We start from the raw sequence: 72,089 nt of genomic DNA on the forward strand, positions 1-72,089 counted from the left end.
GGGTACTGGAGTACTGCTCATACACTGGAGGTCTGGAGTACTGCTCATACACTGGAGGTCTGGAGTACTGCTCATACACTGGAGGTCTGGAGTACTGCTCATACACTGGAGGTCTGGAGTACTGCTCATACACTGGAGGTCTGGAGTACTGCTCATACACTGGAGATCTGGATTACTGCTCATACACTGGAGGTCTGGAGTACTGCTCATACACTGGAGGTCTGGAGTACTGCTCATACACTGGAGGTCTGGAGTACAGCTCATACACTGGAGGTCTGGAGTACTGGAGTACTGCTCATATACTGGAGGTCTGGAGTACTGCTCATACACTGGAGGTCTGGAGTACTGCTCATACACTGGAGGTCTGGAGTACTGCTCATACACTGGAGGTCTGGAGTACTGCTCATACACTGGAGGTCTGGAGTACTGCTGGTTCTGTTCTACCTAGTGGTTAGAGCGTTGGACTAGTAACCGGAAGGTTGTGAGTTCAAACCCCCAAGCTGGCAAGGTACAAATCTGTCGTTCTGCCCCGGAACAGGCAGTTAACCCACTGTTCCCAGGCCGTCATTGAAAATAAGAATATGTTCTTAATTGACTTGCCTGGTTAAATAAAGGTTAAATAAAATTTAAATTAAATAATGATCACCCACCTGTTATCCCAGGACTAAATCAATACCTGATTAGAGGGGAACAATTTACATTTAAGTCATTTAGCAGACGCTCTTATCCAGAGCGACTAAGAAATAAAGCAGTGGAACTGTCTTCCAGTCCAGATATGAATATGAGGGCTATACAGTATCAGTTCTAGGTACATGCAGCCACCAAAATAAAGACTAAGATCCCTAAGGGTTTAGATTAAACCACTGAGGTTCTCCCATGCTCAGTCAGCACCAACTTCACTACCAGTGTAGGTCATTTGAAAGAACATGAAGACAGCACTGCCATCTAATGGACATAGCATGTAACTCAGGGATCTCCAAATGGCCTGGAGTCTGAAGGTGTTACTTCCAGGACTAACCCTGTTAGATAGGATCATTAAATTACACCCATCTGGTGCCCCAGGTCTAGATAAATACTGAGTATAATCAGTGAACCTGACTTCGAGTGAAATGTGCCTGCCGTATGAAGTCCCACCCAGTTGACCAGCGTGATCAATGCCAAAACAGGCGTCGGGTCTAGACAGCTCTTTGTTAAACTCACCTGCTTTAGTCTGGGATTTAATTACTGTCGTCAGGTGTTTTAGCACTGGTGTAGAACACACACCTGCAAAGCTTTATGTCTAGACCCCCCTGATATAGAATTAGCTGTCCTCTTATGTTAGTCATCACTGATGTGATTAGAACAGCTACTTCCATTCATTAGCATGTACTCCTGTCAAAGACAGTGGGCTTTCAGTGTACATTATAGAAGTGGCTTCACCTTGCCTTCATCTATACTGAGATGAAAGGATGTCATCTGGCCAGCACATCCCATAGATCTGAGAGATGAAGCAATAAACATGAGGTTCACCAAGAAGATGTAACAATGAGAAAACCCATTTGATTTAACCTGCAGTGGGTTCCAGCTAATGACAAATACATTAAGTGTGTTTACAAATCACATCATTCCCTGAAATGATCAGTACATTTAAAAAAAAAGAAGTGTCAAACACATTACAAGACTTAATGTTGCAAATAGACTACACAGAGTATCACATTACAGTGAACTTTTATTCAAAATGGCCCAGTAGCAGATGTTACATACAAGACTAATAGTAACAATACAACACAAGGCAGAATGTCACAACACTAACACTGAGCCTACCCAGAAACCACCCTGTCACTCCCCCCCCAGGACACCATGTAGAACTGAAACAATATGGCTTTCTCTCTACCGGTTAGGATAGGTGGAAGTCACTGCTACTCATCTGATCATTTTAGAGCCACACAAATGCTTAGGGGACAGGGGCAAGGTGTTGGCTTCTGGACAGGAGAGTCATCTGAAATAACAGACTCCCTGAAAGGAGTAACACCGAGGTTAAGAGTCAAGGCTTTAGAAACATTTGCGGTGGACGATAGACGGGCCGGATTCCTCGTATTCCTGCTTGGAAATCCACATCTGTTGGAAGGTGGAGAGAGAGGCCAGGATGGAACCGCCAATCCACACAGAGTATTTACGCTCGGGAGGGGCGATGATCTGGCAACAAGCGATATGAACATATTCATTAGTAAAACAGGGAGATCTAAAGTGGTTTTAGTACAGAATACAGTCATATATTAGATTTCTGATGAAAGTATTTGGGAAGCCAAAAACTTCACATGAGAAAAAAATAAGGCTAGTCGAGAGATGCCACACTGAATGCCCATGGGCTAAAAGTCAGAAACACGTGAATGCCCACCTTAATCTTCATAGTAGGAGGTGCCAAGCCACTGATCTCCTTCTGCATTCTATCAGCGATGCCAGGGAACATAGTGGTTCCACCAGAGAGAACAGTGTTGGCATACAGGTCTTTCCTGATGTCCACATCACACTTCATGATAGAGTTGTAGGTGGTCTCATGCACTCCAGTGCTTTCCATTCCTACAAAAGCAAGCATGTACATGTCAATGGCAGCCCCAGGAACAGAAATTAACAGGCCTACAAGTATGGCTCTTTTAATGAGGTCAGTGAACACGCAACTGGCAAGAAGCTCCAGAGGACTGTATAGTGGTGAATGACTGTCACTAAGCTGAGTAACATTGTCTAGACAAGAACATTTGTACATGTATTAAAGAGCGACTCCAGTGGCCAAATGGAACATTTGTCCGCTGATTTATAAAAAATACATTTTAAAAAAGCCAGAAAGTTGGCTGTTTAGTGCTTATGAATAGTCATATCAATAAATAACAGAGGGTGTATCTTCAGGACTAGAATTACTACAGTTGCCAGCCATAAACAAATGGCTTTTAACAAAGACATTTTTTAGCTGAAGTTCCTCTTTAAAGACACAGAAAAACATCTCACCAATGAAGGACGGCTGGAACATGGTCTCAGGGCACCGGAAGCGCTCGTTGCCGATAGTGATGACCTGTCCATCAGGCAGCTCGTAGCTCTTCTCCAGAGAGGAACTGGAGGCAGAGGTATTCATCTCCTGCTCAAAGTCCAGCGCCACGTAGGCCAGCTTCTCCTTGATGTCGCGCACAATCTCCCTCTCGGCCGTGGTGGTGAAGCTGTAACCACGCTCAGTCAGGATCTTCATCAGGTAGTCTGTGAGGTCGCGTCCGGCCAGGTCCAGACGCAGGATGGCGTGGGGAAGAGCGTAGCCCTCGTAGATGGGCACAGTGTGGCTAACGCCATCCCCGGAATCCATCACGATTCCTGTGGTGCGACCAGATGCGTACAAAGAAAGCACGGCCTGGATACCTACATACATGGCTGGGCTGTTGAAGGTCTCAAACATGATCTGGTGGAAGAATAGAAGGTGGGAATTAGGACTGTGAGAGACTCTTTATAAAAAGGGTGTTTTAAACACCTACAAATACTGCTAAGAATGTGAGGCCCACCACTAATAAATACCTACCCTCAGGCAAGGTGAATAGAGTAACCCTGATGTGAAACTACTCTACATTCTGCTGGTGGATGAGGAGTCCATGTAAATAAAATGGCTGAGTTTTACTACTGCCACAGTGTTTATTTGTAAAAAACGTAATGCCCCCACTTACCTGGGTCATCTTCTCCCTGTTGGCTTTGGGGTTGAGTGGGGCCTCTGTGAGCAGGACGGGATGCTCTTCAGGGGCCACACGCAGCTCATTGTAGAAGGTGTGATGCCAGATCTTCTCCATGTCGTCCCAGTTGGTAACAATGCCGTGCTCGATGGGGTACTTCAGAGTCAGGATGCCCCTCTTGCTCTGGGCCTCATCTCCCACGTAGCTGTCCTTCTGTCCCATGCCCACCATCACACCCTGGGGAAAGAGACATTACGTTACACTTTGTCCCTGCACTACGCATAAACTCAATTTACACTACAGAAGTTGTTTTCAAATGTTGGCTTGAGTTGCCTGTATGTTTCACATAAACAGCACAGTCAATTTCTTAACTCATGAAATCAATCTTTAGGCTAACAATACATTATGCTTTTGTTAGTGGGTTTGGGGAGGGGTGTCCTTTTCTTTTTTAATGAGGCCATTTCTGGCCAATATTTGTCCATTTAGTGGACCTCTTGGCTCAAGAGCACCCCCAGAAGGAAGAGTTCTGTATAGACTCTTCAAAATATCCCAAAGTCAAATATAGGAGATAGAGAACATTACTGTAACTATACACATTCTCAAACATCTAAATTCCAAAATCAGGGGTATTAATGTAGAGTTGGTCCCCTCCTTTGCTGCTATAATAGCCTCCACTCATCTGAGAAGGCTTTCCACTAGATGTTTGAACAATGCTGTGGGGAATTGCTTCCATGCAGCCACAAGAGCATTAGTGAAGTCAGGCACTGATGTTGAGCAAAGAGGCCTGACTCACAGTCAGTGTTCCACTTCATCACAAAAGTGGTCGATGGGGTTGAGGTCCAGGCTCTGAGCAGGCCAGTCAAGTTCTTCCATACAATCCACAGACCATTTCTGTATGGGCCTCGCTTTGTGCACAGGAGTATTGTCATGCTGAAACAGGAAATGGTCTTCACCCAAACTGTTGCCACAAAGACAAGAGCACAGAATCATCCAGAATGTCATTGTATGCTGTAGCGTTAATATGTCCCATTAATGGAATTAAGCGGCCTAGCCTGAAACATGAAAAACAGCCACAGACCATTATTCCTCCAAACTTTAGTTTACACTACATTCGGGCAGGTAGCCTTCTCCTGGCCTCCGTCAAACTGCTTCCAGGGGCAGTTTGAAACTCGGTAGGGAGTGTTGCAACCAAGGTCAGACAATTTTTACATGCTTCAGCAGTCCCATTCTGTGAGCTTGTGTGGCCTACCACTTCACAGCTGAGCCATTGTTGCTCCTAGATGTTTCCACTTCACGATAAAAGCACTTACAGTTGACCAGGGCAGCTCCAGCAGGGCAGAAATTTGACAAACTGACTTGTTGGAAAGGTGGCATTCTAGGACAGTGCCACATTGAAAGTCAGAGCTTTAAGGCCCTTCTACTGACAACATGTGGATGAAACAGCCAAATCCACTAATTTGAAGAAGTGTCCACATATAGTTTGTGTATAAAAGTATAGCCTGTATTAAGTGAATCCAATATCCAAGAGCCCAGTATGGTTCCAACCTGATGTCTGGGTCTTCCAACAATGGAGGGGAAGACAGCACGGGGAGCATCATCCCCTGCAAAACCAGCCTTGCACATGCCTGAACCATTGTCAACCACCAGTGCAGCAATTTCATCTTCAGCCATTCTGTAAAAAAACAGAGGATTAATGAATCAAGGCCTAAAAAGCAAGAACAAAGCCATACCATTTTCTGGGTTTCGGTATATCATCAATACAGACCACCAATTACTACAGTATAAATGTGACAAATTAGAGGTCCTCATTAGTAAGTGTCGACATAAGACCATAGTCAACTGTAATTCCTAACAATTAGTTAAAAATGTTTAACCACTGACTTAAAGAGAACTAGTCTACTAGCAGACATTGTAAAAACTGTGGAATTGAACCAAATACAATCATTTGGAACAAAGCAAAGAATTACAATCAGTAATTTAGTATTTCTCAATATTTGGCTCCGATCCCAACAGCTCAAACACGTATTCACAGACAAATCCAAGCAAAGCTGTATTTCAAATGAAGTGATTTTAACCATTGCTAGAACACATTTAACGATACAACTCCACATTTCAGATTGGCTTTCTCAAACGTCGAGATAGTGGCGTTTTCTTACCTGTCAGTTAGGATGCTTTCTCTTCAAGAATCCGGGAATGATGTCTTCAATGAAGTGTAGCGTCCACATTTCAGCAGGAGACTATATACCTCCTTTTCTCCACAACCGTGTCTCATCCTCCGCCTTCGCGTTCACCTGCTCACACCAAATATGGGCATTGTTTTCAAAAAAAGACACCGGATTGGATTGGGAGGTGTTTTACCGTGGACGTGACCGACCGTTGTCATTCACATGGTAGACGATATTTTGGGTAATTGAAATTCAATATCATTTGGAAATGTAAGCAACGTCGTTGAATGTGTTAGCAGGCTAACCCAATATCAAGTGAATCCACATTGTGGAAAAGACAACAAAGAAGAGGTCTGGGGAAAAGAGGTCTGGGGCGATCATATTGTAGTGAGACAAAAGTAGCCGATAGTGCGCGATCAAATGTAATACCTCTACGTGCTCCATCCCTTCGTAATTTATGAACATGACTTGATTGTTTTGTTTTGTTAAATAAATGTTTCCCAAACTATTATTTTGAAAGATCAGCTGCGTGTCATGCATCATATCTGCGCACCCTGGACCAGAGTGTTGCATCGAAAGTTTGACGAGAGACAAGCATAGGTGGGTTATGCTGCCCTTCATAGTCTGTAGACATTAATCAAATACATATTAGACCATGTCAAATACGTGACCTGTGTTTAGTTATTCAGTACTTTACAATGCAACCTCAAAGCACCTAGTATACACAGGCAGCCTAATTCTGATCTGATTGGTCAAAATACCAATAATTGGGCAAAATATCAGAATTGGGCTGCCTTTGGGTAAAAATCAGGTATAATTGCTCCCGAAATACAGGCTAGTAGAAGGCAATTCTTGTAAAAAAGAAACTCAATGTGTGAGAGGCCTGTACTGTCTGTGGGGCTGTAATTGGCTAACAGGCAGAGGTGGTGTGTGGGTAAAATCACTGGGGTTAGCCAAACCTATGTGTTGTGATAATTGCGTTGTTTGCTCTATAACATGTTAGCTCATATGCCTTGCGACCGTGATATATGGGCCTAAGGTCGAGACAATAAGAAGACACAGTGGCTGAATAAATTCATCAACACCATTGTTTCATCACAAAACCGGAGAGCAACCTCTGTCTGGTGAAGTCCACAAAGCATATTGAATGTAACAAACAGTTACATGATCTACAGCATGGTCAAGTTAATGTTTCTGACATTTTCAGACTACTAAACAACTGTTGATTTAGAACCGTGGCAGCTGCATTCATATAAACGGTATCGCAATAGTCAATAACTGGAATAAATTATTTGTTTTCAGCTATTTAACAAAATAAATGACCTGTTCCTATAGAAGAAGCCTATTTTAATCCTTAATTTATTAACTAACTCATCAACATGCTTTTTGAAACATAGCTTTTTGTCAATTCAGATTCCCAGATATTTATACGAGGGAACATGATCAATGAGGGCACCATCCAAAGTACATGTGCATAAATCACCAGATACATTTTTTTTAAATGAATCGAAACCAAACTTTTTTGTAACATAAATATATTTTCTGCAACATTACCTCTGCTGGATGTTCCTCATTACAATCCCTCAACAAAATATGTGAACATGCCTTTCCTACTTGCTATGCTTTATGCTTTATGGTTCATTACTAATGAGCAAACGGATGGATTACTGGTATCTGAAACCATTTCCTTATATTAATTATAAACTGGGTGGTTCGAGCCCTGAATGCTGAATGGCTGACAGCCATGGTATATCAGACCGTATACCACGGGTATGACAAAACATGTATTTTTACTCCTCTAATTACGTTGGTATAGTTATAATAGCAGTAAGGCACCTCGGAGGTTAGTGATATACTGTTTGGCCAATATACCACGGCTAAGGGCTGTGTCCAGGCACTCTGCATTTTTAGCCGTTGTACAGTATACTGGCCATATAACACACCTCCTCAGGCCTTATTGCTTAATTAGAAAATATAAAACACAGGAGCTGTGTAGTAGAAACAGGAGATATTTATTCTGGTACAATTAACATATAACCTTTAACCTAAGGGGAAGAATAGGAAACTCTTTATCCAAGGGGTTATTTGTCACATAAATGGAAAGTTTTAGTGACAGAAGAAGCTGTTTAGTAGTAAAGAGGATTAATGTCTGTGTACGTACTCTACTGGTCTTGCTGGAGACACTTTCACAGTTATAGTCAGTCTGTCTTCAGAAAAAATGGATCTATATATCTGTGTCATATCTATGCAAGAATTGAGTTTACCCATTTTAACTTCCTTTTCTAAAATGAAGATATTTTCCTGTGTATGACCACTAAGGGGCAATGCAGTTCAATCTACTACAGACCTGGCTACCTACCAGATGGTCGTCACTGTAGTTACCACAGCCACAAAGTAATAAACCCCGCCTATTTCTATAAAAAAATAGACAATTTTGACTTTGTGGCTGTGCTTTCTAGTGGAAACCCTACCACACAGCGCTCGTCTTACCGCTGTCCCCCACCCACTCAGCAACAATGGTAGTTAATGCCGTTTTAGGTTCTGCTGTGTGCCTCTCCTCCATGTTCTGTGGTCAGTCCCTACATGGGACTTCATTCCCCAAGAGCTCATCAATGTGATGTGTTTCTGCAGTGATGTATTACAGCTTGTTCATAGACATCCAACAATCTGTTTCTCCACATATGGTGTTTGAGAGCTGGCGCTTTGTAGGCCTACTTGCAGAGCAATCATTGTACAATTTCTCCATCCCGGCCGTCACGGTTTTGGCATCTAGTCTGATTTGTATTGCCTTACAGGACTTCTCTGCTGTCGCTTCCCTATCTCACTCTCTGACATTTTTTAAACTGTTAACGAGGATGACATGCTGGGCGCTTTAAATAAGTCATTTTAAAGATACATATCTCCTACTAACATACCTCCTACTAACATATCTCCAACTAACATATATCCTCCTAACATATCTCCTACTAACATATCACCTCCTACTAACATATATCCTCCTAACATATCTCCTACTAACATATCACCTCCTACTAACATATCTCCCACTAACATATCTCCTACTAACATATCTCCTACTAACATATCTCCTACTAACATATCTCCTCCTACAAACATATCTCCCACTAACATATCTCCTACTAACATATCTCCTACTAACATATCTCCTCCTACAAACATATCTCCTACTAACATATCTCCCACTAACATATCTCCTACTAACATATCTCCTGCTACTAACATATCTCCTACTAACATATCTCCTCCTACTAACATATCTCCTACTAACATATCTCCTGCTACTAACATATCCTCTACTAACATATCTCCTACTAACATATCTCCTGCTACTAACATATCCTCTACTAACATATCTCCTCCTACTAACATATCTCCCACTAACATATCTCCTACTAACATATCTCCTCCTACTAACATATCTCCTACTAACATATCTCCTCCTACTAACATATCTCCTACTAACATATCTCCTACTACTAACATATCTCCTACCAACATATCTACTACTAACATATCCCCTACTAACATATCTCCCACTAACATATCTCCTCCTACTAACATATCTCCCACTAACATATATCCTACTAACATATCTCCTCCTCCTAACATATCTCCTACCAACATATCTCCTCCTCCTAACATATCTCCTACTAACATATCTCCTACTAACATATCTCCTCCTACTAACATATCTCCTACTAACATATCTCCTACTAACATACCTCCTACTAACATATCTACTCCTACTAACATATCTCCTCCTACTAACATATCTCCTGCTAACATATCTCCTGCTACTAACATATCCTCTACTAACATATCTCCTCCTACTAACATATCTCCTACTAACATACCTCCTACTAACATATCTCCTCCTACTAACATATCTCCTCCTAATAACATATCTCCTCCTACTAACATATCTCCTCCTACTAACATATCTCCTCCTAATAACATATCTCCTCCTACTAACATATCTCCTCCTACTAACATATCTCCTCCTAATAACATATCTCCTCCTACTAACATATCTCCTCCTAATAACATATCTCCTCCTACTAACATATCTCCTCCTACTAACATATCTCCTACTAACATATCTCCTCCTAATAACATATCTCCTCCTACTAACATATCTCCTCCTACTAACATACCTCCTACTAACATATCTCCTCCTACTAACATATCTCCTCCTACTAACATATCTCCTACTAACATATCTCCTGCTACTAACATATCTCCTACTAACATATCTCCTCCTACTAACATATCTCCTACTAACATATCTCCTGCTACTAACATATCCTCTACTAACATATCTCCTCCTACTAACATATCTCCTACTAACATACCTCCTACTAACATATCTCCTCCTACTAACATATCTCCTCCTAATAACATATCTCCTGCTACTAACATATCTCCTACTAACATATCTCCTGCTACTAACATATCTCCTCCTAACATATCTCCTCCTACTAACATATCTCCTACCAACATATCTCCTACTAACATATCCCCTACTAACATATCTCCCACTAACATATCTCCTCCTAATAACATATCTCCTGCTACTAACATATCTCCTACTAACATATCTCCTGCTACTAACATATCTCCTCCTACTAACATACCTCCTACTAACATATCTCCTCATACTAACATATCTCCCACTAACATATATCCTACTAACATATCTCCTCCTACTAACATATCTCCCACTAACATATATCCTACTAACATATCTCCTCCTCCTAACATATCTCCTACCAACATATCTCCTCCTAACATATATCCTCCTACTAACATATCTCCTACTAACATATCTCCTCCTAACATATCTCCTACTAACATATCTCCTCCTACTAACATATCTCCCACTAACATATATCCTACTAACATATCTCCTCCTACTAACATATGTCCTCCTACTAACATATCTCCTCATACTAACATATCTCCCACTAACATATATCCTACTAACATATCTCCTCCTACTAACATATCTCCTCCCACTAACATATCTCCCACTAACATATATCCTACTAACATATCTCCTCCTACTAACATATCTCCTCCCACTAACATATATCCTACTAACATATCTCCTCCTACTAACATATCTCCTCCCACTAACATATCTCCTACTAACATATCTCCCACTAACATATCTCCTCCCACTAACATATCTCCTACTAACATATCTCCTCCTACTAACATATCTCCTACTAACATATCTCCTACTAACATATCTCCTCCTACTAACTTATCTCCTCCTACTAACATATCTCCTCCTAATAATATATCTCCTCCTACTAACATAAAAGCATTTTAGACAGCAGGTATAGTGTACATAGAACTATGAATGAGGTACTGGTCATCAAGAATATTCCTACATAGATCCAGGAGGAGTAATGCATTTGAGAGCAGATATGCCATTTGTCCATTTTTGTTTTATTAATTCACAGGTGATATTTATGGATGATTCTATCATTGTTTGGGGAATAAATAAGTTTAAATTAAATATTCAATGACATCAGCACATAATTGGAGCTGTAATGTAAATGTAGAATCCAATAGATAATTCACTCATCCTTTACCTCCTTTTCAGAGAAAATACTGTTATTGATCAATGAACTCACCAAATTGTCTCAACGATCTCATACCCCACAAGGGGCCAAAGCCTCATGGATTTTCCTCAAAAGGATGGAAAACAATAAACAGCTAGTTGGGTGTGAAACTGTCACTAATTAGTAAGGAACTCCCCTCACCTGGTTGTTTAGGTCTTAATTGAAAGGAAAAAACAAAAATGGAATGAGTTTTAACCTATGATTCTATACAGCAGGGAGTACTGGAGTACTGCTCATACACTGGAGATCTGGAGGTCTGGAGTACAGCTCATACACTGGAGATCTGGAGGTCTGGAGTACAGCTCATACACTGGAGGTCTGGAATACTGCTCATACACTGGAGGTCTGGAGTACTGCTCATACACTGGAGATCTGGAGTACAGCTCATACACTGGAGGTCTGGAGTACTGGAGTACTGCTCATATACTGGAGGTCTGGAGTACTGCTCATACACTGGAGGTCTGGAGTACAGCTCATACACTGGAGGTCTGGAGTACTGCTCATTTTTTTATTTAACTTTTTTTTAACCAGGTAGGCAAGTTGAGAACGAGTTCTCATTTACAATTGCGACCTGGCCAAGATAAAGCAAAGCAGTTCGACACATACAACGACACAGAGTTACACATGGAGTAAAACAAACATACAGTCAATAATACAGTAGAAACAAGTCTATATACAGTGGGGCAAAAAAAGTATTTAGTCAGCCACCAATTGTGCAAGTTCTTCCACTTAAAAAGATGAGAGAGGCCTGTAATTTTCATCATAGGTACACATCAACTATGACAGACAAAATGAGAAAAGAAAATCCAGAAAATCACATTGTAGGATTTTTAATGAATTTATTTGCAAATGATGGTGGAAAATAAGTATTTGGTCAATAACAAAAGTTTATCTCAATACTTTGTTATATACCCTTTGTTGGCAATGACAGAGGTCAAATGTTTCTGTAAGTCCTCACAAGGTTTTCACACACTGTTGCTGGTATTTTGGCCCATTCTCCCATGCAGATCTCCTCTAGAGCAGTGATGTTTTGGGGCTGTTGCTGGGCAACACGGACTTTCAACTCCCTCCAAAGATTTTCTATGGGGTTGAGATCTGGAGACTGGCTAGGCCACTCCAGGACCTTGAAATGCTTCTTCCGAAGCCACTCCTTCGTTGCCCGGGCGGTGTGTTTGGGATCATTATCATGCTGAAAGACCCAGCCATGTTTCATCTTCAATGCCCTTTCTGATGGAAGGAGGTTTTCACTCAAAATCTCACAATACATGGCCCCATTCATTCTTTCCTTTACAAGGATCAGTCGTCCTGGTCCCTTTGCAGAAAAACAGCCCCAAAGCATGATGTTTCCACCGCCATGCTTCACATTAGGTGTCACGTTCTGACCCTGGTTCTTCGTTTGTTTGTTTTAGTTGGTCAGGACGTGAGTTGGGTGGGCATTCTATGTTTTGTGTTTCTAGGTTGGTTTTCTGTGTTCGGCCTAGTATGGTTCTCAATCAGAGGCAGGTGTCGTTAGTTGTCTCTGATCGAGAATCATACTTAGGTAGCCTGGGCTTCACTGTTGTTTTGGTCCGATCTTCAGACGAAGAGGAGGAAAATAGAGGAGATATGTTAGGAGGAGATATGTTAGTAGGAGGACATATGTTAGTAGGAGGACATATGTTAGTAGGAGATATGTTAGTAGGAGGAGATATGTTAGTAGGAGGAGATATGTTAGGAGGAGATATGTTAGTAGGAGGAGATATGTTAGTAGGAGGAGATATGTTAGTAGGAGGAGATATATTAGTAGGAGATATGTTAGTAGGATATATGTTAGTAGGAGATATGTTAGTAGGAGGAGATATGTTAGTAGGAGGAGATATGTTAGTAGTAGGAGATATGTTAGTAGGAGATATGTTAGTAGGAGATATGTTAGTAGGAGATATGTTAGTAGGAGGAAATATGCTGGTAGGAGGAAATATGTTAGTAGGAAATATGTTAGTAGGAGATATGTTAGTAGGAGGAAATATGCTGGTAGGAGGAAATATGTTAGTAGGAAATATGTTAGTAGGAGATATGTTAGTAGGAGGAAATATGCTGGTAGGAGGAAATATGTTAGTAGGAGTAGATATGTTAGTAGGAAATATGTTAGTAGGACGAGATATGTTAGTAGGATATATGTTAGTAGGAGATATGTTAGTAGGAGGAAATATGCTGGTAGGAGGAAATATGTTAGTAGGAGTAGATATGTTAGTAGGAAATATGTTAGTAGGACGAGATATGTTAGTAGGAGGTATGTTACTAGGAGATATTTACCTTTAAAATGACTTATTTAAAGCGCCCAGCACGTCATCCTCGTTAACAGTTTATAAAATGTCAGAGAGTGAGAAAGGGAAGCGACAGCAGAGAAGTCCTGTAAGGCGATACAAACCAGACTAGATGCCAAAACCGTGACGGCCGGGATGGAGAAATTGTACAATGATTGCTCTGCAAGTAGACCTACAAAGCGCCAGCTCTCAAACACCATATGTGGAGAAACAGATTGTTCGATGTCTATGAACAAGCTGTAATACATCACTGTAGAAACACATCACATTGATGAGCTCTTGGGAAATGAAGTCCCATGTAGGGACTGACCACACAACATGGAGGAGAGGCACACAGCAGAAAACCTAAAACGGCATTAACTACCATTGTTGCTGAGTGGGTGGGGGACAGCGGTAAGATGAGGGCTAGGGTAGGGTTTCCACTAGATAGCACAGCCACAAAGTCAAAATTATATTATTATAGAAATAGGCGGGGTTTATGACTTTGTGGCTGTGGTAACTACAGTGATGACCATCTGGTAGGTAGCCAGGTCTGTGGTAGATTGAACAGCATTGCCCCTTAGTTGAGCAGTTTACTACCGCTGTTAGCAGTGGCGTGTATTCATAGATGGCAAGGGAAGTCAGGCTTTCCCAAAACATTGACCAATAAAACAATACATAAACATCTTTCAGTTCGCAAGAGGCTGAACAGCATCCGAGTGAGCGAAACAGCGGCCATCTATCTGATGCCAGCAAGCATTTGGCATCCCTTGATCATTTAAAAAATAATAATAATAGCCAATCGGCGTTGGGCTAAACTGAGCGAGCTCAACTGTGACTGGTCCTGGCACACCCCAAAAAAGTGTAAACGGAATCCAGTATGGATTTTACATCAAAAGCCAAACATAATTGACAGAGACATGAATTGTAATCTTGTGCTGTTTCCTCCGTTTGCTAGCTAGCTAAAATTGGCCCTTTCCTAAATTACCCATGGATGGAGATAGGGATTTGGACTTGTGGTTTTACTTCATTTTCCGTACTGGCCAATGATTATAATGGCGATTTTGATCCAACCATTAATTCATACATTGTGCTCCTGGCCTGAGAGGATGGAAGTTCAATATGTAGCTAATGTACTGTAGTAGGCTAATGTTACCTAGCGGCACATCGTTGCCCATGAAAGGAAGTTAGGTTGCGAGCAATAATTTTAGGCAGGTCACCTAAGAAAACAAAAACGAAGTGTGTACTGTATGACAGAGTCATAGACTGTTTCGTCAACATGAAAGAGAGGAGGATGGCATTGGAATTTCTCTACAAGTAGAGTCCACATGTTTTTTCTACTTACATTTACATTTACATTTAAGTCATTTAGCAGACGCTCTTATCCAGAGCGACTTACAAATTGGTGCATTCACCTTATGACATCCAGTGGAACAGCCACTTTACAATAGTGCATCTAAATATTTTAAGGGGGGAGGGGGTGAGAAGGATTACTTTATCCTATCCTAAGTATTCCTTAAAGAGGTGGGGTTTCAGGTGTCTCGAAGGTGGTGATTGACTCCGCTGTCCTGGCGTCGTGAGGGAGTTTGTTCCACCATTGGGGAGCCAGAGCAGCGAACAGTTTTGACTGGGCTGAGCGGGAACTGTACTTCCTCAGTGGTAGGGAGACGAGCAGGCCAGAGGTGGATGAACGCAGTGCCCTTATTTGGGTGTAGGGCCTGATCAGAGCCTGGAGGTACTGATGCCGTTCCCCTCACAGCTCCGTAGGCAAGCACCATGGTCTTGTAGCGGATGCGAGCTTCAACTGGAAGCCAGTGGAGAGAGCGGAGGAGCGGGGTGACGTGAGAGAACTTGAAAACACTAGACGGGCTAATGAGTTGTAGGGGTTTAATGGCACAGGCAGGGAGCCCAGCCAACAGCGAGTTGCAGTAATCCAGACGGGAGATGACAAGTGCCTGAATTAGGACCTGCGCCGCTTCCTGTGTGAGGCAGGGTCGTAATCTGCGGATGTTGTAGAGCATGAACCTACAGGAACGGGCCACCGCCTTGATGTTAGTTGAGAACGACAGGGTGTTGTCCAGGATCACGCCAAGGTTCTTAGCGCTCTGGGAGGAGGACACAATGGAGTTGTCAACCGTGATGGCGAGATCATGGAACGGGCAGTCCTTCCCGGGAGGAAGAGCAGCTCCGTCTTGCCGAAGTTCAGCTTGAGGTGGTGATCAGTCATCCACACTGATATGTCTGCCAGACATGCAGAATCAGAAGGGGGAAAGGAGAAGATTAATTGTGTGTCCATAGCAATGATAGGAGAGACCATGTGAGATGACAGAGCCAAGTGACTTGTATAGCGAGAATAGGAGAGGGCCTAGAACAGAGCCCTGGGGACACCAGTGGTGAGCGCGTGGTGAGGAGACAGATTCTCGCCACGCCACCTGGTAGGAGCGACCTGTCAGGTAGGACGCAATCCAAGCGTGGGCCGCGCCAGAGATGCCCAACTCAGAGAGAGTGGAGAGGAGGATCTGATGGTTCACAGTATCGAAGGCAGCCGATAGGTCTAGAAGGATGAAGAGAGAGTTAGCTTTAGCGCCTCCGTGATACAGAGAAGAGCAGTCTCAGTTGAATGACTAGTCTTGAAACCTGACTGATTTGGATCAAGAAGGTCATTCTGAGAGAGATAGCGGAGAGCTGACCAAGGACGGCACGTTCAAGAGTTTTGGAGAGAAAAGAAAGAAGGGATACTGGTCTGTAGTTGTTAACATCGGAGGGATTGTAGGTTTTTTCAGAAGGGGTGCAACTCTCGCTCTCTTGAAGATGGAAGGGACGTAGCCAGCGGTCAGGGATGATGAGCGAGGTGAGGTAAGGGAGAAGGTCTCCGGAAATGGTCTGGAGAAGAGAGGAGGGGATAGGGTCGAGCGGGCAGGTTGTTGGGCGGCCGGCCGTCACAAGACGCGAGATTTCATCTGGAGAGAGAGGGGAGAAAGAGGTCAGAGCACAGGGTAGGGCAGTGTGAGCAGAACCAGCAGTGTCGTTTGACTTAGCAAACGAGGATCGGATGTCGTCGACCTTCTTTTCAAAATGGTTGACGAAGTCATCTGCAGAGAGGGAGGGGGGGGGAGGATTCAGGAGGGAGGAGAAGGTGGCAAAGAGCTTCCTAGGGTTAGAGGCAGATGCTTGAAATTTAGAGTGGTAGAAAGTGGTTTTAGCAGCAGAGACAGAGGAGGAAAATGTAGAGAGGAGGGAGCGAAAGGATGCCAGGTCCGCAGGGAGGCGAGTTTTCCTCCATTTCCGCTCGGCTGCCCGGAGCCCTGTTCTGTGAGCTCGCAATGAGTCGTCAAGCCACGGAGCGGGAGGAGGACCGAGCCGGCCTGGAAGATAGGGGACATAGAGAGTCAAAGGATGCAGAAAGGGAGGAGAGGAGGGTTGAGGAGGCAGAATCAGGAGATAGGTTGGAGAAGGTTTGAGCAGAGGGAAGAGATGATAGGATGGAAGAGGAGAGAGTAGCGGGGGGAGAGTTGGGACGGCGCGATACCATCCGAATGTGGGAAGTGTTGGATGAGAGCGAGAGGGAAAAGGATACAAGGTAGTGGTCGGAGACTTGGAGGGGAGTTGCAATGAGGTTTAGTGGAAGAACAGCATCTAGTAAAGATGAGGTCGAGCGTATACTGAGGTCAAAAGAGGAGAGGAGTGGAAAGAAGGAGGCAGAGAGGAATGAGTCAAAGGTAGACGTGGGGAGGTTAAAGTCAGAACTGTGAGAGGTGAGCCGTCCTCAGGAAAGGAGCTTATCAATGCATCAAGCTCATTGATGAACTCTCCGAGGGGACCTGGAGGGTGATAAATGATAAGGATGTTAAGCTTGAAAGGGCTGGTAACTGTGACAGCATGAAATTCAAAGGAGGCGATAGACAGATGGGTAAGGGAGAAAGAGAGAATGACCACTTGGGAGAGATAAGGATCCCGATGCCACCACCCACACCAGAAGCTCTCTGGGTGTGCAAGAACACGTGGGCGGACGAAGAGAGAGCAGTAGGAGTAGCAGTGTTATCTGTGGTGATCCATGTTTCTGTCAGTGCCAAGAAGTCGAGGGACTGGAGGGAGGCATAGGCTGAGATGAACTCTGCCTTGTTGGCCGCAGATCGGCAGTTCCAGAGGCTACCGGAGACCTGGAACTCCACGTGGGTCGTGCGCACCACCAGATTAGGTGGCAGCGGCACTTGCACAAATGCACACACACACACACACACACACACACACACACACACACACACACACACACACAGAGAGAGAGAGAGAGAAACATCAGAACCATGGACAGCCACATCACATTTAGCTTACATTGATTGGACTAAATTGTTTTTGGTATCTTCTAGTTGTCACTGTATAAGACTAAGCAGAGGTGATTTGATGATGTTGAAATGGTGCTGGAATAGTGAAGGCAGCTTCTGTTTTCTTTGCAACTTGTGGCAACTTTGTGGTTCTAAATCAACAGTTGTTTAGCAGTCTGAAAATGTCAGAAACATTAACTTGACCATGCTGTAGATCATGTAACTGTTTGTTACATTCAATATGCTTTGTGGACTTCACCAGACAGAGGTTGCTCTCCGGTTTTGTGATGAAACAAAGGTGTTGTTAAATTTATTCAGCCACTGTGTCTTCTTATTGTCTCGACCTTAGGCCCATATATCACGGTCGCAAGGCATATGAGCTAACATGTTATAGAGCAAACAACGCAATTATCACAACACATTGGTTTGGCTAACCCCAGTGATTTTACCCACACACCACCTCTGCCTGTTAGCCAATTACAGCCCCACAGACAGTACAGGCCTCTCAGACATTGAGTTTTTTTTTACAACAATTGCCTTCTGCTAGCCTGTATTTCAGGAGCAATTATACCTGATTTTTACCCAAAGGCAGCCCAATTATGATATTTTGCCCAATTATTGGTATTTTGACCAATCAGATCAGAATTAGGCTGCCTGTGTATACTAGGTGCTTTGAGGTTGCATTGTAAAGTACAGAATAACTAAACACAGGTCACGTATTTGACATGGTCTAATATGTATTTGATTAATGTCTACAGACTATGAAGGGCAGCATAGCCCACCTATACCTGTCTCTCGTCAAACTTTCAATGCAACACTCTGGTCCAGGGTGCGCAGATCTGATGCATGACACGCAGCTGATCTTTCAAAATAATAGTTTGGGAAACATTTATTTAACAAAACAAAACAATCAAACCATGTTCATAAATTACGAAGGGATCGAGCACATAGAGGTATTACATTTGATCGCGCACTATCGGCTACTTTTGTCTCACTACAATATGATCGCCCCAGACCTCTTTTCTTGACCTCTTCTTTGTTGTCTTTTCCACAATGTGGATTCACTTGATATTGGGTTAGCCTGCTAACACATTCAACGACGTTGCTTACATTTCCAAAATATACTGACTTTAAATTACCCAAAACCTTTCGGTTAACCCAACATGTACCTGTTACCTTCCAATCTCTTTAATATCGTCTACCATGTGAATGACAACGGTCGGTCACTTCCACCGTAAAACACCTCCCAATCCAATCCGGTGTCTTTTTTTGAAAACAATGCCCATATTTGGTGTGAGCAGGTGAACGCGAAGGCGGAGGATGAGACACGGTTGTGGAGAAAAGGAGGTATATAGTCTCCTGCTGAAATGTGGATGCTACACTTCATTGAAGACATCATTCCCGGATTCTTGAAGAGAAAGCATCCTAACTGACAGGTAATCAAACGCCACTATCCCGACGTTTGAGAAAGCCAATCTGAAATGTGGAGTTGTATCGCTAAATATGTTCTAGCAATGGTTAAAATCACTTGATTTCAAATACAGCTTTGCTTGGATTTGTCTGTGAATACGTGTTTGAGCTGTTGGGATCGGGGGCATATATTGAGAAATAAATTACTGATTGGAATTCTTTGCTTCGTTCCAAATTATTGTATTTCCACTATTTTTACAAGGTCTGCTAGTAGACTAGTGCTCTTTTAAATCACTGGTCAAACATTTGAACTAATTGTTACGAATTACAGCTGACTGGTCCTTTGTCTACACTTACTAATGAGAACCTCTAATTTGTCTCATTTATATTGTAGCAGACCCAGAAAATGGTATGGCTTTGTTCTTGCTTTTTAGGCCTTGATTCATTAATCCTCTTTTTTTTAACAGAATGGCTGAAGATGATATTGCTGCACTGGTGGTTGACAATGGTTCAGGCATGTGCAAGGCTGGTTTTGCAGGGGATGATGCTCCCCGTGCTGTCTTCCCCTCCATTGTTGGAAGACCCAGACATCAGGTTGGAACCATACTGGGCTCTTGGATATCGGATTCACTTCATACAGGCTATACTTTTATACACAAACTATATGTGGACACTCCTTCAAATTAGTGGATTTGGCTGTTTCATCCACAAGTTGTCAGTAGAAGGGCCTGACTGAAAAGCTCTGCCTTTCAATGTGGCACTGTCCTAGAATGCCACCTTTCCAATTTGCTCAACATCAGTGCCTGACTTCACTAATGCTCTTGTGGCTGAATGGAAGCAATTCCCCACAGCATTGTTCAAACATCTAGTGGAAAGCCTTCTCAGATGAGTGGAGGCTATTATAGCAGCAATATTAATACCCATGATTTTGGAAATTAGATGTTTGAGCATGTGTCCACTTAGAACATTACTGTATCTCTATATTTGACATTGGGATAGAGTTTGAAGAGGCTATATAGAACTCTTCCTTCTGGGGGTGCTCTTGAGCCAACAACTTCTGTAGTGTAAATTGAGTTTATGTGTAGTGCAGGGACAAAGTGTAACGTAATGTCTCTTTCCCCAGGGTGTGATGGTGGGCATGGGACAGAAGGACAGCTATGTGGGAGATGAGGCCCAGAGCAAGAGGGGCATCCTGACTCTGAAGTACCCCATTGAGCACGGCATTGTTACCAACTGGGACGACATGGAGAAGATCTGGCATCACACCTTCTACAATGAGCTGCGTGTGGCCCCTGAAGAGCATCCCGTCCTGCTCACAGAGGCCCCACTCAACCCCAAAGCCAACAGGGAGAAGATGACCCAGGTAAGTGGGGGCATTAGTGTTTTTTGCAAATAAACACTGGCAGTAGTAAATAAACCCAGCCATTTTATTTACATGGACTCCTCATCCACCAGCAGAATGTAGAGCAGTTTCACATCAGGGTTACTCTGTTCACCTTGCCTGAGGGTAGGTATTGCTTTAGTGGTGGGCCTCACATTCTTAGCAGTATTTGTAGGTGTTTTAAACACCCTTTCGATAAAGAGTCTCTCACAGTCCTAATTCCCACCTTCTATTCTTCCACCAGATCATGTTTGAGACCTTCAACAGCCCAGCCATGTATGTAGGTATCCAGGCTGTGCTTTCTTTGTACGCATCTGGTCGCACCACAGGAATCGTGATGGATTCCGGGGATGGCGTTAGCCACACTGTGCCCATCTACGAGGGCTACGCTCTTCCCCACGCCATCCTGCGTCTGGACCTGGCCGGACGCGACCTCACGGACTACCTGATGAAGATCCTGACTGAGCGTGGTTACAGCTTCACCACCACGGCCGAGAGGGAGATTGTGCGCGACATCAAGGAGAAGCTGGCCTACGTGGCGCTGGACTTTGAGCAGGAGATGAATACCTCTGCCTCCAGTTCCTCTCTGGAGAAGAGCTACGAGCTGCCTGATGGACAGGTCATCACTATCGGCAACGAGCGCTTCCGGTGCCCTGAGACCATGTTCCAGCCGTCCTTCATTGGTGAGATGTTTTTCTGTGTCTTTAAAGAGTAACTTCAGTTAATAATGTCTTTGTTAAAAGCCATTTGTCTATGGTTGGCGAGTTTAGTAATTCTAGTCCTGAAATCGTCACTTCTATCCACTACTAAAATGGAGGCTCTGAAAATGATTCCTCTTGGTAGAGGTCACACAAGATGCACCCTCTATGTATTGATATGACTATTCATAAGCACTAAACATACAACTTTCTGGCTTTTTTAAAATGTATTTTTTATAAATCAGTGGACAAAGGTTCCATTTGGCCACTGGAGTCGCTCTTTAATACATGTACAAATGTTCACCTGCATTGTTTGCTGTTTGGGGTTTTAGGCTGGGTTTCTGTACAGCACTTTGAGATATCAGCTGATGTACGAAGGGCTATATAAATAAATTTGATTTGATTCTTGTCTAGACAATGTTACTCAGCGTAGTGATAGTCATTCACCACTATACAATCCTCTGAGCTTCTCGCCAGTTGTGTGTTCACTGACCTCATTAAAAGAGCAATACTTGTAGGCCTGTTAATTTCTGTTCCTGGGGCTGCCATTGACATGTACATGCTTGCTTTTGTAGGAATGGAAAGCACTGGAGTGCATGAGACCACCTACAACTCTATCATGAAGTGTGATGTGGACATCAGGAAAGACCTGTATGCCAACACTGTTCTCTCAGGTGGAACCACTATGTTCCCTGGCATCGCTGATAGAATGCAGAAGGAGATCAGTGGCTTGGCACCTCCTACTATGAAGATTAAGGTGGGCATTCACGTGTTATTCTGTCACTTTTAGCCATTGGGCATTCAGTGTGACATCTCTCGACTAGCCCCATTTTTATTTCTCTATCTTTTTTGCTTCCCAAATAGTTTCATCAGAAATCTAATATATGACTGTATTCTGTACTAAAACTACTTTAGATCTCCCTGTTTTACTAATGAATGCGTTCAAATCTCTTGTTGCCAGATCATCGCCCCTCCCGAGCGTAAATACTCTGTGTGGATTGGCGGTTCCATCCTGGCCTCTCTCTCCACCTTCCAACAGATGTGGATTTCCAAGCAGGAATATGAGGAATCTGGCCCGTCTATCGTCCACCGCAAATGTTTCTAAAGCCTTGACTCTTAACCTCGGTGTTACTCCTTTCAGGGAGTCTGTTATTTCAGATGGCTCTCCTGTCCAGAAGCCAACACCTTGCCCCTGTCCACTAAGCATTTGTGTGGCTCTAAAATGATCAGATGAGTAGCAGTGACTTCCACCTATCCTAACCGGTAGAGAGAAAGCCATATTGTTTCAGTTCTACATGGGGGGGGGGATTGACAGGGTGCTTTCTGGGTAGGCTCAGTGTTAGGGTTGTGACATTCTGCCTTGTGTTGTATTTGTTACTATTAGTCTTGTATGTAACATCTGCTACTGGGCCATTGAATAAATGTTAACTGTAATGTGATATTCTGTGTAGTCTATTTGCAACATTAAGTCTTGTAATTTGTTTGACATTTTTTTTAATTTACTGATCATTTCAGGGAATGATGTGATTTATAAACACACTTAATGTATTTGTCATTAGCTGGAACCCACTGCAGGTTAAATCAACTGGTTTTCTCATTGTTACATTCTCTTGTTGAACCTCATGTTTATTGCTTCATCTCTCAGATCTATGGGATGTGCTGGCCAGATGACATCCTTTCATCTCAGTATAGATGAAGGCAAGGTGAAGCCACTTCTATAATGTACACTGAAAGCCCATTGTCTTTGACAGGAGTACATGCTAATGAACGGAAGTAGCTGTTCTAATCACATCAGTGATGACGTGAACATAAGAGGCAGCTAATTCTATATCAGGGGGTCTTGTCATGAAAGGCTGTGCAGGTGTGTGTTCTACACCAGTGCTAAAAAACCTGATGGCAGTATTTAAATCCCAGACTGAAGCAGGTGAGTTTACAAAATAGCTAGCTAGACCCGACGCCTATTTTGGCATTGATCACGCTGGTCAACTGGGTGGGACTTCATACGGCAGGCACATTTCACTCGCAGCCAGGTTCACTGATTTTCAGTATTTATCTAGACCTGGAGCACCAGATGAGTGCAATTTAATGATCCTATCGAACAGGGTTAGTCCTGGAAGTTGTGCCAGACTCCAGGCCTGCAGTTGGAGATCCCTGATTTACATGATATGTCCACTTGATGGCAGTGCCGTGTTGACATTGTCACATGACCTACACTGGTCGGGGAGCAGGTGCTGCTGTCACATGACCTACACTGGTAGTGAAGACAGTGCTGCTGTCACATGACCTACACTGGTAGTGAAGACAGTGCTGCTGTCACATGACCTACACTGGTAGTGAAGACAGTGCTGCTGTCACATGCCCTACACTGGTAGTGAAGACAGTGCTGCTGTCACATGACCTACACTGGTCGGGGAGACAGTGCTGCTTTCACATGACCTACACTGGTAGTGAAGACAGTGCTGCTGTCACATGACCTACACTGGTAGTGAAGACAGTGCTGCTGTCACATGACCTACACTGGTAGTGAAGACTGTGCTGACTGAGCATGGGAGAACCTCAGTGGTTTAATCTAAACCCTCAGGGATCTTAGTCTATAATATGTTGTTTTGGTGGCTGCATGTACCTAGAACTGATACTGTATAGCCCTCATATTCATATCTGGACTGGAAGCCAGTTCCACTGCTTTATTTTTCATTGTTCCCCTCTAATCAGGTATTGATTTAGACCTGGGATACCAGGTGGGTGCCATTAATGATTAGGTAGAACAGAACCAGCAGTAGTTCAGACCTCATGTGTATGAGTAGTACTCCAGACCTCCAGTGTATGAGCTGTACTCCAGATCTCCAGTGTATGAGCTGTACTCCAGACCTCCAGTGTATGAGCAGTACTCCAGTACTCCAGACCTCCAGTGAATGAGCAGTACTCCAGACCTCCAGTGTATGAGCAGTACTCCAGACCTCCAGATCTACAGTGTATGAGCAGTACTCCAGAGTTTGCCCCTGCTGTATAGAATCATAGGTTAAATCGGGTGTCAAACTCATTCCACGGAGGGTCGAGTGTCTGTGGGTTTTTGTTTTTTCCTTTCAATTAAGACCTAGACAACCAGGTGAGGGGAGTTCCTTACTAATTAGTGACCGTAATTAATCAATCAAGTACAAGGGAGGAGCAAAATCCCACAGATATTCAGCCTTCTATGGAATGAGTTTGACATGTGTATGAAATTAATTTGGTTCACTGTAGTCTTTTGAAATGGGAATTGAATGAACAACCAATCCATAGACAGTTTCACACCCAACTAGCTGTTTATTGGTTTCCATCCTTTTGAGGAAAATCCATGAGGCTTTGGCCCCTTGTGGGGTATGAGATCGTTGAGACAATTTGGTGAGTTCATTGATCAATAACAGTATTTTCTCTGAAAAGGAGGTAAAGGATGAGTGAATTATCTATTGGATTTCACATTTGCATTACAGCTCCAATTATGTGCTGATGTCATTGAATATTTAATTTAAACTTATTTATTCCCCAAACAATGATAGAATCATCCATAAATATCACCCATGAATTAATAAAACAAAGCAATGGACAAATGGCATATCTGCTCTCAAATGCATTACTCCTCCTGGTTCTATGTAGGAATATTCTTGATGACCAGTACCTCATTCATAGTTCCATGTACACTATACCTGCTGTCTAAAATGCTTTTAAAGGGAATTCAGTATAACAATATCCCTTGGTATGTCAATCAACACAGAGATCAACTCAAGTGAGGAGTGTGTAATTTGGGGGCAGACCACAGGCATGTTACATTACTACAGTAATACAGTGCCTTGCGAAAGTATTCGGCCCCCTTGAACTTTGCGACCTTTTGCCACATTTCAGGCTTCAAACATAAAGATATAAAACTGTATTTTTTGTGAAGAATCAACAACAAGTGGGACAAAATCATGAAGTGGAACGACATTTATTGGATATTTCTAACTTTTTTAACAAATCCAAAACTGAAAAATTGGGCGTGCAAAATTATTCAGCCCCCTTAAGTTAATACTTTGTAGCGCCACCTTTTGCTGCGATTACAGCTGTAAGTCGCTTGGGGTATGTCTCTATCAGTTTTGCACATCAAGAGACTGAACATTTTTCCCATTCCTCCTTGCAAAACAGCTCGAGCTCAGTGAGGTTGGATGGAGAGCATTTGTGAACAGCAGTTTTCAGTTCTTTCCACAGATTCTCGATTGGATTCAGGTCTGGACTTTGACTTGGTCATTCTAACACCTGGATATGTTTATTTTTGAACCATTCCATTGTAGATTTTGCTTTATGTTTTGGATCATTGTCTTGTTGGAAGACAATCTCCGTCCCAGTCTCCGGTCTTCTGCAGACTCCATCAGGTTTTCTTGGTGTGTTTAGGGTGATGAGCTGTGTTGCTTTTACGCCAAACATAACGTTTTGCATTGTTGCATTGTTACCGAAAAGTTCAATTTTGGTTTCATCTGACCAGAGCACCTTCTTCCACATGTTTGGTGTGTCTCCCAGGTGGCTTGTGGCAAACTTTAAACGACACTTTTTATGGATATCTTTAAGAAATGGCTTTCTTCTTGCCACTCTTCCATAAAGGCCAGATTTGTGCAATATACGACTGATTGTTGTCCTATGGACAGAGTCTCCCACCTCAGCTGTAGATCTCTGCAGTTCATCCAGAGTGATCATGGGCCTCTTGGCTGCATCTCTGATCAGTCTTCTCCTTGTATGAGCTGAAAGTTTAGAGGGATGGCCAGGTCTTGGTAGATTTGCAGTGGTCTGATACTCCTTCCATTTCAATATTATCGCTTGCACAGTGCTCCTTGGGATGTTTAAAGCTTGGGAAATCTTTGTGTCCAAATCCGCTTTAAACTTCTTCACAACAGTATCTCGGACCTGCCTGGTGTGTTCCTTGTTCATCATGATGCTCTCTGCGCTTTTAACAGACCTCTGAGACTATCACAGTGCAGGTGCATTTATACGGAGACTTGATTACACACAGGTGGATTGTATTTATCATCATTAGTCATTTAGGTCAACATTGGATCATTCAGAGAACCTCAGTGAACTTCTGTTGAGTTTTCTGCACTGAAAGTAAAGGGGCTGAATAATTGTGCACGCCAAATTTTTCAGTTTTTGATTTGTTAAAAAAGTTTGAAATATCCAATAAATGTCGTTCCACTTCATGATTGTGTCCCACTTGTTGTTGATTCTTCACAAAACAATACAGTTTTATATCTTTATGTTTGAAGCCTGAAATGTTGCAAAAGGTCGCAAAGTTCAAGGGGGCCGAATACTTTCGCAAGGCACTGTACATGTCATAACTGCTGATCAATTATGATTCATAGTAACTTTGCTGTCTGTCGAGTTTGCAGGTATAAAAAGTACTTGTTACTGTTGTCTGATCCTAGATCAGTGTCTGAAAGCAGAATTAAGCTGGAGTTTGGGAATGACATGTTTATTTTATTTGCTGCCCTGAGTACCCCACTGTGTGAGTGCATCCGTGTGTGTGTTTGAGCATGTATACGTGTGAGTGTGTGTGTAACAGTATAACTTTAGACCGTCCCCTCTGCTAACTAAGCTAGCGTTTCACATCCGTTACACTCACCCTCCTTTTCCGCAGCAACCAGTGATCCGGGTCAACAGCATCAATGTAACAGTATAACTTTAGACCGTCCCCTCGCCCATACCCGGGCGCGAACCAGGGACCCTCTGCACACATCAACAACAGTCACCCACAAAGTATCGTTACCCATCGCTCCATAACAGCCGCGGCCCTTGCAGAGCAAGGGGAACCACTACTTCAAGGTCTCAGAGCAAGTGACGTCATTCGAAACACTATTTGGCGCGCACCACCGCTAACTAAGCTAGCGTTTCACATCCGTTACATGTGTGCGTGCATGTGTATATGTGTGTGTGTGTGTGTGTGTGTGTGGTACTATAATGTTGTATTGTTGACTTCTGGAATGCTCTAATGCACTGTGAGGTGTGTGACCAGAGTGCTGGCAGATGAAGGTCTCAATGAGCTAATGAGGACAGTGGCTTTCTTCTCTCCTTAACCCCCCTCTCTTCATCACGCTCTCCTGCTGAGTTACCCAACCACTGTTCTTGGAAGCCTGTGTGCATTACCAATTTAATCTTATTCATTATTTGTCTTGATCCCTCTCACTGTCTCTCGCTTTCTCTCTCTCTCTCTCTCTCTCTCTCTCTCTCTCTCTCTCTCTCTCTCTTTATCTGTCTCACTCTCAATTCAAATAACTTCAATTCTCTCTCTCAGGTAAATGACACTCCCCCCACCTATTCAAAACCCATTGGATGAGAAGGTCAGAAGGGATGGACCTCTGAACTCATCATCCAATGTTCTGACCTTCTCATCCAATGGGTTTTCAGAAGGAGGCGAGGAGGTAGGAAGCCAGGAATAAAGGAAATACAATAGAGGTTCTATGCCTCCTCTCCTCTTCCATCTGTAAGCTTGTAGCCCCTCCAACTGCCACCCCTGTAGACCAGGCAGGACCAGAGGAGGAGAAATGTGTTGAGATGTGCTGTTACTTAGGCCAGGATTCAATCTGGACCATGGAAGATCCACGTTGTAGCGCGGTTGACATTTAAAGGTCATTTTAGATTGAGACACCATCTGCAGCGTTTACCTTGCATGTGATCTCCGATGCACTAACATTGGGAGATGGGATTAAAAGGGTGTCTTTGTCTGGGATTCTCCTCCTTAGCATGTCTGTGGTCTGTGACCCTATTAACCAAGGTGTTCATTCATTTACAGGACAGCCCTCCCACAAGCCTGTTAAAGGCTCACCCAGCCCAGCCTAGACCCACGCACAAATCCACTCACTCACTCACTCACTCACTCACTCACTCACTCACTCACTCACTCACTCAGCCACCCACTCATGCTCTCTACCTGTTTAAATGACAGTCATTTAAATTAGCCTCCGTAAATGTCGGCTCTTTTAATGCCAAGTTGTAACAGCAAATTGTTTAGCGAGCTGTCATTTGTTTTTATCGTACGCCAACTTGTTAAAACCTTTTTCTCTGTCTAGCGTGTAAAAGCACAGACGTGCTCATAGTAATGGCTGGAATGGTATCCAACACATCCAACATGTTTTCCATGTGTTTGATACCATTCCATTCACTCCATTCCAGACATTATTATGAGCCGTCCTCCCCTCAGCAGCCCCCTGTGATTGTAAAGACAAAAGCGGTCATGCAAACAGAGCAGGTTATTTCACTTACTTTCAGGGTCAAACGATTAACTCGGACATATGGCACAATACAACATACTCCTAGTTTGTTGTTGTAAAAACCTCTGGGATCTAAATACCTGGCTGTGAATGATTGTGGGAGCCCTGTGTAGATGGAGACAAACATGGGTTCAAGTAGTATTTGTTTTCTTCCAAATATTTTAGCTGCACTTGAATGAGCTTTCCTGACAACTCTGGGTCATTGGAATAGTGTCTGCAAACTGGCACTCCAGACAGGCTCAATTGAACGCTCACATTATTTGAAAGTACACCAATACTATATGAACCCAGGTCTGGATAGAATGGTGGTCTTTTAGGGCCCAGACAGGCCTTCAGGGGACAGCAGCAGCAGCACTCCTGTTATTGCCCTCCTCTCTGTTCACCGGCTCAGACAGACAGGAAAGGTCATCTGTGGCCTCAGCGGCTCCCTCCGCTCTGACAGATGCCTGTCTCTTTCATGTAAGAAAAATGACCACATGAATTACACTGGCAGGTGTGTTGGCAGGTGTGTGTGTGTGTCTTGCTCCCCTGCATTCACAGAGGTTTATGTAGGACAGCTGCCATGTTACAGGGGCTAGACATAGCTGGCTCCCACTGCATTTCTCCTCCATGGCTTTAACTGTATTTCCACAACCAGACACTGTCAAATTAAATAAATACTCTGTGGTCCAGTGATACAGCGTATTACTCCTCCCATGCTGATTCCAAGGCTGGTGCTACTGTAGGGAGGTCACAGAGATGTGATGCTGGTTCTCCTGTAGGGTCACAGAGACATGGTGCTGTTTCTCCTGTAGGGAGGTCACAGAGACATGGTGCTGTTTCTCCTGTAGGGAGGTCACAGAGACATGGTGCTGTTTCTCCTGTAGGGAGGTCACAGAGACATGGTGCTGTTTCTCCTGTAGGGAGGTCACAGAGACATGGTGCTGTTTCTCCTGTAGGGCGGTCACAGAGACATGGTGCTGTTTCTCCTGTAGGGAGGTCACAGAGACATGGTGCTGTTTCTGCTGTAGGGAGATTACAGAGACATGGTGCTGTTTCTCCTGTAGGGTGGTCACAGTAAAATGGTGTTGGTTCTCCTGTAAGGAGGTCACAGAGACATGGTGCAGTTTCCCTGTAGGGAGTTCACAGAGACATGTTGCTGGTTCTCCTGTAGGGTCAAGTGGCTCTCCTGTAGGGAGGTCACAGAGACATGGTGCTGGATATCCTATAGGGAGGTTACAGAGAAATGGTGCTGGATATCCTATAGGGGGGTCACAGAGAAATGGTGCTGGTTCTCCTGCTTTTAAAATGTTCAGTTTTGGTGGTCAAAGACCTGTAGCACCTACCAGAGGGTAGGGTCTGAATGAGGTAATTGGCTGGATGGGAGGGGTTGTTGTTGATGATTTCTTTCTGCACTTTGGAGGGGTGCTTGGTGTACAGACAGGTCATAGAGTGAAGGTCCCAGCCAGTGATCTTTGAGGCTTTCGACACAACCCTCTCTAGTCTGATATTTAAGGCTTTCGACACAACCCTCTCTAGTCTGATATTTAAGGCTTTCGACACAACCCTCTCTAGTCTGATATTTAAGGCTTTCGACACAACCCTCTCTAGAATTGTTAAGAATTTGTCAGGGTTATTGGTTGGCCAGTGATTATGACGGGCTCAGAGGGGTCTTTCTTATTCTGTAGTCTGTCTGTCTCTGTGGTTTATGAGGCGTGGAGCATGAGGTCGTTGTCCTTGCACCACATCACCACCCGAGCCACTTCACGGCGGTACTGTGTTAGCAGGCCTCTAGCAGGCCTCTGGTCAGAACAGTAGCATGCAGGGGAAAATATCTCAAACATGAGGATCGTACCTGTCCTTTATAGTTTGTAGAGCCTTGATCTACTGTCAATGGGAATGTTACTACTGCCATCGGAATGATGCTTCTACTGCCATCTGAATGATGCTTCTACTGCCATCTGATTGTTGTTACTACTGCCATCTGAATGTTGTTTACTGCCATATGAATGATGCTTCTACTGCCATATGAATGATGCTTCTACTGCCATCTGAATGTTGTTACTACTGCCATATGAATGATGCTTCTACTGCCATCTGAATGTTGTTACTACTGCCATCTGAATGTTGTTACTACTGCCATCTGAATGATGCTTCTACTGCCATATGAATGATGCTTCTACTGCCATCTGAATGTTGTTACTACTGCCATCTGAATGTTGTTACTACTGCCATCTGAATGATGCTTCTACTGCCATCTGAATGATGCTTCTACTGCCATCTGAATGATGCTTCTACTGCCATCTGAATGATGCTTCTACTGCCTTCTGAATGATGCTTCTACTGCCTTCTGAATGATGCTTCTACTGCCGTCTGAATGATGCTTCTACTGCCGTCTGAATGATGCTTCTACTGCCGTCTGAATGATGCTTCTACTGCCGTCTGAATGATGCTTCTACTGCCGTCTGAATGATGTTACTACTGCCATATGAATGATGCTTCTACTGCCATCTGAATGTTGTTACTACTGCCATCTGAATGTTGTTACTACTGCCGTCTGAATGATGCTTCTACTGCCGTCTGAATAATGCTTCTACTGCCATCTGAATGATGCTTCTACTGCCATCTGAATGATGCTTCTACTGCCGTCTGAATGATGCTTCTACTGCCGTCTGAATGATGCTTCTACTGCCGTCTGAATGTTGTTACTACTGCCGTCTGAATGATGTTACTACTGCCATCTGAATGATGCTTCTACTGCCACCCAAACCAAGTCTTTAATATGGGGGATGTGTATCACATCCCAGGTCCCCTAGACAACCCCTATCGTGACCTCTAGCCCCTGTCTGGCTGTCTGTCTGTGTAGAAGTAGATACAAGTGTTCCTTGTTTCCCACACACCCATTGAGCCTAACTTCACTGACAAACTGATGTCAATGTGTTTACAGAACAGAAGTAGATGTACCAATCACGCCCTTCTGTATGTCTCTTCTAGTCATTTTCACACTCTTGTCTTTTAGATTGTTTACAGAAGGAAGTGCTTGGCATTCTCTAATCTGGCATTGAGAGACCATGACTTGGCTTGGGTTTGTTAGCAGAGCATCATTCACAGTCCCAGTGCCTGTTTCACTCTAATTCATGCACTACTGAGATCCATTCTTCCCCCAATAAAAGACATTTAGTTGATTGTTCAGTCTGTTTTTGATTACATCCTTGTTGGTGAGCAGAACAGGACAACAGTCCAGCAGCCATCGCCTGAGGATTGGACAATGGGGCCGATGCTACATTTATAGGCCAGATTTCAAGCCAGTACAGTAACTGTTGTGGTTTTCAGTCAGTTGAACAATTATCATTGCGTTCTTCTGTTGTTTGCCCAGCTGTAATGCAGGGTGCAGAGAGAGAGAGGATATTGATGTCTTTGAAGTGCAAACAGAAGGTGACACTTGACCTCAGAGAGGGAGGTGGCATGGTGTGAATAGTGCAGAATCTCCTGCGTAACTATTCCAATTGGTCGGTGCTGAAGTGCTAAGCCTATCGGGAGTCTTTGTGCCGTATAAGGCTTGTGTTCCCCTGAGCATCCCCCACCTGTCAACTTGTTTTAAGAAACGCAAGTGTTGTTTGTGTGTGTGTGTTTAAGTGCTTACAGAGATAGTGTGATGGTAGTCTTGGATGTTAGCAGGAGCTGAAAGTGCAGTATGTCTGAGAGTATTGTTCTGGGGAGGGGGAGTATGTCTGACAGTATTGTTCTAGGAGGAGGAGGGGGAGTATGTCTGAGAGTATTGTTCTAGGAAGGGGGAGGGGCAGTATTTCTGAGAGTATTGTTCTAGGAAGGGGGAGGGGCAGTATATCTGAGAGTATTGTTCTAGGAAGGGGGATGGGCAGGTGGGCAGTATGTCTGAGAGTATTGTTCTAGGAAGGGGGGGGGGGCAGGTCGACAGATTCAGAACACCCAATAATACTTTCACTTCACCACTTACATTAGTGATCCAAGAAAAGAATGTGCGTGTGCGTGTGTGCTTACGTGCATGCACATTCACGTGTGTGTGCTTTCGTGTGTGTGTGTGTGTGTGTTTTTGTGTGTGTGTGTTTTCGTGTGTGTGTTTTCCAAGGGGGCCACCTGATCATATAACATCAAAGGCTGAAGAGCCGTCTGCCTCCTGTAGTCATTAAGCCCCTACGAGAGGCAGTAAATCAGCCCTGCGTCTGCAGCAGCTGCTCTGATCACCTATTAAAACTTCCAGAATGTGTGTGAGGACAGAGTGCTGTCTTGTAAGCCGATACCATTGGACAGACCACTGATAAAGGCCATCTTAAACCCAGTACTCCGGCTCTGTGGTTTGGATACCAAAGGAAGTGAGAATCCGGGGGGTAGCGAGGAGGGGGGAAGTGGAGATGGAGAGGCGCTATCATTATGGACAACTGCCCCAGGCAGTTTAAGACAGATATGAAGCTGTGGGTGTATTTATGAACGTTAAGCCACTGGACTCTCTGAGCCAAAGCCTTATATCCCCCAGGTGTTTGGTGTGTTTACATTTGAATGCATTCAACGTGGTGGTAGTGGACTTCCTAGGCGAATGCCTGCAAGATCGTCAACCAGGAAGACTGAGATATAAGTTTCTCTCACATATGACAGATCGTGTTACTCTGATAGGGAAAGAGAAGAGGACATGTTGGCCATATAAAAGAGGTATTCTGTGATTGTCACGGTTGTCGTAAGAACGGGATCAAGGCGCAGCGGATGTTGAGTTCCACCTATTTATTTCAGAGTGAAACTTAAGCAGAAACAATAAATCAATAACGAAACGTGACTACTTGATGCACAAACACAAAACAATATCCCACAAACACAGGTGGTAAAAATATCTACAGAAATATGTTCCCCAATTAGAGACAATGATTACCAGCTGCCTCTAATTGGGAACCATACAAAACACCAACATAGAAACTATAAACTAGAACACAGAAATGTTACACCAGAATACCCCCTAGTCACGCCCTGACCTACTACACCATAGAGAAACAAGGGCTCTCTATGGTCAGGTCGTGACAGTGATAGGAAAGAAAAGAGGACATGTTAGCCAAAACACTGCAGATAATACTTGGACTCTCCCTGAATTGACATGAATTGATCCTGTATGTGAATGGACAAAAGGATCAATAACAAATCAAAGAGAACGTTAAGACACTGGCCTCAACCGCTCTTCATTGCTCGGGTTTTGTGTCCTAGGTGATCTTGACCACAGCCCTGTTTCTGATCAGACCAGAGGAACATAAACAGTATTAAAATGAATACCAGTCATGAGTTGACGGGAGCAGTCAGACCAGAGAAAATACTCCCCACTCAGGAGCGTCTCCATGGAGACCAAACAGGGCATGAAGTGAATTCTCTGTGTGGATCAGACAGCTGAATTAGACAATTGAAGTTACATTTTCTCTTTCTTCCTTTCTTTCTCTCTCTAAAACCCTTCTCCCCTTCTCTATTTATCACCTCTGTCTCTCTGTCCCGCTCTACTCCTCTGAATTGGGTGGTAAGGGCTAGAATAGAAATCCCTCCCATAACCTTTTTTTCTTCACTCAAACTACAATCCCCTTGACTGTACAATTACATACATTGCAAATGGCTAGCTAGTTAGCGGTGCCTGCTACTAGAGTTTCAATCAGTGACGTCACTCGCTCTGAGACCTTGAAGTATTTGTTTCCCTTTAACTGTAAGGATTGTGGCTTGTGTGGAGAGATGGGTAACGATGCTTGGCGGGTGTGTTCAGAGGGTCCCTGGATGGAGCCCAGGTCGGGGCGAGGGACAGGATTAACACTGTTACATGACAATGGCTTTACCTTCTGCACCAGGTGCAGTTTGTGCTTTGAGTTTCACTATAACCCTGTGGATTTGTTTTAAGGAAATGAAAGATGTCTCCAAAATGTCTGATCAAAGGAGTGCTTTGTGGCCCAGGGGCTTTTACTGTGATGATATGTGAGGGTGTCAGTCATAGTGGATGACTCAGTGTTCTGTCAGTATATTTTATAATGCTGAATATAAACGGAGAGTCACACAGTGGAGGATATACACACACACACACACACAGTGGAGGACGTGTTTAGGGGCCTTGGCAGCGGGCGCTGGAGGCTTGGCAGCTGGGCAGACTCTTTTATACCCTGGAATGACTGGCAGTTTGACCCACACATTCACACAACTCAGACAGAGGGGTTTGAAAGGAGAGAGCCAATAGATATCCTCTGTCTGTGAGTGAGTGTGTGTATTCAGGGTATTGGGTAGCCTGACTGTGCTAGTCTCTACTTTGTCTCTGTCCCTGCATGAACAGGTGTGTGTGTGTGTGTGTGTGTGTGTGTGTGTGTGTGTGTGTGTGTGTGTGTGTGTGTGTGTGTGTGTGTGTGTGTGTGTGTGTGTGTGTGTGTGTGTGTGTGTGTGTGTGTGTGTGTGTGTGTGTGTGTGTGTGTGTGTGTGTTGTGTATTCAGGGTATTCAGGGTATTCAGGGTATTGGGTAGCCTGACTGTGCTAGTCTCTTCTTTGTCTCTGGCCCTGCATGAACAGGTGTGTGTATTCAGGGTATTGGGTAGCCTGACTGTGCTAGTCTCTTCTTTGTCTCTGGCCCTGCATGAACAGGTGTGTGTATTCAGGGTATTGGGTAGCCTGACTGTGCTAGTCTCTTCTTTGTCTCTGGCCCTGCATGAACAGGTGTGTGCAATAGGACACTAGCATGCCTCAGATCCTCCTCTCTCGCCTGGCTGACTCATCTCATCTGTTTCTCAGTGCTATTTCCCACAATTCAACCCATGTTTGTTGCTGTAGAGCAAATACTCAGAGAGAGAGAGAGAGAGAGAGAGAGAGAGAGAGAGAATCAAGGAAACTGTGTTTTTCTAGCTACCTCCACAGCTGAGGTCATGTATTTAATATCAGACTGCAACAATTAATTAACAACATTATTGAGTATTGTTGCCTACTTTGTTCTGAAGTGTCCCCCCTGCTACTACAGTGCCTTGCGAAAGTATTCGGCCCCCTTGAACTTTGCGACCTTTTGCCACATTTCAGGCTTCAAACATAAAGATATAAAACTGTATTTTTTTGTGAAGAATCAACAACAAGTGGGACACAATCATGAAGTGGAACGACATTTATTGGATATTTCAAACTTTTTTAACAAATCAGAAACTGAAAAATTGGGCGTGCAAAAAAAAGCATTAAACATTTATGGCAATTTAGCTTGCACTTGCTAGCTAATTTGTCCTATTTAGCTAGCTTGCTGTTGCTAGATAATTTGTCCTCGGATATAAACATTAGGTTGTTATTTTACCTGAAATGCACAAGGTTCTCTACTCCGACAATTAATCAACAAATAAAAACGGTCAACCGAATCTTTTCTTGTCATCTCTCCTCCTTCCAGGCTTTTTCATTGTTTAACTTATATGGTGATTGACATCTAAACTTTCATAGTATTACCACGACAACTGGCAACAGTTTGTCTTTCAATCACCCACGTGGATATAACCAATGAGGAGATGGCACGTGGGTACTCGCAGGACTTGCAGCGCGATCTTTGTCAGAAATAGGAATGACTTCTATTTTAGCCCAACGCTCGTGTCTGCGTTGTAGTCAGGTTATGAGACTGCATTTTCGGCAGTTCTTACTTTCACCACTAGAGGCCATTTTCTAAAGGTCTCTACTCCCAAAGTTGTTGACTGTTTTTGTGTTTGCCAGTACACCTGGACCCAGTGTGATTTGGCTCTCGCTCCTGAGGACATATGATGGGACTGCTGCCAGGTGCCAGGGGTTCCTGATGCAGGAGGGAGGGTCATGAGGAGAGAATTAGTCTCTTCCTGATTGATCCTCCTGCGTTTCCTGTGGTGTTGGGCCTTCCCTGTTTGGCCTATCATGACACCACTATTTCGTGGTAACAGAGGGCTCTCAAGGGATGGTCACGTAAGTGCTTAGGGAGGTGTCTAGATGTTTCCATTGGTGCTAATAAGGTGGAGAGTCCAGACCAGGTCTCCACCGTGCACATCCCCTCTGAATATGCCGATGGCTCTGAACGAACTTTATTTAACCCTTTGCAAACTGGAAACCATTTATCCGGAGGCTGCATTCATTGTAGCTGGGGATTTTAACAAGGCTAATCTGAAAACAAGACTCCCTAAATTTTATCAGCATATCGATTGCGCAACCAGGGGTGGAAAAACCTTGGATCATTGTTACTCTAACTTCCGCGACGCATATAAGGCCCTGCCCCGCCCCCCCTTTCGGAAAAGCTGACCACGACTCCATTTTGCTGATCCCTGCCTACAGACAGAAACTAAAACTAGAGGTTCCCACACTGAGGTCTGTCCAACGCTGGTCCGACCAAGCTGACTCCACACTCCAAGACTGCTTCCATCACGTGGACTGGGATATGTTTCGTATTGTGTCAGATAACAACATTGACGAATACGCTGATTCGGTGTGCGAGTTCATTAGAACGTGCGTTGAAGATGTCGTTCCTATAGCAACGATTAAAACATTCCCTAACCATAAACCGTGGATTGATGGCAGCATTCGTGTGAAACTGAAAGCGTGAACCACTGCTTTTAACATTTACTTTTACATTTAAGTCATTTAGCAGACGCTCTTATCCAGAGCGACTTACAAATTGGTGCATTCACCTTATGACATCCAGTGGAACAGCCACTTTACAATAGTGCATCTAAATCTATTAAGGGGGGGTGAGAAGGATTACTTTATCCTATCCTAGGTATTCCTTTAATCAGGGCAAGGTGTCTGGTAACATGACCGAATACAAACAGTGCAGCTATTCCCTCCGCAAGGCTATTAAACAAGCTAAGCGTCAGTACAGAGACAAAGTAGAATCTCAATTCAACGGCTCAGACACAAGAGGCATGTGGCAGGGTCTACAGTCAATCACGGACTACTGGAAGAAATCCAGCCCAGTCACGGACCAGGATGTCTTGCTCCCAGGCAGACTAAATAACTTTTTTGCCCGCTTTGAGGACAATACAGTGCCACTGACACGGCCTGCAACGAAAACATGCGGTCTCTCCTTCACTGCAGCCGAGGTGAGTAAGACATTTAAACGTGTTAACCCTCGCAAGGCTGCAGGCCCAGACGGCATCCCCAGCCGCGCCCTCAGAGCATGCGCAGACCAGCTGACCGGTGTGTTTACGGACATATTCAATCAATCCCTATACCAGTCTGCTGTTCCCACATGCTTCAAGAGGGCCACCATTGTTCCTGTTCCCAAGAAAGCTGAGGTAACTGAGCTAAACGACTACCGCCCCGTAGCACTCACTTCCGTCATCATGAAGTGCTTTGAGAGACTAGTCAAGGACCATATCACCTCCACCCTACCTGACACCCTAGACCCACTCCAATTTGCTTACCGCCCAAATAGGTCCACAGACAATGCAATCTCAACCACACTGCACACTGCCCTAACCCATCTGGACAAGAGGAATACCTATGTGAGAATGCTGTTCATCGACTACAGCTCGGCATTCAACACCATAGTACCCTCCAAGCTCGTCATCAAGCTCGAGACCCTGGGTCTCGACCCCGCCCTGTGCAACTGGGTACTGGACTTCCTGACGGGCCGGTAACAACATCTCCTCCCCGCTGATCCTCAACACTGGGGCCCCACAAGGGCACGTTCTGAGCCCTCTCCTGTACTCCCTGTTCACCCACGACTGCGTGGCCACGCACACCTCCAACTCAATCATCAAGTTTGCGGACGACACAACAGTGGTAGGCTTGATTACCAACAACGACGAGACGGCCTACAGGGAGGAGGTGAGGGCCCTCGGAGTGTGGTGTCAGGAAAATAACCTCACACTCAACGTCAACAAAACTAAGGAGATGATTGTGGACTTCAGGAAACAGCAGAGGGAACACCCCCCTATCCACATCGATGGAACAGTAGTGGAGAGGGTAGCAAGTTTTAAGTTCCTCGGCATACACATCACAGACAAACTGAATTGGTCCACTCACACAGACAGCATCGTGAAGAAGGCGCAGCAGCGCCTCTTCAACCTCAGGAGGCTGAAGAAATTCTGCTTGTCACCAAAAGCACTCACAAACTTCTACAGATGCACAATCGAGAGCATCCTGGCGGGCTGTATCACCACCTGGTACGGCAACTGCTCCGCCCTCAACCGTAAGGCTCTCCAGAGGGTAGTGAGGTCTGCACAACGCATCACCGGGGGCAAACTACCTGCCCTCCAGGACACCTACACCACCCAATGTTACAGGAAGGCCATAAAGATCATCAAGGACATCAACCACCCGAGCCACTGCCTGTTCACCCTGCTATCATCCAGAAGGCGAGGCCAGTACAGGTGCATCAAAGCTGGGACCGAGAGACTGAAAAACAGCTTCTATCTCAAGGCCATCAGACTGTTAAACAGCCACTAACATTGAGTGGATGCTGCCAATACACTGACACTGACTCAACTCCAGCCACTTTAATAATGGGAATTGATGGGAAATGATGTAAATATATCACTAGCCACTTTAAACAATGCTACCTTATATAATGTTACTTACCCTACATTATTCATCTCATATGCATACGTATATACTGTACTCTATATCATCGACTGCATCCTTATGTAATACATGTATCACTAGCCACTTTAACTATGCCACTTTGTTTACATACTCATCTCATATGTATATACTGTACTTGATACCATCTACTGTATCTTGCCTATGCTGCTCTGTACCATCACTCATTCATATATCCTTATGTACATATTCTTTATCCCCTTACACTGTGTATAAGACAGTAGTTTTGGAATTGTTAGTTAGATTACTTGTTGGTTATTACTGCATTGTCGGAACTAGAAGCACAAGCATTTCACTACACTCACATTAACATCTGCTATCCATGTGTATGTGACAAATCAAATTTGATTTGATTTGGCTCTCGCCGTGTGTAAGAAGAAGGCGAGTCAACTACCACCTCATCGACGGGGGGATTGTGTGATTAATCTCTTGGTAGATGCAGCACTTCCCATGAGTCACATGTATCCCCTGTCACAGGAGGAGATGGCGGCTATGGAAACATATGTCTCCGAATCTCTGGGTCAGGGATACATTCGGCCTTCCACTTCACCTGCCTCCTCGAGTCTATTTTGTGAAGAAGAAGGACGGTGGTTTACACCCGTGTATTGACTATCACTATGAGTACCTCTTCATGCCCTACGGGGTGATGAATGCTCCATCGGTCTTCCAAGCCTTTGTAGATGAGATTTTCAGGGACCGACACGGTCAGGGTGTAGTGGTGTATATCGAAGACATTCTGATATACTCCGCTACACGCACCGAGCATGTGTCCCTGGTGTGCAAGGTGCTTAGTTGACTGTTGGAGCATGACCTGTATGTTCTTTCAACAGTCCGTCTCCTTCCTAGGGTACCGCCTTTCTACGTCAGGGGTGGAGAAGGAAAGTGACCGCAATTCAGCCATGCGAAATTGGCCGACTCCAACCACGGTAAAGGAGGTGCAGCGGTTCTTAGGGTTTGCCAACTACTACCCGAGGTTTATCCGGGGCTTTGGTCAGGTAGCGGCTCCCATTACCTCACTGCTTAAGGGGGGACCGGTGCGACTGCAGTGGTTGGCTGGGGCGGACAGGGCTTTTGGTCACCTGATGGCTCTGTTTAACCAGGCTCCCGTGCTGGCTCATCCCGATCCCTCCTTGGCATTTATAGTGGAGGTGGAGGTATCTGAGGCTAAGATGGGTGCTGTGCTCTCTCAGCGCTCGGGTACGCCACCCAAACTCCACCCTCGTGCTTTCATTTCGAAGAAGCTCAGCTCAGTGGAGCAAAACTATGATGTTGGGGACCGGGAGCTACTGGCTGTCGTAAAGGCTCTGAAAGCGTGGAGGCATTGGCTTGAGGGGGCTAAACACCCTTTCCTCATCTGGACTGACCACCGCAATCTGGAGTACATCCGGGCGGCGAGGAGACTGAACCCTCGCCAGGCAAGGTGGACCATGTATTTCACCCGTTTTTGTTTTCACCCTGTCCTACAGACCAGTTTCCCAGAACGTGAAGGCAGACACACTGTCCCGGATGTATGAGACAGAGGAGCGGTCCATGGAACCCACTCCCATACTTCCTGGTGGCACCGGTGGTGTGGGAGCTAGACATAGACATCGAGCGGGCATTACATACAGAGCCCACTCCAACCCAGTGTCCAGCTGGGCGGCTGTATGTTCCATCTGCTGTCCGCGACTGTTTGCTCTATTTGGTCCACACGTCCCCCTCCTCTGGTCACCCTGGCATCGGTAGGACGGTGCGCTGTCTTAGTGGGATGTACTGGTGGCCCACTTTAGCTAAGGACGTGAGGGTTTATGTTTCTTCCTGCTCGGTGTGTTCCCAGTGCAAGGCACCTAGACACCTGCCCAGAGGGAAATTACAAACCCTACCTGTTCCACAACGGCCGTGGATCTTCCTCCGTCACAAGGCAACACCACGATCCTGGTCGTTGTGGATCGGTTTTCTTAGTCCTGCCGTCTCCTTCCTTTGCACGGTCTCCCTACGGCTCCACAGACTGTGGAGGCCCTGTTCACCCATGTCTTCCGGCACTACGGGGTGCCTGAGGATATAGTTTCTGATCGGGGTCCCCAGTTCACGTCTAGGGTCTGGAGGGCGTTTATGGAACGTCTGGGGGTCTCGGTCAGCCTCACATCAGGTTTTCACCCCGAGAGTAAAGGGCAGGTGGAGAGAGTTAACCAGGATGTGGGTAGGTTTCTGCAGTCCTATTGCCAGCACCGGCCGGGGGAGTGGGCGGCTTTCATCCCTTGGGCAGAGATGGCCCAAAACTCCCTTCGCCACTCCTCCACTAACCTATAATTTGGTCCTGGCACCACCTGCGGTAGATGAATGGTTTCAGCGGTCGGAGGAGACATGGGACGCTGCCCATGTCCACCTGCAACGGGCCATCAGGCGGCAGAAGGCGAGCGCCAACCACCACCGCAGTGAGGCCCCGGTTTATGCATCAGGGGACCGGGTCTGGCTCTCGACCCGAAACCTGCCCCTTCGCCTGCCCTGCCGGAAGCTGAGTCCGCAGTTTGTGGGGCCATTGAAATTCCTAAGGAGACTGAACGAGGTATGTTACAGGTTACAGCTCCCCCTGATTACCGTATTAACCCCTGGTTTCATGCGTCTCTCCTCAGGCCGGTGATGGCTGGTCCACTCCAGGAGTCTGAGGTGCAGGAGGTTCCTCCGCCCCCTCTGGACATCGACAGGGCCCAGGCGTATACTGTTCGAGCCATCATGGACTCAAGGCGTCGGGCAAGGGGCCTTCCGTACCTCGTGGAGTGGGAGGGGTACAGTCCGGAGGAGAGATGCTGGGTGCCGGTGGAGGACATCCTAGACCCTTCGTTACTGCGGGAATTTCACCGTCTCCACCCGGATCGTCCTGCGCCTCGTCCTTCGGGTCGTCCCCGAGGCCGGTGTCGGTGCGCTGCTGGAGCCGCGCGTCAAGGGGGGGGGGGGGGGGGGGGGGGGTACTGTCACGACTTCCGCCGAAGTTGGTGCCTCTCCTAGTTCGGGCGGCTTTCGGCGGTCGATATCACCGGTTTTCTAGCCGCCACCGATCTACGTTTCATTGTCCATTTGTTTTGTCTATATTGTACACACCTGGTTTCCATGACATTATTAGTTATTCCTTATTTAAGCCTCTGGTTCCCACATGGTTTTGTGCATGTTTGTTCTGTGTTTAGCTGTCTCTACTATTTTGTAAGCTGGTTGTTTTCACTGCGTGGAATTTATTTTGTTGTCGTCTTGAGTAAAAGTCCGTTATTACTCATCCTCTGTGTCCTGCGCCTGACTCCGTCCCACCTGCTGCACATCGACCTTTTACAGTGTGAGAGTTATTGTTACACACACACACACACAACCCAAGAGCACAAACACATGCATGCAAGGGTCGCACACACACGTGTGCACATTCTATGCACGCACAAAATCACACACACTCACTCACACATGCAAGCACTCCCTCACATAAATATGTAAACATGCTTACACACAAACAGGCCCCTACAATATTCCCATGCCCCCCCAGACAGAAGCCATTGTATTGTGATTAATGAGGTGTCTCCTGTCCCCGTTGCTACTCAGGGTGATGGTGGCCTTTCTCTCAGATTTCCTCCTCTCCTCCTGACCCAGCAACCAGCTGTGTGTGTGTGTGTGTGTGTGTGTGTGTGTGTGTGTGTGTGTGTGTGTGTGTGTGTGTGTGTGTGTGTGTGTGTGTGTGTGTGTGTGTGTGTGTGTGTGTGTGTGTGTGTGTGTGTGTGTTAAGGGGGTGGTTTGTGTGTGTGTGTTAAGGGGGTGGTTTGTGTGTGTGTGTTAGGGGGTGGTTTGTGTGTGTGTGTGTGTGTGTGTGTGTTAAGGGGGTGGTGTTAAAGGGGGGGGGGTGTGTGTGTGTGTGTTAAAGGGGGAGGGCGTAGTGTGTGTGTGAGGCAGTGCGCTGTGTGTGTCTGTACGTGTGCTGTGTGCGCATGTGTGTGTGATGAGGAGGAGGAAAAGGGCGGTTGAATACACGGAGGGGGAGAACTCCCACACGAGGAGACTATTCATAGTGTAGTATGGTCTGCATGTCCCTGACCCACTCTGTTACTGTAATAACTTGACTGTCCGACTCTGTTGACTCAGTGTGGAGACAGTGGCCTTGTTCCTATACCTTCAAGATCAGGGCTCTACAAACCTGTTCCTGGAGAGCTACCGGCCTGTGGGTTTTCGCTCCAACCCTAATCTAGCACACCTGTGTGTATGTGTGTTAAAGGGGGGGGGGCGTATTGTGTGTGTGTGTGTGTGTGTGTGTGTGTGTGTGAGGCAGTGCGCTGTGCTGCGGTAACAGTACCAGCCGTGCCAGCACACGCAGGCAGTTATCGGGAGAGCTGGGAGCTTCATGAGAGCCCTGTGTGGGTTACAGCAGCCCACTCACTCTCAGCTGAACAGCTGTTTGTAGCGAGCTGCACCAGAGAGCTGGACAACACTGTCAATAGAGGAGGAATGCTGTGTAAACAGCCATGGGTTTCAGGAAGCTAGCTAGCTGTGTTGGCTGTGAATGAGGGGTAAACTACACTACAAGCCGGGGAGAGGAGAGGGAGATGTGAGAGTAGGGTAGAGGGAGAGGGGAGGTTGAGAGGGAGGGAGAGAAGGGAGAAGAAGGAGGGGAGGGGGAGGAAAAGGAGGGGGAGAGCGAAGGAGAAGGAGCGGGGAGGTTGAAAGGGGAGAGGGGAGAAGGAAGGAGAAGGAGGGGAGGAGAAGAAGGAGGAGAAGGAGAAGGAGCGGGGAGGGGGGAGAGCTATGCCCAACTATAGGAAACAAGAAAACATGGGACAGAAACATTTAAAAAATGTTGTGCAAAAGAAAACGAAAACAAGTGGTTCTCTTTGGAACTGCTCAGATAGTACCACTGTGAATGAATTGTATTTCATTCCATTTCTTACTGTTCTTCTCAGTTTCTTTGCTAGTGAACAGTACTTAGGAGTAGGCACTTACCCCTCTCATCTTTCTTGATTTCTCAGTTCAGGAAGGTTTTGCTGGGGACCTTAAAACCTCTAGGAATAAATACACAATGAGCAATGATAGCTTGGCTATATGCATGGAGTACCAGTACCAAGTCAATGATAGCTTGGCTATATGCATGGAGTACCAGTACCAAGTCAATGATTGTCATGTTTTGTCTTATATTGTCTTGTCATTTTGCTTTTCCCTCTGTTCGTTTTCCCCCTGCTGGTCTTTTTAAGTTCGTTCCCCTTTTTCTCTCTCCCTTCCTCTCTCTCTTCTCTCTATCGTTCCGTTCCTGCTCCCAGCTGTTCCTATTCCCCTAATCAATCATTTAGTCTTCCCACACCTGTTCCCTATCTTTTTCCCTGATTAGAGTCCCTATTTCTCCCCTTGTTTTCCGTTTCTGCCCTGTCGGATCCTTGTCTATTGTTCACCGTGCTGTGTCTGTGTATCGCCCTGTCGTGTCGTGTTTCCCTCAGATGCTGCGTGGTGAGCAGGTGTCTGAGTCTGCTACGGTCAAGTGCCTTCCCGAGGCAACCTGCAGTTCATGATCGAGTCTCCAGTCTGTTCTCGTCATTACGAGTGGAATTGTGCTTTATGATTGTATATTTACTTTACTGGATTAAAGACTGTTTTCGCCAAGTCGCTTTTGGGTCCTCATTCACCTGCATAACAGAAGGATCCGACCAAAGAATGGACCCAGCGACTACAGATGCTCGTAACACTGCCGTCGAGATCCAAGGAGCCATGCTCGGCAGACACGAGCAGGAATTGTCTGCTGCTCGCCATGCCGTGGAGAACCTGGCCGCTCAGGTTTCCGACCTCTCTGGACAGTTCCAGAGTCTTCGTCTCGTGCCACCTGTTACTTCCTGGCCTGCCGAGCCTCCGGAACCTAGGGTTAATAACCCACCTTGCTACTCCGGGCAGCCCACGGAGTGCCGCTCCTTTCTCACCCAGTGTGATATTGTGTTCTCTCTCCAACCCAACACATACTCTAGAGAGAGAGCTCGGGTTGCTTACGTCATTTCACTCCTTACTGGCCGGGCTCGAGAGTGGGGCACAGCTATCTGGGAGGCAAGGGCTGATTGCTCTAACAATTACCAGAACTTTAAAGAGGAGATGATTCGGGTTTTTGACCGTTCAGTTTTTGGTAGGGAGGCTTCTTGGGCCCTGGCTTCCCTATGCCAAGGTGATCGATCCATAACGGATTACTCTATTGAGTTTCGCACTCTTGCTGCCTCTAGTGAGTGGAACGAGCCGGCGCTGATCGCTCGTTTTCTGGAGGGACTCCACGCAGTGGTTAAAGATGAGATTCTCTCCCGGGAGGTTCCTTCAAGTGTGGACTCTTTGATTGCTCTCGCCATCCGCATAGAACGACGGGTAGATCTTCGTCACCAGGCTCGTGGTAGAGAGCTCGCGTCAACGGTGTTTCCCTGCTCCGCATCGCAACCATCTCCCTCCTCTGGATCAGAGACTGAGCCCATGCAGCTGGGAGGTATTCGCATCTCGACTAAGGAGAGGGAACGGAGGATCACCAACCGCCTGTGCCTCTATTGCGGACTTGCTGGACATTTTGTTAATTCATGTCCAGTAAAAGCCAGAGCTCATCAGTAAGCGGAGGGCTACTGGTGAGCGCTACTACTCAGGTCTCTTCATCTAGATCCTGTACTACTTTGTCGGTCCATCTACGCTGGACCGGTTCGGGTGCTACATGCAGTGCCTTGATAGACTCTGGGGCTGAGGGTTGTTTCATGGACGAAGCATGGGCTCGGAAACATGACATTCCTTTCAGAGAGTTAGACAAGCCTACGCCCATGTTCGCCTTAGATGGTAGTCATCTTCCCAGTATCAGATTTGAGACACTACCTTTAACCCTCACAGTATCTGGTAACCACAGTGAGACTATTTCTTTTTTGATTTTTCGTTCACATTTTACACCTGTTGTTTTGGGTCATCCCTGGCTAGTATGTCATAATCCTTCTATTAATTGGTCTAGTAATTCTATCCTATCCTGGAACGTTTCTTGTCATGTGAAGTGTTTAATGTCTGCCATCCCTCCCGTTTCTTCTGTCCCCACTTCTCAGGAGGAACCTGGCGATTTGACAGGAGTGCCGGAGGAATATCATGATCTGCGCACGGTCTTCAGTCGGTCCCGAGCCAACTCCCTTCCTCCTCACCGGTCGTATGATTGTAGTATTGATCTCCTTCCGGGGACCACTCCTCCTCGGGGTAGACTATACTCTCTGTCGGCTCCCGAACGTAAGGCTCTCGAGGATTATTTGTCTGTGTCTCTTGACGCCGGTACCATAGTGCCTTCTTCCTCTCCGGCCGGGGCGGGGTTTTTTTTTTGTTAAGAAGAAGGACGGTACTCTGCGCCCATGCGTGGATTATCGAGGGCTGAATGACATAACGGTTAAGAATCGTTATCTGCTTCCCCTTATGTCATCAGCCTTCGAGATTCTGCAGGGAGCCAGGTGCTTTACTAAGTTGGACCTTCGTAACGCTTACCATCTCGTGCGCATCAGAGAGGGGGATGAGTGGAAAACGGCGTTTAACACTCCGTTAGGGCATTTTGAGTACCGGGTTCTGCCGTTTGGTCTCGCCAATGCGCCAGCTGTTTTTCAGGCATTAGTTAATGATGTTCTGAGAGACATGCTGAACATCTTTGTTTTTGTCTATCTTGACGATATCCTGATTTTTTCACAGTCACTCGAGATTCATGTTCAGCACGTTCGACGTGTTCTACAGCGCCTTTTAGAGAATTGTCCCTACGTGAAGGCTGAGAAGTGCTCTTTTCATGTCTCCTCCGTTACTTTTCTCGGTTCCGTTATTTCCGCTGAAGGCATTCAGATGGATTCCGCTAAGGTCCAAGCTGTCAGTGATTGGCCCGTTCCAAGGTCACGTGTCGAGTTGCAGCGCTTTCTAGGTTTCGCTAATTTCTATCGGCGTTTCATTCGTAATTTCGGTCAAGTTGCTGCCCCTCTCACAGCTCTTACTTCTGTCAAGACGTGTTTTAAGTGGTCCGGTTCCGCCCAGGGAGCTTTTGATCTTCTAAAAGAACGTTTTACGTCCGCTCCTATCCTCGTTACTCCTGACGTCACTAGACAATTCATTGTCGAGGTTGACGCTTCAGAGGTAGGCGTGGGAGCCATTCTATCCCAGCGCTTCCAGTCTGACGATAAGGTTCATCCTTGCGCTTATTTTTCTCATCGCCTGTCGCCATCTGAACGCAACTATGATGTGGGTAACCGCGAACTGCTCGCCATCCGCTTAGCCCTAGGCGAATGGCGACAGTGGTTGGAGGGGGCGACCGTTCCTTTGTCGTTTGGACAGACCATAAGAACCTTGAGTACATCCGTTCTGCCAAACGACTTAATGCTCGTCAAGCTCGTTGGGCGTTGTTTTTCGCTCGTTTCGAGTTTGTGATTTCTTACCGTCCGGGTAGCAAGAACACCAAGCCTGATGCCTTATCCCGTCTTTTTAGTTCTTCTGTGGCTTCTACTGATCCCGAGGGGATTCTTCCTTATGGGCGTGTTGTCGGGTTGACAGTCTGGGGAATTGAAAGACAGGTTAAGCAAGCACTCACGCACACTGCGTCGCCGCGCGCTTGTCCTAGTAACCTTCTTTTCGTTCCTGTTTCCACTCGTTTGGCTGTTCTTCAGTGGGCTCACTCTGCCAAGTTAGCTGGTCATCCCGGTGTTCGAGGCACTCTTGCGTCTATTCGCCAGCGCTTTTGGTGGCCGACTCAGGAGCGTGACACGCGCCGTTTCGTGGCTGCTTGTTCGGACTGCGCGCAGACTAAGTCAGGTAACTCTCCTCCTGCCGGTCGTCTCAGACCGCTCCCCATTCCTTCTCGACCATGGTCTCACATCGCCCTAGACTTCATTACCGGTCTGCCTTTGTCTGCGGGGAAGACTGTGATTCTTACGGTTGTCGATAGGTTCTCTAAGGCGGCACATTTCATTCCCCTCGCTAAACTTCCTTCCGCTAAGGAGACGGCACAAATCATCATCGAGAATGTGTTCAGAATTCATGGCCTCCCGTTACACGCCGTTTCAGACAGAGGTCCGCAATTCACGTCACAGTTTTGGAGGGAGTTCTGTCGTTTGATTGGTGCGTCCGTCAGTCTCTCTTCCGGGTTTCATCCCCAGTCTAACGGTCAAGCAGAGAGGGCCAATCAGACGATTGGTCGCATACTACGCAGCCTTTCTTTCAGAAACCCTGCGTCTTGGGCAGAACAGCTCCCCTGGGCAGAATACGCTCACAACTCGCTTCCTTCGTCTGCTACCGGGTTATCTCCGTTTCAGAGTAGTCTGGGTTACCAGCCTCCTCTGTTCTCATCCCAGCTTGCCGAGTTCAGCGTTCCCTCCGCTCAAGCGTTTGTCCAACGTTGTGAGCGCACCTGGAGGAGGGTGAGGTCTGCACTTTGCCGTTACAGGGCACAGACTGTGAGAGCCGCCAATAAACGTAGGATTAAGAGTCCAAGGTATTGTTGCGGCCAGAGAGTGTGGCTTTCCACTCGCAACCTTCCTCTTACGACAGCTTCTCGTAAGTTGACTCCGCGGTTCATTGGTCCGTTCCGTGTCTCCCAGGTCGTCAATCCTGTCGCTGTGCGACTGCTTCTTCCGCGACATCTTCGTCGCGTCCATCCTGTCTTCCATGTCTCCTGTGTCAAGCCCTTTCTTCGCACCCCCGTTCGTCTTCCCTCCCCCCTCCCGTCCTTGTCGAGAGCGCACCTATTTACAAGGTACGTAGGATCATGGACATGCGTTCTCGGGACGGGGTCACCAATACTTAGTGGATTGGGAGGGTTACGGTCCTGAGGAGAGGAGTTGGGTTCCGTCTCGGGACGTGCTGGACCGTTCACTTATTGATGATTTCCTCCGTTGCCGCCAGGATTCCTCCTCGAGTGCGCCAGGAGGCGCTCGGTGAGTGGGGGGTACTGTCATGTTTTGTCTTATATTGTCTTGTCATTTTGCTTTTCCCCCTGTTCGTTTTCCCCCTGCTGGTCTTTTTTAGGTTCGTTCCCCTTTTTCTCTCTCCCTTCCTCTCTCTCTTCTCTCTATCGTTCCGTTCCTGCTCCCAGCTGTTCCTATTCCCCTAATCAATCATTTAGTCTTCCCACACCTGTTCCCTATCTTTTTCCCTGATTAGAGTCCCTATTTCTCCCCTTGTTTTCCGTTTCTGCCCTGTCGGATCCTTGTCTATTGTTCACCGTGCTGTGTCTGTGTATCGCCCTGTCGTGTCGTGTTTCCCTCAGATGCTGCGTGGTGAGCAGGTGTCTGAGTCTGCTACGGTCAAGTGCCTTCCCGAGGCAACCTGCAGTTCATGATCGAGTCTCCAGTCTGTTCTCGTCATTACGAGTGGAATTGTGCTTTATGATTGTATATTTACTTTACTGGATTAAAGACTCTGTTTTCGCCAAGTCGCTTTTGGGTCCTCATTCACCTGCATAACAATGATAGCTTGGCTATATGCATGGAGTACCAGTACCAAGTCAATGATAGCTTGGCTATTTGCATGGAGTACCAGTACCAAGTCAATGATAGCTTGACTATATGCATGGAGTACCAGTACCAAGTCAATGATAGCTTGGCTATATGAATGGAGTACCAGTACCAAGTCAATGATAGCTTGGCTGTATGCATGGAGTACCAGTACCAAGTCAATGATAGCTTGGCTATATGCATGGAGTACCAGTACCAAGTCAATGATAGCTTGGCTATATGCATGGAGTACCAGTACCAAGTCAATGATAGCTTGGCTATATGCATGGAGTACCAGTACCAAGTCAATGATGGCTTGGCTATATGCATGGAGTACCAGTACCAAGTCAATGATAGCTTGGCTATATGCATGGGGCACCTGTACTGACGTGAAGGGGTATGAGGTAATTGAGGTAGATATGTACATAAAAGTAGGGGTAAAGTGACTAGGCAACAGGATAGATAATAGACAGTAGCAGCAGCGTGTGTGGAAGTGTGTGTGGAGAATGTGTGTGTATGTGTTGGAGTATCAGTGTAAGTATGTGTGAGTGTGTGGGTGGAGTCCAGTGTGTGTGTTGGAGTATCAGTGTAAGTATGTGTGAGTGTGTGGGTAGAGTCCAGTGTGTGTGAGTGTGTGGGTAGAGTCCAGTGTGTGTGAGTGTGTGGGTAGAGTCCAGTGTGTGTGAGTGTGTGGGTAGAGTCCAGTGTGTGTGAGTGTGTGGGTAGAGTCCAGTGTGTGTGAGTGTGTGGGTAGAGTCCAGTGTGTGTGAGTGTGTGGGTAGAGTCCAGTGTGTGTGAGTGTGTGGGTAGAGTCCAGTGTGTGTGAGTGTGTGGGTAGAGTCCAGTGTGTCTGTGTTGGAGTATCAGTGTAAGTATGAGTGAGTGTGTGGGTAGAGTCCAGTGTGTGATGGAGTATCAGTGTAAGTATGTGTGAATGTGTGGGTAGAGTCCAGTGTGTGTGAGTGTGTGGGTAGAGTCCAGTGTGGGGGTAGAGTCCAGTGTGTGTGAGTGTGTGGATAGAGTCCAGTGTGTGATGGAGTATCAGTGTAAGTATGTGTGAATGTGTGGGTAGAGTCCAGTGTGTGGGTAGAGTCCAGTGTGTGGGTAGAGTCCAGTGTGTGTTTGATGGAGTATCAGTGTAAGTATGTGTGAATGTGTGGGTAGAGTCCAGTGTGTGGGTAGAGTCCAGTGTGTGGGTAGAGTCCAGTGTGTGTTTGATGGAGTATCAGTGTAAGTATGTGTGAATGTGTGGGTAGAGTCCAGTATGTGTTTGATGGAGTATCAGTGTAAGTATGTGTGAATGTGTGGGTAGAGTCCAGTATGTGTTTGATGGAGTATCAGTGTAAGTATGTGTGAATGTGTGGGTAGAGTCCAGTATGTGTTTGATGGAGTATCAGTGTAAGTATGTGTGAATGTGTGGGTAGAGTCCAGTATGTGTTTGATGGATTCATTGACAATTTTTAAGGCCTTCCTCTGACACGGGCTGGTATGGAGGTCCTAGATGGCAAGAAGTTCTGCCCCAGTGATATACTGGGGCGTACACACTACCCTCTGTAGCGCCTTGCTGTCGGACGCTGAGCAGTAGTCATACCAAGCAGTGATGCAGGCAGTCAAGACGCTCTCAATGGTGCAGCTGTATAACTTTTTGAGGATCTGAGGGCCCGTGCCAAATCTTTTCAGCCTCCTGAGGGAGAAGAGGCGTGGTCGTTCCCTCTTCACGACTGTGTTGGAGTGTTTGGACAATGATAGTTCCTTAGCGATGTGGACACTGAGGAACTTGAAGCTGTCAACCCGCTCCACTACAGCCCCGTCAATGTGAATGGGGGCGTGCTCAGCCCGCCTTTTTCTGTAGTCCACGATCAGCTCCTTTGTCTTGCCCACGTTAAGCGAGAGGTTGTTGTCCTGGCACCACACTGCCAGGTCTCTGACCTCCTCCCTATAGGCTGTCTCGTCGTCATTGGTAATCAGGCCCACCACCTTGTGTCATTGGCAAACTTGATGATGGTGTTGGAGTCGTGCGCGGCCACACGGCCATGCATTAACAACGTACAACACGTTTAAGTGTCTATGAACAACCCTATAGTCTAATAGGTTGTAGAAGGGTTGCCGTTAATTGCTCCAGTCTCACTGGCCTTGCCGGTTCAGAAGGAAACCTGTAACAGCCCTAACAGCCACAGGCCCCTCTTCCTTATTTACGAGGTGTGGCTGCTTTTCCAGCTGTCCCACCACTTACACACGGGACAGTACGAGAGGGGGACTCGGGGTGTTTTATGACAGCCCATAACTTTGGGCCGTTGTTGGTTCCCTCAGGGCCAGGGGCCACTGACAGATTTTGTGCAGGTGACAGCATTGGAGGTTTGGAGGCCACTACAGCTCATTCTGTCAAGTTTCCCCGGCGCCATTTTGTAACCTGTCGCCGACAGAGCGGAAGAGGGTGATCAAACACAGACCCTGAGAGGTGATAGAGGGCTATTAGGCAGGCAGATCCCCTTTGTGACTTCCAACAGGAGAGCTACACCCTTGAAGTGGCGCTGTGAGCCACCTCGTAAAGAACAGCCTTGTAATTTCCCATGATAGCCTCACAACTCTGACTAGCAGTTGTCCACTATTATTAAAGTCTCATAGCAGAGCGAAGCTGCACAGCACAGCACCCACTGTGGGCCACTTACAGCAAACACATCCTGGAGGAAGGAGTCGTCCCTCGACATGAGGAGCCTCCCTGGCAGACTTCAGAAGCTTCATGATCTCTCACCAACATCCAGCAGCTAGCCAATGTCAATAAGGGACAGACTCTTGCAGTGTGCTCTTGTTCTCTCTGTGCTATTTGCTTGGTTGAAGACCATTCCCTCTAGTGTACAAAACATTAAGCACATGTTGACTCCAATGCTTCCCACAGTTATATCAAGTTGACTGGATGTCCTTTGGGTGGTGGACCATTCTTGATACACAGGGTAGTAGGGTTTTCAGTTCTGGACACAAACCGGTGCACCTGGCACCTACAACCATACCCTGTTCAAAAACACAAATATTTTGTCTTGCTCATTCACCCTCTGAATGGCACATAGTGTTAGTAGCTCCCGAGTGGTGCAGCGGTCTAAGGCACTGCATCTTAGTGCTAGAGGCGTCACTACAGACCCTGGTTTGATTCCAGGCTGTATCACAACTGGCCGAGTACCATAGAGCGGCGCCCAATTGGCCCAGTGTTGTCCGGGTTAGGGTTCGGCCGGGGTAGGCCGTCATTGTAAATAAGAATTTGTTCTTAACTGACTTGCCTAATTAAATAACCAAAGACAATCCATGTCTCAATAGTCTCCAGGCTTAAACAACCTTCTGTAACCCGTCTCCTCCCCTTCATCTACACTGACTGAAGTGGAGTTAAGAGACATCAATAAGGGATCATAGACTGACCAGGTAAAAGCTATGTCATGTTTTGTACACTCATTGTATATATTTTTTAGTTCATCTGTGGGTTTTTTTTTATCTAAGAGAGTCACAATTACTGAAATAATCTGTTAATTTGTCATGTTGCTGGTATACAAATCAAATCAAATGTATTTATATAGCCCTACTTACATCAGCTGATATCTCAACGTGCTGTACAGAAACCCAGCCTAAAACCCCAAACAGCAAGCAATGTAGGTGTAGAAGCACAGTGGCTAGGAAAAACTCCCTAGAAAGGCCAAAACCTAGGAAGAAACCTAGAGAGGAACCAGGGTATGAGGGGTGGCCAGTCCTCTTCTGACTGTGCCGGGTGGAGATTATAACAGAACATGGCTAAGATGTTCAAATGTTCATAAATGACCAGCATGGTCAAATAATAATAATCACAGTAGTTGTTGAGGGTGCAGCAAGTCAGCACCTCAGGAGTAAATGTCAGTCGGCTTTTCATAGCCAATCATTAAAAGTATCTCTAACGCTACCGCTGTCTCTAGAGAGTTGAAAATAGCGGGTCTGGGACAGGTAGCACGTCCGGTGAACAGGTCAGGGTTCTATAGCCGCAGGCAGAACAGTTGAAACTGGAGCAGCAGCACAGCCAGGTGGACTGGGGACAGCAAGGAGTCATTATGCCAGGTAGTCCTGAGGCATGGTCCTAGGGCTCAGGACCTCCCAGAGAGAGAAAGAAAGAGAGAATTGGAGAGAGCATACTTAAATTCACACAGGACACCGGATAAGACAGGAGAAATACTCCAGATTTAACAGACTGACCCTAGCCCCCCGACACATAAACTACTGCAGCATAAATACTGGAGGCTGAGACAGGAGGGGTCAGGAGACACTGCGGCCCCATCCGATGATACCCCCGGACAGGGCCAAGCAGGCAGGATATGACCCCACCCACTTTGCCAAAGCACAGCCCCCACACCACTAGAGGGATATCTTCAACCACCAACTTACCATCCTGAGACAAGGCCGAGTATAGCCCACAAAGATCTCCGCTACGGCACAACACAAGGGGGGGCACCAACCCAAACAGGAAGACCACGTCAGTCACTCAACCCACTCAAGTGACGCACCCCTTCTAGGGACGGCATGGACTAGCACCAGTAAGCCAGTGACTCAGCCCCTGTAATAGGGTTAGAGGCAGAGAATCCCAGTGGAAAGAGGGGAACCGGCCAGGCAGAGATAGCAAGGGCGGTTCGTTGCTCCAGAGCCTTTCCGTTCACCTTCACACTCCTGGGCCAGACTACACTCAATCATATGACCTCCTGAAGAGAAGAGTCTTCAATAAAGACTTAAAGATTGAGACCGAGTCTGTGTCTCTCACATGGGTAGGCAGACCATTCCATAAAATTCTAGGGAAAATTAGGAGGCCTGCGTCTTGTGACCGCAGAGTACGTGTAGGTATGTACGGCAGGACCAATTCGGAAAGATAGGTAGGAGCAAGCCCATGTAATGCTTTGTAGGTTAGCAGTAAAACCTTGACATCAGCCCTTGCCTTAACAGGAAGCCAGTGTAGGGAGGCTAGCACTGGAGTAATATGATCAAATGTTTTGGTTCTAGTCAGGATTCTAGCAGCCGTGTTTAGCACTAACTGAAGTTTATTTTGTTCTTTATCCGGGTTGCCGGAAAGTAGAGCATTGCAGTAGTCTATCCTAGAAGTAACAAAATCATGGATTCATTTTTCTGCATCATTTTTGGACAGAAAGATTATTTTTGCAATGTTACGTAGATGGAAAAAAGCTGTCCTTGAAACAGTCTTGATATGTTTGTCAAAAAAGAGATCAGGGTCCAGACTAACGCAGAGGTCCTTCACAGTTTTATTTGAGACGACTGTACAACCACCAAGATTAATTGTCAGATTCAACAGAAGATCTCTTTGTTTCTTGGGACCTAGAACAAGCATCTCTGTTTTGTCCGAGTTTAAAAGTAGAAAGTTTGCAGCCATTCACTTCCTTATGTTTGAAACACAGGCTTCTAACGAGGGCAATTTTGGGGCTTCACCATGTTTCATTGAAATGTACAGCTGTGTGTCATCCGCATAGCAGTGAAAGTTAACATTATGTTTTTGAATGACATCCCCAAGAGGTAAAATATATAGTGAAAACAATAGTGGTCCTAAAAGGGAACCTTGAGGAACACCGAAATTTACAGTTGATTTCTTAGGGGACAAACCATCCACAGAGACAAACTGATATCTTTCTGACAGATAAGATCTAAACCAGGCCAGAACTTGTCCGTGTAGACCAATTTAGGTTTCCAATCTCTCCAAAAGAATGTGGTGATCGATGATATCAAAAGCAGCACTAAGGTCTAGGAGCACGAGGACAGATGCAGAGCCTCGGTCTGACGCCATGAAAAGGTCATTTACCACCTTCACAAGTGCAGTCTCAGTGCTATGATGGGGTCTAAAACCAGACTGAAGCATTTCATATACATTGTTTGTCTTCAGGAAGGCAGCGAGTTGCTGCGCAACAGCTTTTTTATTTTTATTAAGAGGAATGGAAGATTCGATACAGGCCAATAGTTTTTCTTTTCTTTTCTGGGTCAAGGTTTGGCTTTTTCAAGAGAGGCTTTACTACTGTCACTTTTAGTGAGTTTGGTACACATCTTTCAGTAACACTATATACTATCACCACTACCACTACTACAACCACTAAAGCTATAGACTACCACTAATACCACTACAAACACCATAGACTACCACTACTACCACTGCTGACACTGTAGACTACCACTACTACCACAACTATCACTATAGACTACCACTACTATCACTACTAACACTATGGACTACCACTACTACCACTACTAACACTATGGACTACCACTACTAACGCTATAGACTACCTCTACTACCACTACTAACACTGTAGACTACCACAACTATCACTACTAACATTATAGACTACCACTACTATCACTACTAACATTATAGACTACCACTACTATCACTACTAACACTATAGACTACCACTACTACCACTACTAACATTATAGACTACCACTACTATCACTACTAACACTATAGACTACCACTACTATCACTACAAACACTATGGACTACCACTACTACCACTACTAACACTATGGACTACCACTACTACCACAACTATCACTATAGACTACCACTACTACCACAACTATCACTGTAGACTACCACTACTACCACTGCTGACACTGTAGACTACCACTACTACCACAACTATCACTATAGACTACCACTACTACCACAACTATCACTATAGACTACCACTACTATCACTACTACCACAACTATCACTATGGACTACCACTACTAATGCTATAGACTACCTCTACTACCACTACTACCACAACTATCACTATAGACTACCACTACTATCACTACTAACACTATGGACTACCACTACTACCACTACTAACACTATGGACTACCACTACTAATGCTATAGACTACCTCTACTACCACTACTACCACAACTATCACTATAGACTACCACTACTATCACTACTAACACTATGGACTACCACTACTACCACTACTAACACTATGGACTACCACTACTAATGCTATAGACTACCTCTACTACCACAACTATCACTATAGACTACCACTACTATCACTACTAACACTATGGACTACCACTACTACCACTACTAACACTATGGACTACCACTACTAATGCTATAGACTACCTCTACTACCACTACTACCACTGTAGACTACCACAACTATCACTACTAACATTATAGACTACCACTACTACCACTACTAACACTATGGACTACCACTACTACCACTACTAACACTATGGACTACCACTACTAATGCTATAGACTACCTCTACTACCACTACTACCACAACTATCACTATAGACTACCACTACTATCACTACTAACACTATGGACTACCACTACTATCACTACTAACACTATGGACTACCACTACTACCACTACTAACACTATGGACTACCACTACTAACGCTATAGACTACCTCTACTACCACTACTAACACTGTAGACTACCACAACTATCACTACTAACATTATAGACTACCACTACTAAGACTACTAACACTATAGACTACCACTTCTACCACTACTACCACTACAAGCACTATAGACTACCACTACTAATGCTATGGACTACCTCTACTACCGCTACTTACGCTATAGACTACCACTACTAATGCTATGGACTACCACTACTACCACTACTTACGCTATAGACTACCACTACTACCACTACTCCCACTACTAATGCTATAGACTACCACTACTATCACTACTAACACTATAGACTACCACTACTCCCACTACTAATGCTATAGACTACCACTACCACTAACACTGTAGACTACCACTACTACCACTACCAATGCTATAGACTACCACTAGTAATGCTATAGACTACCACTACTACCACTACTTACGCTATAGACTACCACTACTCCCACTACTAATGCTATAGACTACCACTACCACTAACACTGTAGACTACCACTACTACCACTACCAATGCTATAGACTACCACTACTAGCGCTTTTGACGACGACTAATTTTTAAACACTGCCTAGAACTGGAATTGAACCCCCAATGTTCGGAGCCGTAGTCAGTGGTCCCCATCCCTTTTCGGTTACTGTTCCACCAACTGAATTTTGCTCTGTCCATAGTACCCCTGTCGTACCCCCTTGTGCATTTTAGCAGTAGGCCTATGGTTTCATGAGTCCTCTCAAGTACTTGCAGTGGATAGGCCAAATTCCCCCATGGGTTCCACTGTGGGAACCACTGTACTAGATGTTAACAAGCACATGCATTGCCCTCGTGGACAAGTAATTGGCATGTAAATACACAGACTTGCCTTCTCATAACTTCATCCCCTCCCCCTCCCCCTCCCCCTCCTCCTCCCCCCCAATCCCCAGCTGGTCAGTGGTCAGACAGGGTCAGGCAGGGGTGTGGATATTTGTGCAGTGTAGCATTCCTCCTGTTGACACCGAGCAACGCTCCCTGAGACGAGTCCGCATGCAGAGTGAGAAGAGAGGGTAGGAGAAGAGAGGAGGGGGGGAAGACGCTCCCTGAGACGAGTCTGCATACAGAGTGAGAAGAGAGGGTAGGAGAAGAGAGGAGGGGGGAGGGGAGTGGAGGAAGAGGTAGGAGAAAAGATTGGCCTTCAAAATGTTTATCCAAATGCATTCCCATTTTAAATACTTCCTTAAAATGTATTTGAAAGTAATTTAAATACAATAAATAGTATTTCAACCCAGGTCTAGTGTCTATAGAGTGTCAACAGAGTGCTACATTGCATAAGCATGTGAACATCATATGTTGCGAGGAGAGACAGTAATCCCACGTAATGCTGTGGAAAGCTCAGCTAGCATAGCCGATACAGAATCTGTACAAGCCACTGGTAATGAGCAACAGAGAGATGGATTAGGGGTGTCATGGCTGGATCTAGGCCATGGCAGGAGAAACAAGTGTAATGTGAAATGTGTCATTTAACAGAGGGTCCACCACATTTCACCTATTTGTCTGCCTCTTCAGTCCCGCGGGCATTGCCTGGTGCCGTACATGGCTGTTGCGAATGTCACACCACTCTGCGAGGCACATCGATCTGCAGGTTGAACATGGTGAGATTGTAGACTCCTAAATTGATAGTGGAGTTTGTTTAGCTGATTTAACAGCAAACTAGCCACTTCACATGCATATGTTGACATATTGTATTATTGTGTGTAGCTACGTTTGCTAGCTAGCTATCTAGCCAGTCCATAGAGAGAGCATTCCATTGTGGGTTTTGTACTTAACTTGAGCCGTAACAGATTTCCACAACGATTTTCACGTTGCTACCAACCTTATTATAAAGACAAAATGAAAAGAAAACACAAAAAAATATTGTTCTCACATATTTGTGTTATTTAACACTGTAAATTATAAGAATTTGTGGTTTTGGGTGGATTTTTTGTTACTCAAGCAAATGGTTTTAATCCCCCAAAATAAGCATATATTTGTACACATTTATTTAAAAAATATATGTTTCTGTATGTTTTTCACGTGTTGAACAGTTATTGTTATCAATATCTGTCACGACTTCCGCCGAAGTCGGCTCCTCTCCTTGTTCGTTCGGCGGTCGACGCCACCGGCTTTCTAGCCATCGCCGCTTCGTTTTTCATGTATCCATTTGTTTTGTCTTGTTCCCTGCACACCTGGTTTTCATTCCCCAATCAATCTACATGCATGTATTCCTCTGTTCGCCATCATGTCTTTGTGTAAGATTGTTTGTGTTACGTGTGTATTGTTGATGTGCCAGACTGGCTTGTTTTTTCAGTGTTATTTTTCACGAAGGTGTTTATTGTTAAACATAATTCTTGTGACTGTTTTGCGAGTTTTGCACTTTTTCCTAAATAAAGTGTGCGTGCGCCTGTTCACAAATCTCTGCTCTCCTGCACCTGACTTCGCTACCAGTACGCACACATCTCACAATATCATCTAAAGCAACTTGTCAGGAAAAGTTTTTGTTATTCATTCAAAGTGTTTTGTTTCTGTGATACTTAGTCTGAGAAATTAGCGAGTGAGCTCATCTGACATACCGGTACGATGTACGATGGCCACCAATATGGGTGATATAGGCACCATTGTGTTTTGTCTCGGTAACTAGTTGCTTGACAAAGTCCCAAAAAAGTGTTTCGAAATGGAAGCTTTTGACCCCTTGTGGACAAAATGGATCACTGTTTGTGCTTTTAGGGTTGTATAACTAAATGTACTGCAGGCTACTAAGATTTATATTCAAACACATGTTGTCATGAAGTTACCCAAGCCTGTAATGAACTCAAAGGTCTTTGTTTTGAATTTATATCTTTGGAGCACAGAGAGTTGACTTGAGGCGCCTCTCCCACCCCTTTGGTGATTACCCTTCACACCCACGGTGATTCGGCCAGCCAGCTCCTACCACCCCTACAGTGATGACGCAGAGCGAGCCCTGGCCTGGACATGGGACAGTGGCCACGGTTAGCACACAAAGGCCTGCTCACAGTAAAAGAAGACAATGTTTGTGTTCACTGGGGGCCACTGGTGGAGATTGTGATGACTGATGTATCATTAACCCCGTCTGAGCCAGGGGGGGAGGAGGTGGAGGAGGTTTGGGGGAGGGGAGGGGTGGGATGGGATGGGGGAGGTATGGGCTCTGGGGAAGTGGAGGAGTTGGGGGGGAGGGAAATGTGGCGCTGGACCCCCAGGCCCCTCAGAGAGAAAGGTCAGTGACCCATATTGTGCCCACCCTCCGGTAATGACAGCGAAGTTATCTCACTTGAGTCTGGTGACGGAGATTGTCTTTGTCAAGTTGTCGGGAAAACGCACAAATGTGCAGATATGGTAAATCTATGTATGGCTGGTGGGATGTGCGTGACACCTTAGCTTGGACCTTGAGGCAGTGCTGAAAGCAGAACAGAGGGAAAACACTGACTGACTGAGTACTGAACAGTTTTAACTCAATTGTTAGAACTGTATGTGCAAATCCACAGGTCTTCAGTGTGGTGATAACTGACTGAGAAAGCGGAATCTCACACAGACACTCCTCCAGGGTTGGGGTTAATTCCACAAATGTAATTCTAATTCAATTCCTTCTCCCTGTAAATTCCATTTAATTCAATTCAAATTCCAGGTCAGATTTGGAATTCAGAGATAATTCAATTCCTCTCAATTCCAATGTTAGGTCAATTCCAATAATTAAATAATTCCCAATTCAGTATTATCCCTAACAATTCCACAAATTCCCATTCCAATTCAATTCCCCCAGGCTGATCTTGTCACGGTTCAGGCAGCCTAGATACAGTATACTGGAATTATAAAGGTACAAGTTAAAAAAAGTCCAAGTCCAATTCAATTCCAAAACTTGAACATTGTTGAAATTCAAATTGATTTCAACGTAAATTCTCCAGTTCATGAGTGAATTCAAGAATGAAATTGGAATTTCAAATTAAATTGGGATTGACCCCAACCTTGCACTCATCATACTGTGAGTACACTGCTCACTGCATTCGCGTTAGTCATGGAACGTGGTGCAAGGCACTCTAGATTCCACCATAGAGCACCCTTCTCATTGGTCGAAACAGAGCAGTCTCACCAGCACCAGCGATCAAGATTTTTTTTTGCCAATAAAGGACAGCACAAGCGGCTAATTTATATTGCTATCAAAGAATTGATCCAGAAAAATGATTCATTATCATCCAGACATAGGTGTATAAATTAGCAATACAAATAATACGTTGTTTTAAGTTTTGATATTTATTCATAACCCAGATAAAAAAATCTTGATACTAAAACATTATTTACAGATTTATATTATTAGTATTTATTTGTAAAACATTTACCCCCAAACTTACTATACACATCTACATGTCTTTATAACATTGATAGCAGGAGATAATTCAATAAAACAATATTAAAATAATAATAATCATATTAAACATAATGTGTCAACATTATGTTCATATTTACCATAACAACTCTATCAGAGACTGCATACCTTTCACACCTTATATTTCCGTTCCCTTATAACCAAAAGTGAGTTGAAAAGAAAGATGCTCCTGCATCCTGATTTTCTTTGGCCCATGAGCCTTTGCAATATTCTGCCCAATCACTGAACTTCAATGCAACTTCTCTGAGCCATCTTAGTATAGCACCTGGCCTCCAAACAAAATGCTAAGGCTGTCTCTCTCGTTATACGTGAAGACACGGGAGTTCCAAAACGACATTCTAATTTCATCATATCCAGTGGCCTCTTTTTAACAGGCATCTTGCAAGCACACACACACACACACACACACACACACACACACACACACACACACACACACACACACACACACACACACACACACACACACACACACACACACACACACACACACACACACACACACACACACATCCATATGCATGCACATACAAACACACACACACACACACACACACACACACACACACACACACACACACACACACACACACACACACACACACACACACACACACACACACACACACACACACACACACACACACACACACACACACACATCACACACATCACACTCACACTCACACTCACACAAACATCCATATGCATGCATGCACATACAAACACACACGCAAACACACACACACACACACACACACACACACACACACACACACACACACACACACACACACACACACACACACACACACACACACACACACACACACACACACACACACACACTGCATCACACACACACACACACACAAACATACATATGCATGCACATACAAACACACACACACACACACACACACACACACACACACACACACACACACACACACACACACACACACACACACACACACACACACACACACACACACACACACACACACACACACACACACACACACACACACACACACACACACACACAAACATCCCGGCCACACAAACATCTCGGCCTTAGACCGTTAAAAAATGTTGCTTGAAACAAATGGGAGGTCAATCTTTCAGGAAGTTAGGGTCACAGACAATGAGGACCCTGAGATGAAGCTTTTCCCTTCTTATGTTAACCTTTATTTAACTAGGCAAGTCAGTTAAGAACCCATTCTTATTTACAACGACGGCCTACACCGGCCATACCCTCCTCTAACCCGGACGACACTGGGCCAATTGTGCGCCGCCCTATGGGACTCCCGATCACGGCCGGTTGTGATACAGCCCGGGATCTAACCCGGGGTGCAGAGTCATAGGTGGCGTTCCTGCCTGACTAAATTGCAGACGCCTGCCATATCCCAACACTCGTGTGTTTAACATATCTGCTAACCACATCATACGACATAGCAATCTGATGTCGGACTGTGGCGCATAACTATTGGTTGATGCAATGAAACGTCTGCGGTGTAGTCAGTCAGTCGCGCAACCGCAGACAGAGAGCAGGAGGGTCCGGTCCAAACAGGAAGTTATTCAGAGAGGTTTGTGGATGACAATAATCCAGTGTTCCTGTATTCCTGTTTACTGCGCAGCCTCTTCAAAGACCAAACTGTTATTAACTAAAACCAAATGTGACATCACATGGAGAAACAACGTGACGTTGTCATAGAGAGCTCATGGCTTGACGAGCAAACAGCAACATTGACAATAAATAAAGGTTGATGATGAGCAAATACAACATCGTAAGAACATAAAAGTCAGGATCACATATCAAAACGACAGAGGCTGAGACAAACATGTATTTGGCACAAAATAAAATAAAACTTTTAAAAGCAATATTTTGATTAATTAAGTGAGACTTTTAAACTATATCCATTGCTTTGTGAATTTGATTGTCCTTCACCGTTAACATTGAGTGCATGTGTGTTCCTAATTAAGAGGCATGTCTATTAATTAATCAATAAACCCAACTGACGAATCTTCAACAAATTGTCAACCTTTTTTTTGTTTGATGTTGACAGTACCTTGACCTTGGTATATGACCTTATCAGCCACCTGTTTCAGGTCACTGATGAATTTTGGCCACAGGGACTTTGGGACCTCACAGAGCTACAGGTACGTGTGCAAGAAAACCATAACAAAGCCATATATGCACATAGGGGGACGTCTTGTATTCTCAGAGTGAGAAACAGTTTGATGATTAAGTTCCCAGGGATCTCTGAATAACACAGCTGCTTGATGTTCTTCGTAAGTACTACTTCCATAGTACTTCATGAAGATCTTACAGAGTAGAAGCTTTGGTTTTTACAGGTCCAAATGTGTACTTGAAGTATAGCGCTTCTATACACCTGCATACGCAGACCAAGTCCTTTTGAATTGAATGATGTGGAGAGCATGCCACAATGGCATAGTTAAAGTGATGCCAGGGCAATATTAGAATGTATTTCAATACCAATAAAAATAAATATATGTAAATATCTGTATTTCTCACTTGTTAATAGTACTCTTTCGTAACCCGTGAATGCAGTCCACGTGGATCTGCTACGTAGCGAGGAACCACTGAAAAGTACATAAATAAAGATGGTTATAAAACAAAATAACACATGTGGAAAGTAAGACATTTAAGGACACATTTACACTTCAACAGGATGGTTCCTCTCTCTGAGTGAGACCTCTCCTGTCATATCCGTCTCTCATTTCTGTGCTCTCTCTCTCTCTCTCTCTCTCTCTCTCTCTCTCTCTCTGTCTGTCTGTCTGTCTGTCTGTCTGTCTGTCTGTCTGTCTGTCTGTCTGTCTGTCTGTCTGTCTGTCTGTCTGTCTGTCTGTCTGTCTGCCTGCCTGCCTGCCTGCCTGCCTGCCTGCCTGCCTGCCTGCCTGTCTGTCTGCCTGTCTGTCTGTCTGCCTGCCTGCCTGTCTATCTGCTTGTCTGTCTGTCTGTCTGTCTGCCTGTCTGTCCGTCCGTCCGCCCGCCGGCCCGCCCGCCCACCCGTCCGTCCGTCCGTCTGTCTGTCTGTCTGTCTGTCTGTCTGTCTGTCTGTCTGTCTGTCTGTCTGTCTGTCTGTCTGTCTGTCTGTCTGTCTGTCTGTCTGTCTGTCTGTCTGCCTGTCTGTCTGTCTGTCTGTCTGTCTGTCTCAGCAGGTCATGTGTAGTGCAACACTTTTACATCTTCAGCTCATCGTCCCAAAGAAAAACACAAAGAGCCATATTCACCCCTCCATAGAAAAATAAATCAATAAAAAAACATGGAAAGATACCTTTCATATATACTTGTATATAAAATAGTTGTTATATACATATAGACAACAACAACAAAAAGAACAGATAACTGACCTGTACAGTATACACCTGATCCATAAGAGAGACAAGAGGTACTGAAGTGTATGGCTTGACTGGAAAAATCATCCCAAATATCTACATCTTTATCATGGATATCTTATACATATTTTATCATCCCTGGAATCATGAAGACGAACTATGGAGAGTACATCCCATACCTCACGCACTCAGCTGAAATGAGGCAACCACAGGCCTGGTCCGGAGCGACCTAATGGTGCATTGAGCTGTCCAATCCAAACCTATGTTCAGCTCTAATTTGGTGACCTATGATGGGTGAGTGGTGTAAAGATGAGGTGTGAAACAGTCCCTCAAACATGCCATCCTCAGTCTAAACTAAAGAGATGTTAAGTTGGACCAATGGAAAGTCAGTCGGGTGTCATTGACCTCCTGGATTGTGGTTGTTCAGGACCCAGATCCTTGTCTTCACCCAGTGAGGATGGGAGCAGAATGGGGTTCACTGCTGTGAATGGCTACCCCCTCCCCTTCTTCTAACTACACCCCAGTCTAGCAGCCATGTGTGTTGAGATATCCAGTGTAGACAGGGGACAGCCCTGCCTTGGCCCTGACGTCCACCACGAGTCAGCACTGACTAAGGCCAGGGGTCCTTCACTTCCTCCAGGACTGACCCATCTGGGAACCCTCCTACGGACTGAGTCAGGCCAGGGGTCCTTCAGGCAAAGCCACAGGCACCTCGACCTTCACTTCCTCCAGGACTGACCCATCTGGGAACCCTCCTACGGACTGAATCAGACCAGTGGTCCTTCAGGCAAAGCTGCGGGGACCTTCACCTTCATTTCCCATCAGATGGGTGGTTCAGTAGTATCCTTAGGACAAGATGGCCTCAGCTCAGCAGACGATGGCCACCCCCTCAGCAGTGAGCAGTTGACCGCTGGTGGGGTCATAGGTGCCAGCCAGATAGTACAGGCCTTGGGTGGTCACGCTGCTGCTGGGTTTCTGGCCGCGGGCCATGTGCTCATACTCCTCGCGGCTCACCACCTGGCACTTGTGGGAGATTGTCTGGACGTCATTCTCGTCCTCGTGGCACGACTGATACAGAGCGTGCTGAGAGAGAGAGAGAGAGAGAGAGAGAGAGAGAGAGAGAGAGAGAGAGAGAGAGAGAGAGAGAGAGAGACAGAGAGAGAGAGAGAGAGAGAGAGACAGAGACAGAGAGAGAGAGAGAGAGAGAGAGAGAGAGAGAGAGAGAGAGAGAGAGAGAGAGAGAGAGAGAGAGAGAGAGAGACAGAGAGAGAGAGAGAGAGAGAGAGAGAGAGAGAGAGAGAGAGAGAGAGAGAGAGAGAGAGAGAGAGAGAGACAGAGAGAGAGAGAGAGAGAGAGAGAGACAGAGAGAGAGAGAGAGAGAGAGAGAGAGAGAGAGAGAGAGAGAGAGAGAGAGAGAGAGAGAGAGAGAGAGAGAGAGCAAATGTCAGTGTTTTCATTCGACTTCAACTCTGAAAACATAATATGCTGAGATACCAGAAGACCCCTGTAATGACACTATGGTCGCATTTCAAACAGATTGACAACCTGAGCACTAATGTTATAACAGATTGACAACCTGAGCACTACGAGGTATGATAACAGATTGACAACCTGAGCACTACGATTGGTATGATAACAGATTAACAACCTGTGCACTACGATTGGTATGATAACAGATTAACAACCTGTGCACTATGATTGGTATGATAACAGATTAACCTGTTACTCCTACCCCTACTTTTTCGAACATTCTGTTAAAAATCGCGCAACATTTCAGCGCCCTGCTACTCATGCCAGGAATATAGTATATGCATATGATTAGTATGTGTGGATTGAAAACAATCAGATGTTTATAAAACTGGTTAAATCACGGCTGTGACTATAACAGACGTGCGTTTCATCGAAAAGTGCAGGAAAATCTGATCACTGAAAATGGGAAAATATATCCATGCGTATGATAACAGATTAACAACCAGTCTTGTCATTTGCCTACTATTTGTTTCTTGGTCAAACAGACACAAGGCAGCGCATAACATTTTGGTGAGATTAACAATTTCCTGAATATACATCGCACAATTTGATTGGTATGATAACAGATTAACAACCTGATCACAGTCTTCATAGATATGATTGGTATGATAAAAAACAACTGTTTATGGGACATCTAGGAGTGCCAACAAAGAAGATGGTCAAAGGTAATGAATGTTTTATATTTTATTTGTGCTATATGAATTATTTTGGTATGATAATAGATTAACAACCTGACTTGCACTATGATTGGTATGATAACAGATTAACAACCTGTGCACTATGATTGGTATGATAACAGATTAACAACCTGTGCACTATGATTGGTATGATAATAACAGATTAACAACCTGTGCACTATGATTGGTATGATAACAGATTAACAACCTGTGCACTATGATTTGGTATGATAACAGATTAACAACCTGTGCACATGATAACAGATTAACAACCTGTGCATAACAACCTGTGCACTATGATTGGTATGATAACAGATTAACAACCTGTGCACTATGATTGGTATGATAACAGATTAACAACCTGTGCACTATGATTGGTATGATAACAGATTAACAACCTGTGCACTATGATTGGTATGATAACAGATTAACAACCTGTGCACTATGATTGGTATGATAACAGATTAACAACCTGCACTATGATTGGTATGATAACAGATTAACAACCTGTGCACTATGATTGGTATGATAACAGATTAACAACCTGATTGCACTATGATTGGTATGATAACAGATTAACAACCTGTGCACTATGATTGGTATGATAACAGATTAACAACCTGTGCACTATGATTGGTATGATAACAGATTAACAACCTGAGCACTATGATTGGTATGATAACAGATTAACAACCTGTGCACTATGCAGATTAACAACCTGATATGATTGGTATGATAACAGATTAACAACCTGATAACAGATTAACAACCTGTGCACTATGATTGGTATGATAACAGATTAACAACCTATGATTGGTATGATAACAGATTAACAACCTGTGCACTATGATTGGTATGATAACAGATTAACAACCTATATGATTGGTATGATAACAGATTAACAACCTGTGCACTATGATTGGTATGATAACAGATTAACAACCTGTGCATATGATTGGTATGATAACAGATTAACAACCTGTGCACTATGATTGGTATGATAACAGATTAACAACCTGTGCACTATGATGGTATGATAACAGATTAACAACCTGTGCACTATGATTTGGTATGATAACAGATTAACAACCTGTATGATTGGTATGATAACAGATTAACAACCTGTGCACTATGATTGGTATGATAACAGATTAACAACCTGTGCATTATGATTGGTATGATAACAGATTAACAACCTGAGCACTATGATTGGTATGATAACAGATTAACAACCTTTATGATTGGTATGATAACAGATTAACAACCTGTGCACTATGATTGGTATGATAACAGATTAACAACCTGTGCACTACGATTGGTATGATAACACTTGTGCAACATCAAGGCACATTCCCAACTAAAATTCCCCAAATTCCCAGGTTTTCCAGAAATCCCAGTTGAAGGATGCCCAGTTCCTAAAACCAGGAGTTTGCAACCCAAATGGCAACAGAACGGTCTGAACCTGAATGTGGATGTACCTTGCTGTCGTGGTGCCTCTGGCCCAACTTGGTCTCCTCTGGGTGGTAGAACCACTTCACCTTCACCACCATGTTGGCGCTCCAGGATTCCCAGAAGTTCTCGATGCGGCCCACGTAGGGTAGGTGGGGCCGGCCGGCAGAGAGGAACATGGCACAGTCGCCCACTCGCACCGTGTCCCTTCCCGTACGATGGCCTTGTAGAACAGCTTCCTGGACTTCCCCTTCAGCCCCCGCCTCTGTGGAGACACAGGAACACTCAGAACACACAGTCACGTCTAGGAACTAGGGAGCGGGATTCAATACAACTCAGAGAAACGTCCTGTTCAATACGATAAACCTTTAAAAGCAGCTCCCTCATGTTTTGCGGAGGTCTCATGTAACTATTGTATGGAGGATTGTGAGAGGGTTAGGGTCTCATGTAACTATTGTATGGAGGATTGTGAGAGGGTTAGGGTCTCATGTAACTATTGTATGGAGGATTGTGAGAGGGTTAGGGTCTCATGTAACTATTGTATGGAGGATTGTGAGAGTTAGGGTCTCATGTAACTATTGTATGGAGGACTGTGAGAGGGTTAGGGTCTCATGTAACTATTGTATGGAGGATTGTGAGAGGGTTAGGGTCTCATGTAACTATTGTATGGAGGACTGTGAGAGGGTTAGGGTCTCATGTAACTATTGTATGGAGGATTGTGAGAGGGTTAGGGTCTCATGTACCTATTGTATGCAGGATTGTGAGAGGGTTAGAGTGTCATGTAACTGTTGTATGGAGGATTGTGAGAGGGTTAGGGTCTCATGTACCTATTGTATGCAGGATTGTGAGAGGGTTAGAGTGTCATGTAACTGTTGTATGGAGGATTGTGAGAGGGTTAGGGTCTCATGTAACTAAGATATGGAGGATTGTGAGAGGGTTAGAGTCTCATGTAACTATTGTATGGAGGATTGTGAGAGGGTTAGGGCAGGAATAGATTGGCATAAACTTAATGACCATAGAAAGATCAACCCGTGTCTCACCTGAGTGGGGTTCCCCGACCACCGCCACATCTGTCTTCCCGGTAGGAACGTGTTCATCTTGGATCTTGGTCCTGCATCACCGGGGATAACCCTTTGCCTCTTCACCAGGTCTCTGGGGGGTTTGGAGGGGGACGAGCTGCTACACTCCTTCCTTTTGAGAAGCTTGTTGTTGGCACTGTGGTCGTTGGTGGCTCCTCCTGCCTTGGTGTTGGATACGGCCACGGCCTTGGCCACGAAGGACTGTTGGCCCTGGTGGGGTCCGGCTGCAGCCGGGGGCTCAGGGGACTGCATCAGGCCATGGTGGGAGGACAGGCAGCTCTGTAGCAGCAGCGTGGAGCTCTCCTCATCCTCCGAGCTGTAGGACGAGTCGTTATCCGAGGAGCACAGGCTGGAACTGGACATGGAGCCTGAGCTGGACGAACTTGAGGAACCAGAGGAAGAGGATGAGACGGAGAGGCGCGAGAGAAAGCTTCCTGCCGTCCTCAGTCCTCCAGAGGCTGCTGTGGCCAGTGCAGCCCCCCTTCTCCTCCTCCTCTCCTCCTCTTCCTCCTCCTCTTCGTTGTCCAGGTCCGAGTAGGAGCTGTGGCAGTCCCGATGGCAGCTGAGACCAAGCTCGCCGACACCATACTCCCCAATAGCCAGGGAGGGAGAAGCCTTCCTCTGTGGAGGAGGGGCACCCTTAAGGAGGAGCTCAGCCCTTGAGGCAGAAACTCCCTTCCTGTTGTCCTTGACCAGCAGGACTGGGTGGGAGTAGGCCTCAGGCCTGGGGAGGCCGCCCACGCCTTTGGCCCCGAACCCAGAGCCACCGCCCAGCAGCAGCAGGGCCTTGCTGTTCTTCGTCTTGGGTGAAGTCACCCCCTCGTGATCCAGTTTGACCAGGAACTCCTGACTGCTCTTCCTGTTGCTCCGCGGCACCTCGCCGGGCTTCCGTCTCTGGACATAGGGCCCGGTCCTGGAAGCCAGGGACATGCCGGTGGGCTGGGTGCTACAGAAGGAGGAGTAGCCGTTAGCGATGCTGCTGAAGGAGTCAACCTCGAAGGAGCTGCTGCTGAACAGGCCCTTGGTCGGTGTAGAGACAGGGGCCGGGGGCAGGGGGAACAGGTGTGCCTCCCTTGTCCCCCTCAGGGCCTTCCTGGGAGTCCCGTTGAGCTGGAACAGATTTTCACAGGCCCTCTTCCTGGGGACAGCCACAGCCGGCCAGCTGAGCAGAGGGGCTGCGTTCTTATTGGTGCTGTCTGACAGGTTCTTCTTCTTCCCTGAACCTTTGGGTCTCCCTGCAATTGAAACCAATTGAATGTCTGGTAAGTCACCAATCAGTACATATACCTTTACAAGATCAAGAGGTTACAAGAAATGAATGACACACATCTTTTCTGCATCCCATCAGGCTAAATATACTATCATTTGTTTTTCAAATCTAGTGGATATAAAGCACGTATGTAGATGATCTTGTCTGACCTGGTCGTCTCCTGGCAGGCTCTGTGCTGGCCTGTCTCTCCGAGACTCTCTCACTCAGGGGGGCTTTTTCCAGACTGAAGCTCCTCCGAGCCGCCCGGCCGCTAGACACCAGGTGGGCAGGGGACGACTCCGCACCTACAGTGGGACAGGAAGGGGAGGCGGGGGTTAATACATCTCTAACATACACCTGCATAATCACTGTCATAAGTAATAGGTATAAGTAAGTAGCCTTGCACAAGCCTTGGCTAGTGTGAGTCAGAATGGCTCATAGGAGCAGGAGCCCATCTCCTGTTTCTGTAGCGTGAGGCAGCTTGATGTACAAGTTCACCCCCTGGACAGGAGGTTAGCCTATCGTAGGACCTTACCCCCAAATCTATCTCCTTAATGCTCAGTGCCACGCAGAGGCGCATTGGGCCCATTTTTTCGGTCTTTGTTATGCCTTGGCTAGGGATTGAACTACCAACCTTCCAATTACAGGGCAGACACTAACGTCAAGGCCACTGAGTTGGTCAATAAAGTCATAGTAATGTCTAAAATGCAGCAAGATATTGTCCATGAAAGGTCTCTTATAAGGTCTCATAATAATTGTCATGAGAAGGTCTAGTATACTTGGTAATCCTGTAATCATACAAGGTGGATGACAGGGTGACACAAAAAGAGACACTCACAGTGGATCTGGTAGCCCGGGGGGAGGAGGCGGATGTTTAGGAGGGAGATCCTCCCCCTGTCTCCGTCATCAAACTCCACCATTACACCTCCCTGCTTCCCCTCCTCCCCTGAACCACCTGCATCAGCACAACGTAAACACACATTTAGAGAGGAACCACAGGCATTGTTAGTCAAATAGTCAAAGTGAATAAATTGCTAAATGAATCAAATAAATAATAACAC

At 45.5% G+C, this 72,089-nt stretch overlaps 4 protein-coding genes and 1 long non-coding RNA gene across 5 annotated transcripts in view; 2 read left to right on the top strand and 3 right to left on the bottom strand.

Moving 5' to 3' along the window:
- Positions 1-1,690: 1,690 nt before the first annotated feature.
- On the bottom strand, positions 1,691-5,985 carry LOC124020523 (actin, non-muscle 6.2). Its single transcript, XM_046335760.1, has 6 exons — positions 5,840-5,985; positions 5,229-5,355; positions 3,681-3,920; positions 2,983-3,421; positions 2,378-2,559; positions 1,691-2,175 (listed from the first exon to the last, which is right to left on the bottom strand). Exons 2-6 carry the CDS (start codon positions 5,352-5,354, stop codon positions 2,032-2,034), a joined length of 1,131 nt encoding a protein of 376 aa, XP_046191716.1. The 5' UTR covers position 5,355; positions 5,840-5,985; the 3' UTR covers positions 1,691-2,031.
- Positions 5,986-19,381: 13,396 nt separating this feature from the next.
- LOC124020529 (actin, non-muscle 6.2-like) lies at positions 19,382-23,031 on the top strand. Its single transcript, XM_046335766.1, has 6 exons — positions 19,382-19,539; positions 19,981-20,107; positions 20,637-20,876; positions 21,139-21,577; positions 22,168-22,349; positions 22,554-23,031. Exons 2-6 carry the CDS (start codon positions 19,982-19,984, stop codon positions 22,695-22,697), a joined length of 1,131 nt encoding a protein of 376 aa, XP_046191722.1. The 5' UTR covers positions 19,382-19,539; position 19,981; the 3' UTR covers positions 22,698-23,031.
- A 1,819-nt stretch (positions 23,032-24,850) lies between these two features.
- LOC124020519 (chromobox protein homolog 2-like) lies at positions 24,851-43,010 on the top strand. Its single transcript, XM_046335757.1, has 3 exons — positions 24,851-24,973; positions 42,019-42,297; positions 42,968-43,010. Exons 1-3 carry the CDS (start codon positions 24,927-24,929, stop codon positions 43,008-43,010), a joined length of 369 nt encoding a protein of 122 aa, XP_046191713.1. The 5' UTR covers positions 24,851-24,926.
- A 21,728-nt stretch (positions 43,011-64,738) lies between these two features.
- LOC124020520 (BAH and coiled-coil domain-containing protein 1-like) overlaps positions 64,739-72,089 on the bottom strand; it is a gene marked incomplete at its 5' end in the record, with an annotated part of 17,733 nt that continues 10,382 nt past the window's right edge. Inside the window, 6 exon segments of the mRNA XM_046335758.1 lie at positions 64,739-66,127; positions 68,730-68,914; positions 68,917-68,965; positions 69,741-71,014; positions 71,199-71,333; positions 71,867-71,983. Of these exon segments, the coding sequence (XP_046191714.1) occupies positions 65,912-66,127; positions 68,730-68,914; positions 68,917-68,965; positions 69,741-71,014; positions 71,199-71,333; positions 71,867-71,983 (1,976 nt within the window).
- On the bottom strand, positions 67,449-67,769 carry LOC124020521. The gene is made up of 3 exons (XR_006836096.1): positions 67,759-67,769; positions 67,539-67,723; positions 67,449-67,497 (listed from the first exon to the last, which is right to left on the bottom strand). It is a non-coding gene; the product is annotated as an uncharacterized LOC124020521 (long non-coding RNA).

This window comes from Oncorhynchus gorbuscha, unplaced genomic scaffold (genome assembly GCF_021184085.1).
Source record: "Oncorhynchus gorbuscha isolate QuinsamMale2020 ecotype Even-year unplaced genomic scaffold, OgorEven_v1.0 Un_scaffold_844, whole genome shotgun sequence".
Taxonomy (NCBI): Eukaryota; Metazoa; Chordata; class Actinopteri; order Salmoniformes; family Salmonidae; genus Oncorhynchus; species Oncorhynchus gorbuscha.

Excerpts from the sequence above, each read along its gene's own strand:
- LOC124020519 (XM_046335757.1), top strand. The coding sequence starts at position 24,927 with ATGAGGCTTTGGCCCCTTGTGGGGTATGAGATCGTTGAGACAATTTG. Across the intron at positions 24,974-42,018 it reads GAGATCGTTGAGACAATTTG|GCCGGTGATGGCTGGTCCAC; the intron begins GTGAGTTCATTG and ends GTCTCTCCTCAG. Across the intron at positions 42,298-42,967 it reads TCGGGTCGTCCCCGAGGCCG|GGTGATGGTGGCCTTTCTCT; the intron begins GTGTCGGTGCGC and ends GTTGCTACTCAG.
- LOC124020529 (XM_046335766.1), top strand. The coding sequence starts at position 19,982 with ATGGCTGAAGATGATATTGCTGCACTGGTGGTTGACAATGGTTCAGGC. Across the intron at positions 20,108-20,636 it reads TTGGAAGACCCAGACATCAG|GGTGTGATGGTGGGCATGGG; the intron begins GTTGGAACCATA and ends CTCTTTCCCCAG. Across the intron at positions 20,877-21,138 it reads ACAGGGAGAAGATGACCCAG|ATCATGTTTGAGACCTTCAA; the intron begins GTAAGTGGGGGC and ends TTCTTCCACCAG.
- LOC124020523 (XM_046335760.1), bottom strand. The coding sequence starts at position 5,354 with ATGGCTGAAGATGAAATTGCTGCACTGGTGGTTGACAATGGTTCAGGC. Across the intron at positions 2,560-2,982 it reads GTTCCAGCCGTCCTTCATTG|GAATGGAAAGCACTGGAGTG; the intron begins GTGAGATGTTTT and ends TTGCTTTTGTAG. Across the intron at positions 2,176-2,377 it reads CTCCTACTATGAAGATTAAG|ATCATCGCCCCTCCCGAGCG; the intron begins GTGGGCATTCAC and ends GCTTGTTGCCAG.